This window comes from Physcomitrium patens, chromosome 2, assembly GCF_059467195.1.
Source record: "Physcomitrium patens ecotype Gransden chromosome 2, ASM5946719v1, whole genome shotgun sequence".
Classification (NCBI taxonomy): Eukaryota; Viridiplantae; Streptophyta; class Bryopsida; order Funariales; family Funariaceae; genus Physcomitrium; species Physcomitrium patens.
In genome coordinates this window covers 18014508-18086596 of record NC_143411.1, presented here as the reverse complement: position 1 = coordinate 18086596, position 72089 = coordinate 18014508, and the positions used below count along the sequence as shown (strand labels likewise).

The window sequence follows — 72089 nt, the reverse complement described above, 5'->3', positions numbered from 1 at the left end:
AAAAGCTTGAAACATGCTTGCAATGGTTGGATCCATGTACATACTTTTTTCTTTAGTAGAAACTCTACTAAAAGATCTACTTGAAACTCCTTCCATAATTCCTTCAAAATTCTTACTCTTATTCTCTATTAAACCAAAATAAAAATAAATAAACTCCAAAACCTCCCACCTCAAGCTTTTTATGCCAAATTCACCACTTATGTTGTATAAAGTATATTTTTTCTTGAGAATGTACCAAACATCTAGCTATAAAAGATAAAAATAATGTAACAATAATCCTACTAAGTCTAATAAAGTCTAAAACAAACCTCAAGTAATCTTTAATAATCCTAATCAAATTTTAATCAGTTCAAAATAAATTTTAAAAAAATTTAAAAAGTTACATAAAGAATTCATGAATTAATCTCAAAAAAAAAACAACAAAGAAATCTTTAAAATATATATACAAAAAAATATTTAATAATCTTAAAGAAATATTAGAAATATTTTTTTTAAAGAAATAATAAATAATCTTAAACAAATACTAAAAATAGAAATCTTAAATAAAACCTAATCAAACTCTAATTTAATTTTAATTAAAATCCTAATGAATCCTAATAAAATCTTAATAAAATCCTAATAAAATCCTAAATATTTGATCAATCCTAATCAAATCTTAATCAAATCCTAAATAAATCTGAAATCATAAACAAATCCTAGATTCTAAACTAAATTTAATTAATATTTAATCTAATCTTAAATCCTAAATATACTTTTAATAAATCTTATAGCAAATTAAAAATTTAATAATTGATGATTGAACTATTTATTTTAATTCAAAATTTTTGTACCTTATAATAATTAAATTAGTAAAAAATATTAAAAAATTGAAAAATATTGCACATATTTAATAGACAATAATTCCAAAAATATGCTTGAGGATCAGATGGCCTCCTTTTCCAACCTTGATGTTAGTATTTCTTAGCCATAATTTCTTTATTTCATAATTAAATTCATTTCAAAATTTGCACAATTGTTAAAAACCAAAATAGCTATTTTAAAGCAAGATTATATTTCAATCCAATTAATGAATTAGTAGATATCTAAAAAATCCTCACCAATCTCTAAATCCCAATTTTTGAGACCATAATCCACAAAAATCTTCATATGCTTCAATTTAACTACTTGAATGACCTCAAATTCTTTACACATATTTAAAAAAAGCATAATACCAAATTTTCGAATTTTTACTTATAAACACACTAAAAAATTCACAAAATCTTAAAATTTATAAATTTATTTTTATTTTTCAAAAATTAAATCTTCTAAGTACATTGCTAACTTCAAAAATCCTTCAAAATTCCAATATTAATACAAATGACATAAAACTAATACTTAAAAATCTCCTCTTAAGTTTGCTTTCAAATCCTACTTTGTAATTTGCAAAAAAATCCTATAATTACTATATGTGTGCAATTTTGTGACTCAAGATCTAATTTTGACTCAAATTAACAACTTATCTTCTCTAATCATCAATTTTTGATAATTTAAAATAATTTTTAATTTTATCTATTATTAATTTTTTCTTAAAATGCCTATATAAATTTCTTATCTTATTTACTTTGATTTGGTTTATTTGTGCTTCTACGAAATAAATAGAAGTCTCTTCTACAAAAAGTAGCATTAGTATCAAACTTTTTACTACTTTTCTATCATTTATTGTTATTTTTCTACTACAACTTTCTAGTAGGCTCTTCTATAATAGCATCCATATTTTTATTTTTTACAATATAGTTGTATTATTGTATGATGTTGTCCATACTCCAATAAAATATCAAAGAGTTGAAAATAGGACTTGATTAACAAATAGTTATTTTCTAACTATAGAGAGTTTAGTTATATTCTAAAACATAAGTTTCTTCTTAATATAATTAAATAAAAATTTATTCACATTAAGAATAGAGATTCCTATTCTTTACAATGTGTTCAAATTTTTTTTTATATTTCCATATTTTATCCAAATCCTTTCATAATCATGTGTCAAGATAGGAAGAAGACCTCTTTTTTCAATCCAATAGATTCTTTATTGGCCCAATTAATAATTAGTCGAAAACCTTTGCAAAGTATTTCAAGAAGTTAAGTTAAATTAAATACAAAAGACCTATTCACTTTAACAATGAAAGATATATCATCTACATATTGAAAAATTAATTATTGAGTTATAGAATTAAATCTTTTATCTCTTTTAATCAAATCCCTAAATTAGACTTATTTAATTTTTGAATTGAAGGTCTCTCCTACTAATAAGAAGAAATATGGTGCAATGGAAAAGTCTTAGCAAATTCCACAGTTTATTAAGAAGTTAAAGATGGCTTAGCTATTAACATTAATTGTAGCTTCAACACCAATAGGAACAATGGATACTATATTCATGAATTCTTGAAGAAATTTTGAGATAAATATAGTATTAAATTAAAATTTTCAATTAATTCTAGGTCAAGGATATATTAAAAAAAGAGAATCCTCAATATACTCTTGTATCACTAAAAAGTACTAAAAAATCATTCAAAGATGATATAATATTGAACTAGAATAGCTATTGCTAAAAACAAAAAGACCAAAAAGACTTGAAACAAGACTAAGGACTAAAAAGGCACTGACAAGAATGAAAAAGGTTTCATTCTTGCCTCCATATATAGTCTTAACTAGGAGCTATATATCAATGTTTGATAGGACCTCCAAAATATGTTGATTTTACAAGACACATATGTTAACTTGTAAGACAAGTTTTCTATATGTGTGCCACATAGTTAGCTTATTCTATAAGCTATTAACATGTAGTTAACTTCTTAACCAAGTTTCGAACCTATCAATCAACTACAAATACATGTAAAATCAAAGCAATATCTATGAAGCTTCTAAGAAGCTATTCTAGAAGATATTATAAAATTAATTCACTTTTAGTTATTTCTACCTAATCATATAGGTATTTATTAAAATATATATATATATATATATATATATATATATATATATATATCTGTGGTATTATTCTCTTTTATAAGGACGAGTTCTACAAGAAGCAATCATCATGTGTTGATGAAATCTAACATGAGGCAAATTATATTTGTCACATATTCTGATCTTTGTTCTCTTTGAAGATAATTGATAGGTTCTCTCTGCCATCAATAGTCTCTTATATTAAGGTGGAAAGACCACCTTATTATTTAATTGTTGTTGAGGCCTTAATAACTTTCTTCAAATAAAATATTTGGAACACTATCAAGATTTGTTTCTATCTTTAATAAAATCATCAAATATCAAGAATCTCTTTTAAGATTGTGATATCAAATATGTTATATCTTGCCATCTATTCAAGGTAGGACATGTTGTTTTTGAAGAACTTCATCTTGTTTATGTCATTTTGAAGGTTCTGACAATTGTAATGTCTCATCTAATAAGTTGGCAAGTAAAAGCTGTTTAGTTGAATCTATTGATTGTTGATTTTTCATCTTTTTAGTGTCACAAATACAAAAAAGCTACAAAGAAAGATAGAAGATAAAATGTCATTTTCTTTTAATCTTGTTTGTTTTATAACAAAGATTTGTTATTCTTTATTTTAATTTTGATCAATGGTATCAATAAAAAGTTTCAACTTTCTTTGCTATATTTACAAGATTTCTTGCTCGCTCTCATGTGCATTTACTAATATCATATTTGCACTAATGAACAAGATATTTCAACCTATTTTGGAGATGTCTTGAATCTAAGACTTCTTCCACCTCAAACTTTTGATTATTATCTACTTTTATAAGAGGTGATTATATTTGTCTTCTTTTCCAGATATTTGCTATCTTATATGGCTCAAGAAGAGACACGTGAAATATACAATGGATCTTTATAGACTTCAATAGATATAATCAATAAGCAATAAGATTGATTTCTTCACTAATAAGAAAAGGTTTAAGCCTACAATAGTCCAACTTGTTACAAAGACAAGCAATCTTGATATTATGATGGAATAACTATACCTTATGATTGACATTGAATTATAGTTGTTCTTTGTAATAGACATCTGCATTCATCTTTTTTTGTTCTTGAGCTCCCTTTAACTACGCCTTTATTATTGCATATAGCTCTAATAAACTATTTGCTAAATCTTCTAACATAAGATTATCAACTTTTGAAAAGTCAAAAGTATGAAGTCATGAATGACAACGATAATTGGCAAAGATATTTGTTGATGAAAAGAATGTATCAAATTATTATACGCAAATTTTGTCAATGATAAAAGAGTTGTCCAATCATCTTGATAATAATTGACAATATACCTCAATTATTGCTCTAAAATTTGATTCACTCATTCCATTTGCCTATCAATTTGAAGATAAAAAATCAAAAAGAGCTTTATATCTATCTTTAAAATCTTTAAAAAAGAGTTTTTTAAAATCTCAATATAAATTGAGTCCTTTTATCTAATATAATATCTTTAGATAATCTATAATAGTGATAGATGTTGTTAAGAAAAAGCTTAATTGTTTCTTCACTTATGATAGATTTTATAAATGATATAAAATATGCCATCTTTGTAAAATAAACTACTACTATAAATATAGAATCATACAAACTTAAGACTAGAAGATCCATAATAAAATCCATAGAAACAAAAGCCCATAGTTGTTTTGGAATAAGTAATGGCTGAAGAATTTCATAAGGTCAATGATAATAAATTTTGGATCTTGAACAAATATCACATGATTGTACAAAGTCTTTAACTACCTTCCACATTTGAGGCTATCAAAATCTCTCAATATTAGCTCCAAAGTCTTATTATATCCAAATTTTTGATTATTCGAAAATCATGACGAGTTTGAAGAACACATAAATGAACCCCAGCTTTTAGAATATATAATTTTCTCTCAAAATAGAATAGGTTGTTTTTGAATTTGAACTTGAAAGTATCATGAGACTTAGAAGAATTATTTTTAATATCATGGATAAGAGGATCAAAAGACATACTTAATTAAATTTGCTTGAAAAATATTAAATCAATAGTTAATTTTGATTTTATTTCTTGAAGGTAAAAATACTCAAACTTCAAGAGAATTGTTCTTTGTTAATCAAAAAATACATTTCTTTCTTTTGGTATAAGATAAAAATGTCTAGAAAAGGCATCTGACAAACCTTATTATTTTTCAAATCAATAAGTGATCTTAAAATCAAATCTTAATAAGAACATGCTTCAATGAGCTTGGCGATAATTCAAAATACATGCTAACATGAAATACTCAAGATTCTTGTGATTTGTATATACAATGTCTAGATTCAAAGTACCTTCTAAATAATGATGCTATTCTTGAAATGAATCTACAATTGCAAAGAGCTCTTTGTCATAGATCTTATAATTAAACTTGATTACTAAAAAAGAATTGGAATGAAAAGCTACTAAATGGAGTTTGTCATTTGCTCCCGTTTGTAATAATACCACACCCAAAGAAAAGTCTCATGTATCTATTTCTATAAAAAATGCCTTAAAAAAGTTAGCACAATACAAGATTGGTGCAATAGTAAACTCTTTTTTTAAAGCATCGAATAATATCTCAGCTTCTTTATTCCACTTAAGTTTATCTTTACAAGTCAAATGTGTAAGTGAAATTATAACTTGAGAAAAATTATTGATGAATTTCTAATAATAATTGATAAAGTCCAAAAAGTATTGTGCATCTCTTATTGTTTTTAAAATCTTCCAATTTATAATAGTCTGGACTTTCTTTGGATGCATTATTAATCCTTTCTTAAATGAGGTATTCTAAAAAGTCAACTTAAATAGTAAGGAACATACACTTTTCTAACTTGGCATATAATCTTGCATCTCTAAATTTTTTTAACATACAATGAACATGAATTTTATATTTTTCTACATTTTTAGAATAGATTAGCATGTCATCCAAATAACAAACAACAAAATCATCAAGAAACTCATAAAAGACATCATTCATTAAATGTTGAAAAATAGTTGGTGCATTTGTAAATCTAAAAAGCATAACATTATATTCAAAATATCTATACATGATTCAAAAAATAATTTTTCATTTATCTCTTTTTTCAATATGTACTAGATTATATGTTCCTTGTAGATTAATTTTTGTATAGATCTTTATTTGATTGAGTTAATGAAAAAGTCCAAAAATCAAAGGTAAAAGATACTTATTCTTGATGGTGATCTTCTTGAGTCATTGATAATCCATATATATCTTCAAAGATCTATCTTTTTTCTTCTCAAATAAAATAGGAGCCCTAGCTTGAGATTTAGAATGGCACATAAAATTCTTAACTAAGTTCTCATCAATATATTCCTTGAGCACAATCAACTTGTTGTGTGATAGGTTATAAATTGGTCTAAATGGTAGTTGAGCTCTTTTATAAAGATTGATGGAATAATCATAAAGACAATACTCTGAAAGAATATCTCCATTCTTCTTTTCAAAAACGTCTTAAAAATCTTAATATTGGTTAAAAATAATACTTGATATTTTTCTCACCATCAAAAATGGACATGGCATATATATCAAAAGATAACTCTTCTTTTGCGACATGCATGAAAGCTCTTGCATCTATCAATTAGAGTTTGGATGAATTAGACTTATGTATTTCTATTTGACTAACGGATTTTTAGATAAAACTATTAAAAAAATTAAAGTTATAAAAAATCCAATCTATTGAAGGATTATACTTTTTTAATCAAGATAATCCTAAAATAATCAGATTGAATAGAGATCTTATTATATTAAATATTACTATGCTATTATAATTTTTAATTATTAAATCTAAAAGAACAGTCCCATGTATAACATCTCTAGAAGATACCAAACAACCATCTTTGACTTCTATATATTTTAGTTTAGTTTTCTTGACTAATAATATCTCTTATATTTTGACAAAATCTTTGTCTATAAAACAAACTGAGGCTCCTAAATCTAATAAAGCTAAGACTTTGTGATTTTTTTGGTCACAAATAAACTTCTATTATAAAATAAGGTAAAGGATCTAAAGAGAAAATAGGACCTTTACTAGGAATTATATAAGATTTCAATCACACGATCCTTATTGTAGCTAGAGAAACTTATTTTTTAATACATTGTCTTTTTTGGCAAAATTGCTTTTCATTTTATAGTTGCATTGTTTCTTTGGATAATATTGAACAATGAGTTTAGCTTCTCTATAATATAAGCTTAAGCCTTCTTGACATCTTCAAGTCTTTTCTTGCTTCATGAAGAGTTTAAAACATATTGTATCAATTTGCATTGGTTCTGGCCTAGATGAATAAGTTTTGAAAACATAGGATTTGCCATCATTATTTGACTTGTTCCTCTCCAACCAAGTCTTTGTTCTTGATGTCTTTCAAATAATTAATTGTTGTATGCAATAGCTTGAGTAATAAATTGTTCTAAAGTTATCAATAACAAATCTTTGACATTATCCTTCAATCCATATCAAAATTGATTGATAAGGACTTTGTCATTCTAATCCATATCGTAAGTAAGGTTTTGAAATTCAGTAGCATATATGGTAGCTAATCGTGATCTTTACTATAAAAATAAGAGCTTGGTCTCTCCTATTCTTTTTTGATCACTTTCTTTGAATGTGGCCATAAACACTTTTAAAAATGAATTCAAATCATAAAGGAGTCATGAATCATTTTTTATTAAAGGTACAAACTAACAAAAAATAATTTTTGATAGAAGTGTGCCTATGAATCCGACTTGAATAAATCCATCAAGATATTGGAAGGAATGTAACCTTAGATAAAGCTTGACTTATTGCAAAAATCCTCAAAATTTTGATCTTCTTCCTTCAAATGTCTCAGACATACTAATACTTATTCTTGTCATACTTATAGAACCAAAAAACTTTGGATTTGGTTGTGAGGTTGATTTACTTACTTCCTTCAATTATATAACTTCTTATTGAAGACTTTGAACTTCTTATGTAGATGTAGGCATAGTACCTCCATGATTCATATTTAAAATACATGAGATTTCTACTCTTAGAGAATTGATAAGTTCATAAAGATCTGCAATAGTTACAAATTTATTTTCACTTCTGTTGAGAGAAGCATTCATAATCTTTTCTTCCATAGAAAATTCAAACAAATTCAAAAATTTAAATTAGAAGAGGATAATCTGCAACCTTTAATATCAAATAAAAATTTCTACAAAGAAGAATAATCCACTCTCTTTTAGGAAAAGATCAGTGTTAAAAAATAAGATTTTTTGTTTAAAAAAAAGTAGTCCGCAACTTTCAAAATATAACAATAGAAGTGGAATAATCCACTCACTTTTAAAATAAGACAGAAACAATAAGTTAGCACTCTTATCAAATTATCAAGAACATGAATCTCAAAGAACAAAAATCCTCAATATACTCTCTTATCACTAAAAAGTACTAAAATATTACTCAAAGATGATATAATATTGAACTAGAATAGCTATTGCTAAAAAAAATCAGACTAAAAAGTCTTAAAACATAACTACGGACTAAAAGTGCATTAATAAGAATGAAGAAGGCTTCACTATTGCTTCCATATATACTCTTAATTAGGAATTATTTGGCAATATCCTATAAGACCTCCAAAATATGTTGACTTTACAAGGCACATATCTTAACTTGCAAGGCAAGTTTTTTATATACAAACCACATAGTTAGCTTATTTTGTAAGCTATTAATATATGGTTAACTTGTTGACTAAGTTTCTAATCTACAAATCAACTACAAACATATGTAAAGTCAAAGCAACATCTATGAAGCTTCTAAAAAGCTTCTCTAAAAGATATTATGAAATTAATCTATTTTTATCTACTTTCATTTATTTCTATCTAATCATATAGGTATTTACTAGAATATGTATGTATATCTGTGATACTCTATCATATGCTTTAAAAAAGTCCAACTTTAAAAAAATAAAATTTTATTTAGATTCTTTAGTCCATGTCAAAGTCTTATGTGTTAATAAAATATTTTCTAGTATAAAATAAGTAAGAAATAAGGCACTTTGATTATAAAATATAATGATATCAAGATGATCCTGAAGTTGCTTTTGTAATGCTTTTGCATAGATTCTATATGACACATTAAACAAAGTAATGGATCTCTAATTATTAAGCATACATTTATTTTTTATTTTTATAATAAGAGTAATAAAGCCTCAGATTATACTTTTTAGAAATGTTCCTTGATTAATTACAATTATAACCATTTATGTAAAATTTCAGCCAATGATTTATTAATAGTCTATAAAAAATTGAAGTGTTATATCATCAGGTCCAAAAATTCGTTTTGTAGTCAAATAATTGATTGCCAAACGAAGATCTATAGTTAACATAGATTTTTTTAATTCCTCAATTAAAAGTAAAAAAAATTGGTTTGAAAGAGCTTTCTAAGATCTTCCCTTTAGCTATTATCTCTATTGTCATTGTTATGTGGTAATACAACTATATGATGAAAAATAAAAAAAAATATGGATGTTAGTATAGAAGAACCTAGTAAAAAAAATGTAATACAAAAATAAGGATAAATGAGAGGAAGGTAGTAAAAAGTTTAGTCTTAATGGTGTCTTTTGTAGAAGAGACTTCTATTTACTTTATAGGGGCATAAATACCTCAAATCAAAGTAAATAAAATAAATAAATAATATAGACATCCTTAGTAAAAAATTAAAAATAGTTTTAAGTAAAAATTATCTTAAATTATCAAAAATTAATATATTAAAAAGATTGGTTGTGAACTCGGGTCAAAATCAGACCTTGAGGCACAAAACCATGTAATTATGGAGATTACAGGGTTCTTTTATAAAATTAGAGAGCAAGATTAGGAAGTAGACAAATGAAGAGATTTTTAAAATTTAGTTTTATGTCATTTGGATTAATATTGAGGTTTTGAAGAATTTTCAAAGTAAGTGATGTATTTAGTAGATTTAGATTTTAAAAAATAAAAGTAAATTTATAAATTTTAAGATTTTAATTAAATTCTATATAAAATCTTAATTAAATTTTAATCAAAATTCTAATTTAAATCCTAATGAATCTTTATCAAACCTTAGATCAAACCCTAAAAAAACATAATACAATCCTAAATCTTAATCAAATCCTAATCAAATCATAAATCCTAAATCCTAAATTAATTCTAATCAAATCCTAAATCCTAGCCAAATTCTAATCAAATCCTAAATCTTAGATCAATTATAATGAAATCTTAAATCCAAGACCAATTTTAATAAAATCCTAGCAAAGTCCTAAATCCTAACAAATCCTAAATCAATCCTAAGCAAAAGCTAGTAAAAACTTTTTTAAAAAAAATTCTTAACAACTCTATGATAGATTAAAAATTCAATAACTTATGATTGAATCATTGATTTTGATTCAATATTTTTTGAGTTTGCAAAAACTAAATTAGCAATAAATATAAAAAATTTGAAAAAGATTACAAATACTAAATAGACAATAGTCCCTAAATTTTACTTGGATGTTGGCCGACCTCCTTTTCTAGTATTGATGTTGATATTCCAAAGTCATAGAATCATCTTTGACTTTCTATCAAAGTCTGAATCAAATCTATTTTTCTACAATCTCATGAGTTTCTAATATAAAGAATCCTTCATTGCAAGTTTTTGTCAAACTTTATAATTTAGGATTGTAGGAATCTTTTTGTAATAATTCTTGGACTAAGTAGAGGATTGAGTGGCAAGATTTTTCTTGCCTACAAAATTTTTCCATTTTATATTTGCTAAAAGCCTTATATCTTTGCATAAATTGTATAAGCTCAGTAAAAAAATGGTTGACAAAGAACAATAGTTGGCTTCTTAAATATGCTTCACCATCTCTTTTATAAGTAAATCCTATAAATAAGAAGTATTCATTTTGTAAAAATTTCTATTGCATATTACATCTTTTAAAATAAGCTCAATACAAATTGGTAAGTAATCAAATAGTGTTGAGTCTTCCAAAATTTTATAATTATACACAACCTCCCATAAGCTAGGATTAATGTGTCTTGAGATATAATGTTTATTTAAATGCACCATAATTTTACTTCTATCTTTTCTTTTGTTGTTTCATGAAAAACATAGCTTGTCTTGGAACTAGAAGTGGTCAGCAAGGTTAAATTGATTTTTGAGTTGTTTCCATGCAAGTTTTTCTCCCACCAACAAAATGCAACTATACTAGGATATTTTATCAACTATTTTTTTTGCCATATTAAAATCACAACTAAATTTTCAATAGCAATCTAGTGATAAAGAGCACGATATTTCATTTCAAAACATAGTTTGTTCATTGGGGCAATTTGGAGCATACAAATTGAGAATGCCCATATCATCTCCTAGGAGACCATTAAATCAGATCCAAAGCCTCCAATTATGCATGATAACACCACTGCTAGTGACAAGTGGGGCAAGCTTACTAGATATCAAAGTGAAAGACCCTCCGAGCCATCTATATTATAGCCAAGAATTGCTTCTGTAAACCATTGGCCACAATGGGGCCATAGTAACTTGCCAAGTTCATATACCCTTTCTCCCTGAAGTTTATGCTTCTGGATCATGATCATATTTATTCCCCCATCTATTCTCTAAATATAATTTTGTAGTCTATCTATTTTATACCTAACATTAAGTCCCCAAATATTAAGTGTGACTTATTTAATACTTATCATTGGTGCACTGTGCCCTAATTCAGAGGACTGTCTAAGTCTCGAGAAGATCTGTTAGGTCTTGGAAAAGGAGGGCGTTGGGACATACCTGGCATACGACTGGTTGCTCGAGGTGGGCTGCGGCTGCGGCTCCAACTACGCGTTGAATTGGGAGAACTCGATCTTAAAGTGGATTGCCTTCTGAACTCAAGGCAGTCTTGCTGGGCAGTTCTGACTGTACTTGGAGAGGGGCTTGAGGCCGAAAATACATCCTTGTTAGTAGCAGGGTTGGCATTGAGATGAATGTGTGGTAAATGGTCTCACGTGAATGCTTGAGCCTGCTGTGCCGCTAAAGAAGAGCTCGCTGGATATGCAAGCTAGGGAGTCTCGCCTAGCTCTGGCATGTCAGCTGCAGTGATGGGAACTGGGCAAGAGTCCTCTGCTTGTTGAGAGCGTCTACCTTCCAATCGTTGAAGCAGGCAGAGGATGTACTGGGGATGCGATTAGATCCATCAGTGAAGTCTTATTTTGAGTAACGTTGATATGGTGGCTTGCAGATGGAGAAACCATTGCAGGATGAAGGAAAGCTTGATCTTGAATAACATTGACATAGAGGCTTACTGAGGGAGAAACTATTGCTCGATGAAGGAAAGCCTGCAATGGTAGTGGAGGCTGGCCTTCAAATGGCGCTGCTGTGGTAGGTTTGGATTCGACAATGTCGAGAGAGCCGATTGGAGAGACTTAGGCAGAGGAGATAGAATTAGAATTAGTGTTTATAAGGGACATTGTATGTAATGGCTCATCCCCGGGTGGTAAGTCTGCAATGTGTGGTAGCGAGACCTTCAGGTGCTGTTGGTGGAGTACGAATGTTGACGTCGCCTACGTTGGATTGAACTTCTTTTGCAAGGCTGGATAGAGTAGCTATGGTGGGATGCGAATCTAGGGGAAGCTTGGCCTGTGGTGATGTCCATGGCTTCCCTTTGTGACCACGGCCGTCGACTGTTACAAACCCATCTGCATCGGGTTGTGCTTGTTGTGGGAGCACTCCTCTTCCAGCATATATTGAGGAAGGACCTACCTTATGCCGAGGGCCTCCTACATTGCGATCTGGGGGATGCTCATCTCATGGGATGTGTTGATCCGCTCCAGATTGGTGTGGGCAATCTCTGATTTTATGAGACACCTTGAGACAGAGTCTGCACCTGATTGGTAAATCGGTATAGTCTACTAGGATGGTAATTAATCTTTGATTAATCTGATTTTCAATTTCCAATTCTGTTTTTCAGCCATTGGTTGTATCAAAGGCTACACAAGCATTGTTCAACAAAAAATGATTTACCCGATCAATACGGAGTCAGCACAGGCAGTTGGCGTGCAACTTCTGGGCTGGAAGCTTTTAAGAAAAAAAAATCCCCTATCGGCATTATCACTAGCCATGACTGAGCCTCCTGCCAGACTTGCATTCAAAGTACAGAGCCATTGCGCAAAGAGTGGCAAGGTGAGCTTCCCACCCACCACCATATGGTCTTCGAGGTGCCGCGGCGACAACTTCCTATGGTACCTATACTCGTTTTTTTCTTTTTTTTAAAAAAATGAGCATAATATTGCATAAATCCCTCAGAAAGACGTTCCCTACCTGTCGCTTTGGTAGGGTTTAGTGACAGCCCTTGGCACTGATTGCAAAGAGAGGCCACTAGATCCCCTCGATCACTGTCAACCATGGAGGAGTCGTACCTAGGAGGCACAGAGTCATTCAAGCCATTAGTACGAACAGCATTAACGTAAGAGAGCCATTTGCAAAAACCCTAATTACTAATCCTAAAAACCTGTCCAAATAAAGTGCCTACAGATGTTAAATCTGCGCAGCGGAAGAGAATCGTACTCACAAATTTCCTAGTGAGCTGTAGAATGCAAGTTTCCAGCTTACACATGTCAAAGAGTCTTTCCGAGCACATGTGTTTCATGTGACCTGGTTTACCACAATAATTACATTGAAATCTTTAAAATGAAGAAGGGAGAGAGCCGATGTTACCTTGATTGAATGGACCTTGTTGATTTCTGAGGTTTGTAGTATGCCGATTGAAGGAGCCCCGAGAGTGGTTCTATCGGTAATACAACGCTTTGTCAGAGGTGGGATTTGTTCCACGCTTTGTTTGACAACGACTTTCTTCAAGCATGATGCGGGATTGAAGTTGGTCGAAGGTGGGATAGCCGCCTCCACTTGTGTAACGGCTGAGGAAATAGTCGTTAGAATCTGGAAGTGATTTTTGAACTAAATCAGCATCTTTTAGCTTGACCCCGATGGCAAATAGTTCCACTAGGATTTGGCAGAACTGGGAAAAATAGTGCTCAGCCCCGAGATGCTCCAAGGACATGATTAGTTGAAGTCAATTCTTCAAGTCATATTTCCAGCTGTCGTCTGTGTTTTTGAAGGACCTCTTGAGAAAGTTCCACAGGCGCTTAGGTTCATGGTAATCAGTCAACACCACAAAGAGATTTGGTCTTCTCGACATTGTGAGTACAAACATCAGTCGCTCAGCCCTATCCTCGGAGTCTTCACTGTCTCAGTCTCAATCTTTCTTGTTTCACGAGGAGGTACTGTGAGGAGGCGGTGAGAGCAGGTCTTACAGCTTTTCACGTTTCACGATTCGAGTTGTCACATATTTCCAGAGATGGAAATTTGAGGACCCTATCAGTTTGATCTCATTGAAAACCATGATAGATTTTGACATCGTAGGTCTAAAGTATGAAGAGAGTCAAAGAGGTACAGATGAGATTGCGTACAGGTTCTGAGAATAGAACTAACTATGCTCTGATACCATGTCAAATAAACAACCATGAGAAAGAGTCACAGGTTACGTCAACATAAGAGCTGAATTCAAGTCAGAGTCTGATATATACATACTCGATGTTCCTGCAAGGTGGTGATAATAATCTCACACACACACTGTTTATTCCAGGTTTTGTGAACGATATATATACGAGTTTGGAGAGATGGACAAATGTTATTTATCTAGGTCCTTTATCTCAACAGAGTCCAGAAATGTCTTCAACAGGGCCAAGAATGGTACATGGCTGATCTTGTGAATTGATACTTGTAGTTAAGGATTGGACACATTCATTGAAAATGTAAAGTTTATTGTCTAAGGCCAAAACCATTTCTTATTTACTCACTCTCTGATTAGATCTATGTGTAAGGAATGTATTTACCTACACTCTTTAATGGCAAATCATTTACATTTAAATGGTGAGAGAAGCATCCAATACAAAATCACTTCTTTCTTTCTGTCTGCAAGCATATGTGCCTTTCACCACATTAACAATATCTCACATTCATTTGCATCCAATATTCTGCAGTCCATGCTATGGCATACGACCCTAAAAATCAACTTATTTCTAATGTTTTCAACTCTAACAAGCTTGTCATCTTGGAGATATAGAAGCAAAAATAGATTTTTTACTCTCTATTATATGTAGGCTTTAATTAACTTAGATACAAAATAAACTAAAAATTTGAAAATCAATTTTTTTGTCAGAGAAGAAACCATTGTTGTGGCATGTTTGTAATTCAATCTAACAATGCAATGGTAGTATTTTCATAAAACATGTATGAAGTAATCAAGCTATTCAATGCTATCTTTGCCTCCACCATGTTTTCAAATGTAGTTTGTGTGGCTTTTGATGATGCTTGTTTTGTCTAATTCCACTTCTTATCAGCCACATCACCAACTTGCAAAGCCTTGTCACCAGCCACTCATGCTACTTTATTTGCCTTGTCTTACATGGCATAATGCCACTGTGCTTTGCTTACTTCCATTTCTTACCATCTATGCTTCTAGCTTCATTTTCATTGCTTTATATTGCATCAACAACATCAAAAGTACTTTGCTTTATCTGCTCCTATTTCTCTCCACCTGTATTGCTAGCATTGTTGGCCTTGTCGCTTGCTACTCCTATTATGTCATGCACTTTATCTTGGATAGCTCCAATAACATTCTGAGACACCAAATCCACCTATGCTTTACACAATGCTATCTACTCATCTCTTCATCTTATCAATGTCTCTCTCTCCCCCCCCTCTCCCCCCCTTCCCTTTCCTACCAAATCCCACTCCACCAATACCTTGCAAAATTCACTCAAAACTCCCACAAAAACCAACATCAATCCAATCACCAATTGCTACACCATGTCACATTTTTCACCTTCATATCTTATTAGATCTCACCAACATTATACTTCCTAGTGTGTTTGGCACCCTCAGCTCATCTAGTGATAGCATCTTGGTTTATCTAGTATGAAGTTGTTCCTTGTCAAGGAGATCAAGATCCATGCTAGAAAAAAGAAGAAAGGTAGTGGGGCTTGTGTTTGGACAAGGAAGAGAGATGACGGAACTTGCACAAGGAGGAAAAAAAAAAAAAAAAAAAAAAAAAAAAAAGATGAAGGAAGTAGGGACCACACTATAGGAAAGGTGAAAAAGAAGGAATTGGGTTCTATGTTGGAATAAGAAAAAAGAGATGTGGATGAACCAATCAAAAGTCTTTGATGTTTGTATAGATATAATGGGTGTATATATAGCAACTTGGGATGTGTTTGTATCCTTAGCCCTATATATATATATATATATATATTCATATTTATATTATTGTTGTATGAAAATTTAGCTAATAGTAACAAAAATCTAACTAACCATCTATTTAAAATTTTATACAATAAAAGCTTGATTTCAAATTTGATTAGCATGTTGTACAAAAAATAGATATTTTAAAAATATTTTAATGTATTTTTGCTTTATAAGAAGTGCATGCATTAATTAAAAAATATTATGGTGTTTTAAAATTATAAATGTATATAATATATTTATGAGGGATATTTTAATATTTTAGTCTTTTTAATAGAAATAAATAGTTTGATAAACCTTTGCAATAATAACATATTTATTTTTTATTATGTTGTGGTTTTAAAGAATAAATAATTTTAAATTACAATGTATTATATCTATTAGTCTAATGTGAAATATTCTTTTATCATGGATATATAAAACTATATCTTTAAAAAAATTAAATTGATAATATTAATCATTTTATATTTCATCTAACTAGGCATAAATTGCATACTATTATCACAAAGTTCATTGCTCTTTAGTTAGAATGCATGACAAGTATCAATAATAGTACTAATAGATTTTTGTTCATTTATATGAAATATTTTTATTACTTCATCAATGTTTTTGTATTAGCTCAAAGAAGTAGTGTGTTTTTTATAATGTTTCAAAAATTTACTTCTAAGACAAGATTTTAATTACTATAAGTATTATATTATACTATGTTAAATTTTTATTCTAAGTTAGTTTAATTTTTTCTTTTAATTTGATTTCTAAAGAGTAATTAAAGCATTTATAAGATAAAAATTATAGTTGATTTTTTTAAGATTTAAAATTGAATTTAAATTATTTTTAAATATGTAAAAGATTTATTTTAATATGTTTTACAAATACTAAAGATAATTGCAGTTGATAATAAATTCTATATAAATATTCAAAACCTAAAATTTAGATTGTATTTATTTATTTTTAAAAAAATTATTAAAATTTATAATATTAGCTTGTGTAATATTGATTATTAATAGACTAATAAAATATTACATCACTAATGATTAGAATGGCTATTTTAAATACATTTATATAATAGTAAATATAAATTCATCATTTTATTAAAAAAATTATATAAATGTTGAATTTTAATTGTATTTATTTCTTGTTTAGCTCTTTGGTTTATAATTTGTTAAAGTATTACAAATCAAAGATTATTTCTCAACTTTCAATTGTATTGATCTTGCTATCATCAAACAACACTTTAACAAAAGGTATAAAAAGAAGAAAACAGACCACAGAAAAATGTTAAAGGAACCCTACAAACAAAGTGAGCATTACATACATAGCATTATAAAAATACACAGGTGGCTCTCGGGAAATCAGAAATTACTTTGAAGAATCTTTGAAATAACTTTATTTTATTTTATTTTATTGAAGTCATCAATGCTAAAACCACTTGTTGGCCTTTTTTTCTCAAAAACCTTCAAACTGTTGAAAAAGGACATCAGCAAAGAACTAGGCCCACTAGAAAGAGATTTCAATCTTCTGCTTTATTTGGAGAAACTTCTCCAGCTCATCCCTCTCCTAAGCCATATCCTAATGTTTAAATTCATACAAACTATCTAACTAGAGATTGGACATCATTTGTCTTTAAGTTCACAATGCATTCGTTAAGGGCGTTCAATTTTGGGTCAAACTGGGGACGCAAGCTACAAGATAAAATCGTGTGGAAACCATGCATGTTAGCTATAAAAACCCTCGCTGAACTCTTTCTTAGAGAGTAGGGCTTGTCTTTTACAAATTCAAAAGAGAAAATATATGTGGAACTAAATCTGCAACTGACCAGGCTAACGCAGCGTACTGCACAAACCTGATACCAGTATCGACATCCATTGACTCATACTCAGGGTTGAACTTGAGCGCACGCCACGTCATAGAGGCCCCTAAGCCGGCTACCGCCTCTTTTCTGTCTGGAACCTGCGGCTCATCACAGCGCCCTTTGGACTCAATATCATTCAAAATTTCGTTGCTGTTTAGCGCCTGCAACTCAGTACTGTCTTTGGAGGCCTCCACATCATCGAGAACTGTCCGCTTAGACTTCATGTAATAAGATGAATGAAAACGAAATCCCAGCAGTAATTTCAGCGCGGAACAAATCGAAGGAAATACAAGCGTTGCAAGTAACTTGCTCCCTTCTTTGACAGCAATGCTTGTGACTATGCCGAGTGCCGTTCTCGTAAACACATGTGCAACGGTAAGCGACACTGCTGACGCTGCTAGTGCAGAATGGTAATGTGGAAATACTCGATGTACTCCAGCAACCTGCGTGGGATTGGCAAGTAAAGTAATTTTCCGAATCAGTTTATGGAAATCTAGAGACAGAAAACAAGAACTTCTGATGGAGTAATTGTACGAACCTGAAATTTCAAAATTTTCATATCAAAGAACATCTATCATAGTCGCAATTAAAATAAACAGAATGTTTGCTGAGCGACGCCTATTTTTTTAAAATTAATTTTGCATACTTACAATGCCGAAAGCAACACCACTGAAAGCGGTATGATCCTCAAAGGAGGGAGTATGCGACTGTGGGATTGGATATGCGTACAAACCAAGAATAGAAATAGCTGCCCAGAATGGAATAACTGCATCACAAGCAATTATAAATTTTGTCACTCCATTTGCAATATTGACAGAGATGACCGGATATGACTTGTACAAAAAGCACAAAGCCTTTCATACATCAACAAAATAGGGCGAACAGGTAAATATTTCGTTCAGGGCTATTTTGTCTCGAGCATTTCTTGCCAATCCCATTTCATGTAAATTGGAACACATTATATAAAATCCAAGTGTCGAGAACACTACTGCAAATTTCCATCAACCCCGATTTACATACCGTACTCGCCACCAATGATGAAAGTATCCAAATAACAGTCTACATTAAACCAAACTAGGAGTAATGAGGCTCCAATTGCACATCCAACGAATATGTCGATTGGAGAATGCATCCCCAAGTACAATCTCCCTGCATCAAGAAATAGATATTGTTCAAAACGATATTTCAAATTCTGGATAAGTTGAGAGAGCTTGTCTGGAAATCCGATCACTGATCCAAGGCCAAATTAGTACTATCTAACTTATAACAAGTTTGAAGTATTACTTTTGCTTCTCGAATACTTTCATCATTCGACGGAAATGTTTAACATAATATGTGTAAGGGGTTGAACGTACCAAAAATAACCAAGGTTACAAGTGTAGTAAACATAATCGAAGCCATGAAAATAGTATCCGGCTCCACTTTCTGGCCCCAAAGATAATATAGGATGTACCTGATATGGCCACGCTGGTTTAGTTTTAGTTTTTTAGATAGAGAGTTCTACCAGAACACCATGAGCAGAAAGTATAGATTCCAGGTTATTCCGATAAATACTTGAATACGTCGGTTTCTTTCTGGTCATTTATTGAGTTCATTAGAAGAACAGATACAGAACATCAAGAATCTTGATCAACTTCATTAATGTCATAATAACAAAATAAATCAATAAATAAATAAATTGACAGGAATCTCGTCGACAACTCAGGCAGAGGCGGAGCATGCTACGTTGCTCACCCTGAGAAGCAGGTTATGTTGATGGAATGAGAAGAAGGCAGTCCATACTCTTCGGAACCTTTTTTCTCAGATCCAATTGAAGCAATTCTGCAAACAGGAGCTGGTGGTCTTGGTGCACAGACAGTGTCCTGCAGATACACTACATGCTTCGGCTTTCGACTTGTACAAAACAGTAGAATTCCAGCAAAGAAGAACCACCCGAATTCATCATACATTTTAAAAGGCGCTTTAGTAGCTTTGTTAGCATTATACCTTGAAACTATTGCCCACATAAATGCATGTTGCCAACAACAACGTCAATTGCCTTCCTAGCTTTGGTTGTCCATGCTGGACGTCAAACAAACACGAATATCAGATTCCACGTTAGATATCCTCACTTGTTCAATTACACTGAGAAAACAGCACCTAGAAAAAGAAATGGCGCGCATCTCATCTTGTGGTCTAGTTTGTCATCTCTTTTAACGTACAATCAATTCACAACTTTCAACAGCAAGAGACACAACCAAGCGAAAGCAGTAAAAACGTCACTGTGAACCGTGATCCTAATAACAGGATATGGAATTTGTCGATTTATCTGTTTTATCACTTGCCCGCCTCGCTCTTATTAGTTATTCGGAACAGGACTCGGAAGTACTCTTTCACCAGGGAAATGGCGGAGAAATAAATGCTAGAAGCACATTTGACTAGACTGCAGCAGTTGCAATGGCAGGAGCACCTTTTACCATAATGTCAACTGTTCTTCCTCATTAAAGGGTTCTTTTTGATAGTAAGCTGTATGGCCAAGACAGGAATGTGAAATCTAATGACAGTTGTCAGTGGATAGATGTTTTGATGTCGCGAACTAAAACTTACCCAAAAAAGCATAGGCAGCAGCACTGTATAGAATGGAGCAGAAACTACAGTGGCGATGGTCCCCAAAATATTATCTAACAGCCAATGCCTGTATTCCTGCAGTGTTCGGACTTAAACAGATATCAAAAAAAAAGAAACCTACAATCCTCAATTTTATTGCCATCAACTCTGATGTACTGGAAAATAGACATTAAAATGAGTTCTGTTTCAATACACAAGCATCCGTATATTAGCTCCCACTTTGTAGGATACCCTTGCAAAGACGAGTACACGAAACTGCAGATGTGCGTAACAACAATCGAAAATCCTGTTGTTTTATTTAACACCGTCAGCTTTGCAAAAATCTTCAATAAAATTAGAGGCTTTTACAGACACTCGCTTGAGCAGAGCTGCTGCTCTTGAGTCAGAATTAGTGAGCAGATGGTACCTGAATTGCTAGAATTACCGGTACCCCACTTTCTACACGTCGAAGCACGAATGGTTGTACCAAGCCCCGCAGATACTCAGTACAGGAACTAAGCCGCGCAATAATTACCAAAATGAAGATTGCACCAACCACAGCAAACTGCCAAGGTGTCGGCAGAATTTTTAATGTAACAACGCTAACGCTGGGACCATTGCTCTGCAACGCACCGTGAGCAAGTCCAGCCATGTGGCCTGTAATCCCGATGAGTGCAATCAAGAATTTTACACACACAGCATGCTTTTTAACTGTCCACGCGTTGAAATGATCTGTAACATACAGGTAAAGCATTATTTTGGTTAAGATACGTATATCTTGAGCTGACATCAAAGTTGATCCTAGAACAGTTCATGCGGTGAGTTCACCACTGGGGAATAAACTGGATGCCCGAGCATACAGAATTCTCATTGATACTCACATTCTCGTCGAGTTTAGAGTAAACATTTTAGATTGTAGTTTTAACATACAGTGTGCTAAGAATGTGGAACGGCAGCTGTAAACTAATCTAGACAAAATGTGAATGACCTGTAATCTGTAAGGAAACAATGAGTGAATTTTTTGCCAGTAACAGTACTGAAAAATGCTGCTCGAAAAATAATGAGTCAAAAGCGTTGATCTAACAACACCACATGCGGCAAAATAATATAGCAAAAAATATAATTATGATAATTACAAGCAAAGAATTGGTCGAGTAAGAGTAATAATCAGGGTAGATATCGAGCATTCAAACATTGAAGACAAACTTCTGAGAGTTAATGGTATGCATAAATTAGTATTGGAACGAAAACAGTTGTGTAGTGTGGCGATCAGGAGAGCATTTTGAAGGACATTCAACGCAACAAAGCCACGAACTTAAAATCCCGTGAATAAGTAGAAGTGAGATTTGTGAACAATCCCGTAATGACCGAAAAACTCTTCAACTACTACGTACCCCTACACACAGTTTCTGAAGAACTCTATTACAAGAGTACGCACACTGATCGATCCAAGAAGTACCCTGATAGCTCACAGAACTCGGGTGTCATTTCATGCAGAGATTACAATACCTGCAGTGCTTCACGATACATCCTTAAAAAGATTCCATGACTCAAACGGCTCCTTGTGAAGAAAACTTCCTGAAAATAAATATTGTAATTGTCCTGCATCTATGTCACTCTCGCAGTGCAGCGTGAATAGTTTCTCGGAAGTGAAGCAATTTGCTTGCAATTGAAACTCCTATCTTATCTGCTAAACTGTGATTCATATCATAGCACCATGGATCGAGCACCACACACGCCAAGGACAGGGATGAAAAGTAGGGTGGAACAATCACGAAATTCAGATCAACTGCCACAAGAACTATCCACATCGGCTCTTCGAACATATGTCCACACGCCCCCTCACCATCGCCTGCCGTCTACATTTGACAGCGGCCACAACCACATCTCTTTATTCAAATTCATGCAAAACATATAATAAAATAAAATAAACATGTAAATAAATAAAAGAGAAAGCAATTCTCTCCAGTTGAAATTACCCATCATGGTCTCACATCCTCCTTCTTCCAATTCTCGCATCAGTATTCCGATCAATAAGAAATTCTTCACTAATCGTATCAGAAATCAAAATCAACAACCATCGCGAAAGCTAATGAGCTGATTCTCTCACCAGAAGATGAAAAAAAATCGACTGAACATCAATTTTAAGTGAAGAGAAAGACGACCTCGCAAAAGCACGAGCACGAGCAAAGCATGCGCTCGAGAATTGCAAAGGGCCTTTGCAGTTGTGATCAAACGCCCCTCGGAACGGCAAAGCACAAGCTCAAGGAGCGACCCTCGTTTTTGGATCCAGGATGTGGCGTTCTGGCGGCTGCAGCGGTCTGTAGATGAATGTATTCTGTCCACATTCGACGAATGAAGTATGTTAATTTGACACGGAGTCACCTAATTGCGGTTTACCAATATTAATAGACAGCCACACATTATTATGAATGTGTAACTATGGTTTTGTATTCTTCTAAAGGAAACCAAACTCTAACTTAGTTGTATATTTATTAAATTACTATATATTTTTTAAATCAATTCAAATGTATTAATTTAGAGTATTTTTTATAACATGTTTTATAAAACAATTTAGAAATAATAAATGTCAAAATTAAGTTCCAATACAGATATATATATATATATATATATATACATATCATAATAGAAAAAATCAGAAGCTAAAATAATTTTAAAATATCAAACTCAATCATAATCCTATAATTAACAAATAAGCTTATAATAATAATAGAAAAAACAATTTTTTTAGTTACGAAATTGAACTTGTAAAACAAAAAAATTACTGAAAGAAAACAGAGTGGTAAAAAAAATACATATTTGATATTTTTAAAATATTATATGCTGCTATTCTTTTTTTCAAATATTTCATTTTTATTGACTTGAAATCTGTAAATCAAGATTTAATTATACAAAGCATATTTTGATGATTTAAATATTTATTACAAAATAAGTATATTTTTGAAAAACATACATAATTTATATTTTTTTTTGTGCATCTTTCAAATATTTATTTAGATTTTTTTATTTTAATAATTTTATTCTATAAATATATATATATATATTTATATGAAGGTGTATATATATATATATATATATATTTTTGCATATATAGATATGAAGGTACAAATATATGCAAAAATATACCTTCATATAAATATATATATATATATATATATATATAAATATATATATATATATATATATATACCTTCATATATAAATATAAAAGGTAAAAATACTTTGGTATCTCTTTTTGCATATTTTGGAATTTCCCAAAGTTTCTTATTGATTTGTTGGAAAAGGTAAAATATTTTGTTATCTTATAGTCTACTTGTCATCCATTCATTCACTCCCAAACAAACAATAAGTAATTTTGGAGATACAAAGATAGTTAAGAAAATCAGCCATAGTACCAATAAATTTTAGAAGTAGTTAGTTATATTTACCAAAAGCTTAGAAAATGCACAAGAACCTATGGGAACTCAAGGAATGCAAGGGAATGCATGGCAACTCAAGGAACTTAGAAGAATGCACAGAAATCTATAGAAACTCAAAAGAACACACATAAACACATTTCTATGCTTAATACCATGAGTTCCTACTTCTCCAAATATTGTCAAGATCTTATAGCCTAAAAATAATAAAGATAAAAATATAATTGTAAATATAATTTATGTCAAAGTTCTTTTAATTCGGTCATTTAAATTGAAATAAATAGAAATAATATTTTTCAATTATATTATAAAACATAAATGGTTTTATTTATATATAAATACTATTTCTTTTTTTTTCTTTTTTTCTTTTTGGTTAACGTTTCTTTAAGAACCATCAATTTTTGACTTAGAAATCATATATTAAAATTTTACACCTTTTTTGTGGTACATTTGACAATTGCAATGGAATTTTGGCCATTTTTAAAATTAATAATATCATCAATTATTCCAAGTATATATCTTTCAATGCTGAGAAGTCTTTATGCATCTCAAACCTAGTCAATTGATTGTAGCACAAGTTCTAAAAAATTTTGGTTTAGAGTTGATTCTCATCTACTTCAAGTACATGATTCCATGCAAGGAGGAGATAAGAAATCCATGGGAATTAACTAGAACTTGGTGAATGTACAAAAATCCAATGGAATGTACAAAGCCCTATTGGAATTCATAGAACTTATGGAACTCATAGAAATTATGGAACTTATAGAACTCGTAGAAATAATGGAACTTATGGAACTCATAGAAATTATGGAACTTATAGAACTCGTAGAAATTATGGAACTTATGGAACTCATAGAAATTATGGAACTTATGGAATTTATGGAACTCATAGAACTTATGGAACTTATAATACTCACAAAAAAAAATGGGAACTTTGGAACACAAAAAGAATGTATAGGAATCATTGGAAATTCAAAAAACAAACAAGAACTTAAAAAAAACTTATGGGAACTTGAAAATCTTACAAGGACCTAAGAAAACTTGGGAATTGTCAAGGACAAGAACTCGATGAAAAAATAATTCAGACAAGTGAGCCTTCACTCAAAGAAAGGTAACAAAATATAAATAAACAAGTATGTATATTGAAAGAGAAACTGGAATGGCTATTGCCAAAAGACAAGAAAACTAGAGACCCTTGAAACTAGATTGGAAGCAAGAAAGGAGTTGACAAGAGTGAAGAAGCCTTCACTCTTCTCTCTATATATACTATCTAACTAGCGCCTATGTGGCGACGTTCTATAGGACCTCCAATATGTGTTGACTTTATAGAATACATGCCTTGTCTTACAAGGCAAGTTTTTCTACGTGTGGGCCACATAGTTAGCTTGATCTTCAAGCTAATAACATGTGTGGCACATAGCCAACTTGATGACCACGTTTCTAATCCAAAAAGTCAATTAAAGACACCTATGAAGTCAAAGCAGCATCTATGAAGCTTCTAGGAAGCTTTCATATTAAATACTATAGAATTTACTTACTTTTACCTACTTTTACTTACTTCTACCTATTTGTATATGTAATTACTAGCTTACATGATTATATCCGTGACATTACCCCCTTTCTAGGGACGAGCTCCACGAGGAGTGGTCATCATATGTTGAAGAAATCTATGATGCGACGAATTGTATTCGCCACATACTCTGACCTTTGTTCTCTTCGAAGATGATTGATAGGGCCTTTCAACCATCGATAGTGTCCCATACCAGGGCGGGAAGACCACTTAGTTATTTGATCATTGTTGAGGCCTTCGTAACTTCCTTCGAATAGAATATTTGCAACACCATTAGGAGTTGTTCCTACTTCAAGCACAATCATCAAACATCGGGAGTCCCTTCCCAAATCATGATATCAAACGCGTTGTATCTTGCCATCTATTTGAGGAAGAACATGTCATTCTTGAAGATCTTCTTCTCGATTACGTCGTCTTGAAAGATGTGACAATTATAATGTCTCATCCGACAGGTCAACAAATGAAGGCTCTTGAGTCGAATCTGCTGGTTATTAGTTCTCCATCTCCTGAGTGTCACTACTACAAAGAAGCTACGAACAAGAATTGAAAGTAGAATGTTATCTTGCCTAGATGTTGTTTCTTTTATAAAGAAGGTTTTCATCTTGATTTTGATGGATGTCGTCGATGAAAAGCCTCCACCGCCTTTGCTGCATTTACAAGATTCTTTATTGGCTCCTATGTACATTCACTAATACCATATCCGTGCCAATCAATAAGATATTCTAATTTATTTCAGCGTCGCCTTGAATCTAAGACTTCTTCTACTTCAAACTCTTCATTATTGTCCACTTCTATAGGAGGAGGTGGAGCTTGTCATCTTCTTGGTATGTCCACTGTCTTGTATAGTTCAAGAAGAGATACGTGGAATACAGGAAGTATTTTCATTGACTCTGGCAGATGTAAACGATATGCAATTTGACTGATTTGTGTAGAAATAGAAAATGGTCCTAGCCTTCGATAGTCCAACTTGTCACAAGGACGAGTGGTCTTGATATTGCGACGAAGTAGCCATACCTTATCACCCAAGATGAATGATGGTTGTTCCTTTCGATAGACATTCGCATTGACCTTTTGTTGTTCTTGAGCCTCTTTTAACTGCACCTTCATCGTTGCATGTAGCTTTGATAAATGAATTGCTAAATCTTTTGCAGATGGATTATTAACTTTTGAAAAGTCAAAAGTATCAAGTCGTAGATGATAACCATAATTAGCAAAGAAAGGTGTTTGTTTTGTAGAAGAATGTACCATGTTATTATAAGCAAACTCTACCAATGGCAAAAGAGTTGTCCAATCATCTTATTGGTAATTAATGGTACATCTTAAATATTGCTCCAAAACTTGATTAACACGCTCCGTTTGTCCATCAGTTTGAGGATGGAATGCCGAAGATAGTTTTATATCCACTTTAAGAATCTTGAAAAGAGTCCACCAAAATCTTGATATAAATTGAGTTCTCTTATTTGATATAATATCCTTGGATAATCCATGATAGCGATAGATATTGTCAAGAAAGAGTTTAGCTGTTTCTTCACTTGTGATAGATTTTGTACATGGTACAAAATGTGCCATCTTGGTAAAACGATCTACTATCACGAATATAGAATCATAAGAACCTGAGATTGGAAGATCCGTGATGAAGTCCATAGAAACAGAAGACCATGGTAGTTCTAGAATGGGTAATGGCTGAAGAAATCCAAAAGGTTGATGACGAAGAGTTTTTGATCTTGAGCAAATATCACATGATTGTACAAAGTCTTTAACTGTCTTCAACATTTGAGGCCACCAAAAATCCCTAGATATCAGCTCTAAAGTCTTATTATATCCAAAATGTCCTGCTGCTGGGAAGTCGTGACGAGCTTGAAGAACACGTAAACGTGCTTCTCCTTCTAGAACATATAGGCGTCCTTCGAAATAGAGTAGGTTGTTCTTGAATTCAAATTTAGAGGGATCATAAGATTTAGAAGAATTATTCTTGATAACATGAATAAGAGGGTCTAAAGACATACTTAACTAGACTTACTTAAGAAAAGTTAAATCAACAGTCAATGTTGATTTTATTGCTCGAAGATGAAATTGCTCCGGCTTCAATAGAACTGTTCTTTGTTGCTCAAAAGCTGCATCTCCTTCTTTTGGTGCAAGATAAGAACGTCTACACAAGGCATCGGACAAACCTTGTTGTTTTCCTGGCCGATAAGTGATGATGAACTCAAATCTTGATAAAGACATGCTCCAATGAGCTTGGCGACGATTTAATACGCGTACTGACATAAAATATTTGAGGTTCTTGTGATCCGTATACATAGTGACTGAACTGGAAGCGCCTTTTAGATAATGATGTCATTTTTGAAAAGAATCCACAATTGCAAGAAGTTCTTTGTCGTGGATCTCATAATTGAGTTTTGCTGCTGAGAATTTTCTTCAATGAAAGGCTACTGGATGAAGTTGGTCATCTGTTCCCATTTGTGATAAAACTGCACTCAGAGCAAAGTCCGATGCATCTGTTTCCATAAAGAATGCTTTGGAAAAATCAACACGATACAAGATTGGTGCAGAAACAAACGCTGTCTTCAAAGATTCTAAAGCAACTTTGGCTTCTTGATTCCATTGGAGTTTGTCTTTACAATTCAAATGTGTAAGTGGAGCTGCAACTCGAGAGAAGTCTTTGATGAAGATCCGATAGTAGTTGGTAAATCCCAAAAAACATTGGATATCTCTTACCGTTTTTGGGATCTTCCAATCTATAATAGTTTGAACTTTCTTAGGATCCATCATAAGTCCATCATTTGAAATGATGTAACCTAAGAAATCGACTTGAGTAGTATGGAATACTCACTTTTCTATCTTGGCATAGAGTCTTGCATCTCTTAATTTTTGTAACACACGACGAACATGAAGTTCATATTCTTTTGGATTCTTAGAATAGATCAAGATGTCGTCTAGATAACATACCACAAAATCGTCCAAAAACTCTCGAAAAACATCATTCATTAAATGTTGAAAAGCTGCTGGTGCATTTGTAAGTCCAAAAGGCATGATGTTGTAATCAAAATGTCCATACCTAGTTTGAAATGCAGTCTTCCATTCATCTCCTTCTTTGATGTGTACTAGATTGTATGCTCCCCGAAGATCTATTTTTGTATAGATCTTAGCTTGATTCAGCTGATCAAGAAGTCCAGATATTAAAGGTAGTAGATACCTATTTTTTATGGTAATCTTGTTGAGTCCTCGATAATCAACACACATCCGCAATGATCCATCTTTTTTCTTCACAAATAGAATTGGAGTTCCTACCGGAGATTTAGAATGGCATGTGAAATTCTTGGCTAGATTTTCTTCAATATACTCCTTGAGTTCAGCCAACTCATTTTGTGATAAACTGTAGATTGGTCTGAATGGTGGTTGTGCTCCTTCTTAAAGGTCAATTGAGCAATCATAGGGACGATGTTCCGGGAGTGTATCTCCATTCTTTTTTTCAAATACATCTTGAAATTCTTGATATTGGCTTAGAATGCCACTTGAAGTCTTTTCACCAGTAGAAACGGGTGTGGCCTAAATAATATATGGTGATTCTTTCATAGCAGCATGCAAGAAATCTTTTGCACCTGTAAATATGGATTTAATTGAACTTGACATATGACTCTCTACTTGATTAACTACACTGTTAGTTATACTTTTAGAGAAAGTAAGAGTTCAGAAAATCCAATCTATTTAAGGGTTGTATTTTTCTATCCACGACAAATCTAAAATGACTGGATTAGAGGGAGATCTAATGATATTAAATACTACAAAACTATTATGACCATTGATTATTACTTCTATAGGAAGGGTTTCGTGAGTAATATCTCCAGAAGACAATAGACGACCATCTATGACTTCTACATGAACAGGTTTAGTTTTCTTTATTAGAGATATGCTATATCTTTTAGTAAATTCTTCATCTAAAAAATACACTGAGGCTCCTGAATCTAACAAGGCTGAGACTTTGTAATGTTTAGGTCCTAAAATAACATTTAATGTAAAACAAGGAGAGGGCTCTAAGGAGAGAATAGGACCTTTACTAGATGTTGTGCAAGGTTCCAGCTGCACAGTCCCTATTGTAGCTGGACAAACTCGTTTTCCGACATATTATCTTCTTTGACAGCCATACTCCTCATTTAGTGATTGCGTCGTTTCTTTGGATAATATTGAGCAGTGTGCATTGGTTCTCCACAATATAAACATAATCCTTCTTGATGATGACGAGTCTTTTCTTGCTCAGTAAGAGGTTTGAAACGTATTGCATCAATTTGCATATCCTCTACTTCCGAATGTATGTATTGAAGAGGTGTTGGTGTTGCTATTGAATTATAGTAACGTTGAGGTCCACTTGTATAGTTTTCAGATCAGAATTCAAAAAGGTGATTGTCGCACTTCACAGCAAAGTCAATTGTTTGACTCAATGTTTGAGAATCAGGTAAGTTGAGCATTAATTTTTTTACCTCATATTATAATCCGTAGAGAAATTGACTAATAAGTGCAACATCATCCCACTTGATATCAGTTGCAAGTTGTCAAAATTGTGAAGCGTTGTTGTATTACGTGCTTTCTTGCTCGAGAACGCACTAGGCGTCTAGCTGTAGAAGGTAGTATGGAGATTCGCCAATATTCAAGCAGTCTATCAGTTTTTGACTGTTGGAATATAAACAACTGTAAGAATATACCGTAAATCTATACGGATGTCCTTCGACTGCTCACCGAAGTCCTTTTTGTCCCACCCGATAGGTCTCTAGATGTTACAAAGAACCCCGAATAATCCAAACTGCTAATCTTTGATACCGCTTTATACTCACGATCTTGTATCCACTGACTGTCTTGTTAGATTAACCCAATAAATTTCATTCACTCCGCATACTCAATCCTATAGACACCCTTTTAATTCTTCATTACGGACGTAACTCGATTTCATAAAATATTCAAGAGCAATCAAACCCACTTCATTAAAAATCTCGATTCACCATTACAACACTGACTTCAGCAACGATTGCCTCAGTCTTCCCAAAACCCTATGAAGAAAAAAAAACCCAATTCTCTGTTTTTTTTTCCCGCTCCGAAGCATGAAGCTAGCCCTCCGATCCTTCTAAAAACTCTCAAAACTTATCCTCTCCCCTCTCATTTCTTAACCTTAATTTTGAATTTCTTCAAACTTCCGTCTTGGATCCGAAATTGGCTCCCGTCGTCAGAGCTTGGATCCAAAATTGGCTCTCGTCGTCAGAGCTTTTTCTTCCGTTTTTACCTTTAAGAGATCCTTTTACCGAAAGGACGTTCCCGGAACGGCACAAAGGACGGAACAGCTTGAAACGGAATCGGAGCCCCGTAATCGGGACCACATTGAGTCGCCCGACTAATTCAGGTCTCATATTAGGTAAGAATCCAGTAGTAAGACCCGGATGTTCCCGTAATTAGATCAAATTAGTCCTTCGCGTCAGATTGGCTGAGGCCCGTAGTAAGACTTGGATTTTCCTCTAATTAGACTGCATTGGGTTGCCCGACCAATTTAGGTCTCATATTGGGTAAGTGGACCTGGATTGGATGTCTTGAAATTGGATCCAATTGGCTCTTCGAACCAGGCTCACCCGTCGTTGAATTGGTCCTTCTCCTTTTTCCTGACTCCCGTTATTGGAATCGAACGAAGCATTTCAGTATGCTCCGGTTGACTGTAACGGGGTGACTGAACCTAGCCACTCAGTATTTGCACTGGAATTGGTCGTTGCTCCCAATATTTGAGGTAATTAAATATTAATAAAAGTCCCCTTTCTTTATATTTTCACGGTATACTCGTGTTACAACACGACAGTGTATAACGTTACTGATCGATTGCCTTGTCGTAAAATATGGATCTTATTGGTTGCAACACAAATTGCATCATGTTCTTAATACATGGATCGAAACTCCACCAAAAAAGCCTCTAGATTTTTCAATATTAGATCTCGTCGTTCAAGAAAAGATGAAAACCACGATAGTGTTGAACCTGAAAGAAGTATACCAATGAATCTAACTTGCGATCCTGGAGTTGGATAGCTTTGGGATTGAAGTTCAATCACAAGTTGCACTTGATTGATAAATCCTCGAAACTTGGATCTGATGCCATCAAACTTCTCGGGTAGGGCAATTCTTGGTTCTCTAATATTTGAAGGGCATTCCACCATAGGAGAGTGATATGATTTGGTGCAGATATTGAAGCAGCTCCAATCATTTCTATATCTTCACTTCCTACCAATCTTGTTGCTCTTTGTGATGGTAAATTGAGTTGATGCAACGCAAGCATTAACTCCCTCAATTGCTCTTACATTTGTGCCATTGCACTCTTCATTTCAACAAGTTCTGCCATGATAACACTTAGAAGAGAGAAGATATTTAATATCGCTCAAGACAAATAGAAGAGAGGACTTAAGAACAAAGAAAATACTAAGGATAATATCAGTTTAGAAGAAGGTAATCCGCAACTTCTAATATGCTTATATCTTATCAAGAAAAAGGAGTAATCCACTCTTAATCAAGATTAGACAAAGCTCTGATATTATAGGTGTACTCTTGTCAATCTGTCAAGAACAAGAACTCGATGAAAAAACAATTCAGACAAGTGAGCCTTCACTCAAAGAAAGGTAACAAAATATAAATAAACAAGTATGTATATTGAAAGAGAAACTGGAATGGCTATTGCCAAAAGACAAGAAAACTAGAGACCCTTGAAACTAGATTGGAAGCAAGAAAGGAGTTGACAAGAGTGAAGAAGCCTTCACTCTTCTCTCTATATATACTATCTAACTAGGGGCTACGTGGTGACGTTCTATAGGACCTCCAATATGTATTGACTTTGTAGAACACATGCCTTGTCTTACAAGGCAAGTTTTTCTACGTGTGGGCCACATAGTTAGCTTGATCTTCAAGCTAACAACATGTGTGGCACATGGCCAACTTGTTGACCATGTTTCTAATCCAAAAAGTCAATTAAAGACACCTATGAAGTCAAAGCAGCGTCTATGAAGCTTCTAGGAAGCTTTCATATTAAATACTATAGAATTTACTTACTTTTATCTACTTTTACTTACTTCTACCTACTTGTATATGTAATTACTAGCTTACATGATTATATCCACGACAGGAATGCACGAGAATACATGGAAACACATAAGAATACAAGGACACTTTTTGTACCCAACAGCATGGGTTTCTATTATATATCTATTTCACAATGTACTTTTTATAATATGATCAAGATCTTATATCCTAAAAATAATAAAGACAAAAACATCACCATAAATATAATTCATTTCAAAGTTCTTTTAACTTAGTTATTTAAGTAGTTGTTATAAATGAACTTATATTTTCTAATTAAAATATAGAGACAAAAATAGTTTCATTTTTATGCATATACTTCTTTCTTTCTTTCTTTCTTTCTTTCTTTCTTTCCCCCTTTTTTTTTTTTTTGTTAGCATTTCTTCAAGAATGATCAATTTTTTACTTAGCAACCATAAATTAAACTTTTATAGCTTTTTTGTAGCCAATGGCACATATTTTTACTTCTATATATATATATATATATATATATATATATATATATGAAAGTACAAATATTTTGGTATAACTTTTTGCATATTATGGAATTTTTAAAAGTTGTTTATTGATTTGTTAGAAAATAAAAAATAATTTGTAATCTTTTGGTCTGCTTGTCATTTGTTCATTCACTCACAAATAAACAATAAGTGATTGTGGAGATACAAAGACATCTAAGAAAGAGGAAGATTGTACTAAAATATCCATATCTTATATCTATGTTAAAAAATAATCTTCAATTTTTTATCAATGTATTTTTTAAAAAGAAATAATATTTCTTGCAATTTGAATTTTCAAAACTTAGTGCATAAATCTCAAACATGAAAAAAGTATTTGATAAAACTTATATATATATATATATATAGATAATTTATTTTTAAAATTTTACAATACTATAAATAATTTAATAGATAACATGACATTGACATTATTATCAAAAAAATCATTTCAAATTCACGATTTAATTAGTATATAAAATAATTAATTAATATAATATAAATAATTTAATTGATAATATTATTACTATCATTATGATATATATATATATATATATATATATATACATATACATATACATATATTTATTTATATATTTAAATAAAAATATTTAAAATTTAAAATTTAATGATAAATTTAAAATTGATTTTAAAAAAAAAAACTGTTTTTTAATTTATTTTAAAAAAATAAGGAGCTTTTATGTTAAAAAAAATTAGTTTTATTTAAAGACTATCAAAAAAATTATATAAAAACTATCTTTTAATCATAAAAATAATTAATTTTAATATAAAAAGTATTTTTAGTTATAAATAATATAGAAATAGAAGTTTTAAACAATGAATAAGATTTGTTTTAGTTCTGTGAAGATCACTATTTGGCAAAAAGTTATTTGTCAAAATATTAATTAATTTTTTTAAATAGATTTATATCATATAATTTTTATAATGAAACAATATGATTATGTATATAATAAAATTTACTATAATTATTTTATAATGACTATTTAGTTTGTTAAAATATCTTTTGTAATCTTCTTGTAGAATATCTTTTTGAAATAGACACTTATTTATTAGAAACCTCAACAAGTCTATCACTATATAGTTTAATAGAGATAATCATTATACATTTATATTTTTATTATATACATTATGCATATACTAGCCAAATTCAAAAATTTATAATTATATTTCAAAAAAAAAATTGACAAGTTCTTGTTCAATTAGTATCACAAACATAACCAATACTAGAAATTACTTAGATAAGAAGCGTTAGATGGAAGTAAATTGGAATAGATAAATTGAATAATATCATGTAGAGAAGCTTCATAGACTCAAATTGGGCTTTGTATGTGTTTGTAGGTGTTTTTTTGGTTAAAATTTGACCAACAAATTTGCCATGTATTGTACATATTGGCCGCACATAATAAAAGTTGGCCATATTATGCATATATGAAATTCGCCTTGTAAGTGGGACATGTATTGGAGGTCTTTTAAAATAAAACCACGTAGCTCCTACTTAGATAGTATATATAGAGGCAAGAATGAGGTCATTCTCATTCTTATCAATCCATGTCTTTTTTTTAGTCTTGTTTCAAGAATCTCTAGTTTTCTAGTGTTTGGCAAAAGCCATTTTAGTTTAATTTTTAATATATATTTATTTTATTTTATTTTTTGACATCTTTCTTTAAGAATGATTTCACTTGTTATTTATATTTTTTGAGCTCTTATCTTTAATAATTAGTCAATGAAAAAAATAGGTTTTATACTTATCCTATGTTCTTAATAAAAAAAATTAAAATGTCTACTTTGGAAGTCATCATTTAAAACATTATTACATAAAATATCTTACTTCTTTATTAGTAGACTAGGATAAACAAATTTTAGGCATATATCTTCGTAGATAGAATCTATCTATCTAATAAAGAAAGCATAGGTTGCAAGTACTTCTTAGTAATATTTGTTTTTCAATTGAGTTTTGAACCTTCCTTCTATAGTTAATACTTTGTGCTAAATTAACATTGTTCAGTTTTTTTTTTTTTTTTTTTTTTTTTTTAGTTATTCTTACTTATAAAAATTTATCAAAAATATTGTTTGTCTATCTACAAAAATCACTAATTGGTTGAGGTTGTTATCACCATTCAAATTCACAGATTTAAATTGTATAATATCAATTCTACTTCATCTTTAAATGTATTCTATCCTTGTTCTCAATCTCCATTCCATGTCCCTATTTTCTTTATCTTTGTTTTTGATGTCCCTCATCTCTCACCTCTATCCTTGTTTTCAATGTCCCTTGCCTAGAAGGCATTTGAGCTTGCTTGAATATATTAGGATAAAAATTATAACCAATATGATAAAAATATATTCTATATTCTATATTTATATTTATTATTTAAGATTCATTATTATTTGAATTTATTAGGATATAATGATACCCATGCTAGAAATAAGAATTATTGAATATTATAGTGAGTTTTTAAAGTTTTGTAATTATTTTTAGAACAACACTTTAAATTTCCTTCTACATGAACAACAAGGCCCGCCATCCTTTTCCTTTGGCATGACAAAATTGCTACTCATTGGCCTCATTAAGTATAGATTTTTATCTTCTGTTGCTCTCTTCAATTTCTCCAACACCTTTGCTACTACTTTGAATTGTAGCACATGTGCTATGGCTGGTAGTAGTAGGCTTTGTTCACAATCAAACTTGTTTAAATGTTGACATTACCCATAACTGTAAGACAATGAAATCTTTACATTTGCTTTTTATCTAATGCAAAGCAAGGGCCCTACTGCTAGTAATTTTTTAATTCTTTAAGTTGTAAAGTATTTTACTGAATTCTTGTTATTTTTTCATATTTTGATTTCATTGTGTTTATATTTTACTCTCCCAACATTTTGATATTTAATGTATTCTAAGCTATCATAATAGGGCTTACATAATGATGATATATGATAATTATACATGATCAATCAATAATATAACTTTACAAATCTAAAACAAAATGACTTCAGTTGGTTTTAAAAATTCGTTGCCTAACAAGTAAAAAAAATTCAAATCTTAATTAATCCTTCTTCTTGGAGCATGACTGTTATGACATTAAATCATGGATAATTTTAATTCCATTTCATTCAAGAAAATATCACATTTAAAAATCACAAGTTGAATAAACTTGATCAAAATAATATTGTATCTTTCCACTGTGATGTTTTAATACATATATATGCTGTATTTTTTTGGTTGTTTCTGAGTTTGTTTAACAAACATGTTTGATTTGTTGTGGTTGTTTAATAAAATTGTTAATTTAAAAAAAATAAAAAATAAAAAGGGGGGGGGGGAGTTGAAAATCAGTTTTGGTACAGAAGATTACTTGATAAAATCTATGAGAGAAGATTAATATCCAAGAAGAGAAAAATTAGAAACTTAGAATGATCATATGAATAAATTCTATTCACTGTGCAGAATCCAAGAACATCAAAATCTATTATTCAATGACTATCAGCAGCTGCCGGGCTTATTGAAATTTGAGGCTGATAAGTGCAATATATTTGATTTATCAATCAAAACTTTAAATTCAATGCAATAGGTTAATGGTGGGCCCAATTTAATAAGTTGAAGAGGGTTTAAGAATACATGATATTTTGTTTTGATCTTTGTGCCTTAACATCATGCAATAATGGCTAAAAAAAAATAAAATAAAACAAAACAAAAATTTGGTTACACATGTTTTTTTGTGCTTACTAGCAAAACCATTATTGGCATTTATGTGTTTTACTATTTAAGTATGCCAATAAAAGCAACAGTTGTTTGAGGGATATTTATTCTTTACATGCATGGAAATTAATTTGGCACTTAGAAATTAAATTTGACAACTTGCAAAGGATTCTTATGTTTTAGGTAAAATAAAAATAAAATAAAAATATTTTTTGAAACAATTCGGTACTTTCCAAGCCCATTTTTTGGCATAATTAGATTCATTTTTTGAAGATTCCTATTATAAATTGTTATATATATAAATATATTTCTATGAAAAGATATATTTATATTATAAACTTAACTAACTTTTCTACCCTTAACAAAACATCCAAGCATTTAATTAACAAAGCATTTACTTACCTTCAAGATTATTCACATAAATTAAATATAGATTAATTTTTTACTATCTTAGTAATTTCTATGCTAAACTAAGATTTCTAATTAATTTTCTAAAATAAATTGACCTTTATCCAACTAACTTTTACTAGTAGGATTTTTTATTAAACCAATAAGATTTGAATACATGCTCCTCCTCCTCAAACAATACCCATATTTTACCAAAAGATTCATTGTTTTAGAAGATCTTTTTTTCTTTTTTCTTTTTTCTTTTTATCTTTTCAGAATGTTTGATTTGAACTTCCTTATTTTTCCATACAAATATCCCAATTTTACACAAAAATGAGATGATTCTTTCTTGGATTACAACGAATGTAGAAACACAGATTAAGTAAAAACTATATTTTTAATAATTGTGACTATAACTAATTAGTTTTAATTCTTTGATCCTATCTAAGATTCCAAGTCTATAGCTAAACTTGTCTCCACTCTTCTAAAGTAAACCTTTAATTGTTGACAATATATTCGCTATTCTTACACATCCTTATGCTCTAATTTAGAACCAATTCCTTTTCATTACAACTTTTTTTTTCTTTAACTTCACTTACTTTATTTCAACTTTGAATATAATTCCTAATTATTTAGAATCTTAAATAAACTTTTATCCTAGGAGATGACATTCAACTTATCCAAATATCATCTTTTTGTATACAAATAGATTATGTTTTTAATTTGTTTCTTTCAATTAAACTATATCAAATAATTTAATATTACCAAATAATTTAATATTCTTTTAATATAAACAAATAAAAAGTATTGATCTATTTAGTTGGACAATGCTAATTACAATCAATAGCCACCAAAATCATGATTCTAATAATTCTCAAAATCATAATTTAGATAACGTACAAAGATGGAACGTAGTAGCAAGTTTGTTCACAGAATATTAGAAAACTCAAGCACAATCCAAGAATAAAAGGGAAAGTGCAGCAACATACTCTTATGGCAACATATTGTTGGAAGGTTTCATCTGCCCAATCCTCACGAGACTAGTGAATCTCCTAGAAGTATCGGCTCTGGCACTTAAACGAATCCAAGTAGGTCCTTACCTCTGCTCAGATATCTAATATTATTGCACAAGTATTTGTACACCATTCGCGTCAATGGCACGAGTTTATCGTGGCAGACGGCAGTTTTGAAATTTCCATCAAAATCTTTTGGAACTACTTATCAAACCAAAACCAGAATCCAAGGATATAGACTCGCCAACGCTATATCCTCTATACTAAATCCACATACCAGATGGCACATTCCTTTAACATACAAGCTCAAGTTTGTTCAACTAAAAATATCTATCGTCTATGAGACTAGTGACTTGAACCAACTGAATGGAAGATCTACAATCTGCCATTCTCACCAGAGTGAAATACTTGTGATTTCCGTTGGAAGGATGAAGTGTGTGATTCATCAGTTTGGCGACCTGAGTAATCCATGTGTGCGTGGCCAGAATCTTCACCATTGCATACTACACCTGTATTTGCATTATCTGTAAATACACATTTGATCCAATAAGTAATAAGATAATTACCAAAATTTCAATCAGGATATTGAACAATGCCATCCCAAATTTCCATACAATGAAGCCGCGATATAAACACAAAAAGACTCAATAACTGCCAATAATAAGACTCAAACATGGTAGCAAATCTAGCTAAAGTGCAACCTTGATGCGACCTTAAGAATGACGTTTGGAAGTTCCGTTTTAACGCATAAAAGAAAATCTATCCTTCAGTAAATATTCAAGATTACTCTCTTCAAAAGCCACCATTCACTATCATAGTGTAGACTGCACTTGTTTCTTACGGTTGTCAACCCTTCGGATTACTCCGTTGAAGAAGTGCAGAAAATTTAAATGCTGAAACTGATTAAAGCCATCAAGGACTGATAGCAGATTGCTTCGCAAGAATCAGACTAATTTATATTGTTTTACAAGTAGAATCACACCTATTTCTCCTAAATTGACAGGCAAACAGAAAGGTACATAAAACATACCAAAGAGAGACACAATAGATGGTCTCTTAGGTTGAGGTTTCTTCTTCAGCTCGGCTGCTCACAGAACACAGCATACAGCCCGTATTGTCAAGACCAAAAACATTTCAACCGAAGTAAAACCATTTCGCACCTCAACAATCTAATCAAGAAATCTGACAGAACTAACGTGATTCAGCACGTCACAACAAGACTAAATAAAAGAGACTAATAGTCTTACCGATTGGCGAGTTCATCATCCCTTTTAACACATCCGAGTTCTTGTACGTGTAACCCACAAAATTAGCATCTTTGGAAGTCAGCATCTGTTGGCACCCAAAACCAACATGACATTCCGTTAGACATGTAAGCCACAGCCAATCATATGAATCAATCAACGTAGGCTGCCACCTGTGTTAATACATCGTGCACTTTGGATCAAGTGACCAAAAAGAAATTCAAGACATCAATTTCATACCTTTCGCCAGGGGCCTGATCTGGTGGAAGGATGAGGCTGAGAACTGACCTGTGACCATCAAAAAATGTGTAAGAAAACGGTCAGGCGAGAGGATTACAACACATGGTGCACCACCAAAATAATCTTAGAAGTTTCAGTGGTATGATACCCAAAAATACCTCATCAAACTTCTCAAAGTTTTGGGTGTCGAGTTCTCCATTGACTTCGGGCTTGTATGCAGCCTCCATTTCATAGAGCTTGTCCCATTGAATACCGTTGAACCATGGGTGCCCCTGAATGATAGGGAAATGAAAAAGTGCACCAATCAAAACAATCATTCTGCAAAAGCAACTTCAATGAAAGACGTTGAAGACAATATAACACCGCTGACAAGATTGATCAGAGGGAGATCAAGTTTACTTGTAGAGTTAATCGACATAACTGAATTCTACAACGAGCAATTGTGTACTGTCTGTGGAAAATATAATTACCTTAATATCATCTCCGCCTCGGCTTCCTAAACGTTGGTCTACATCACAGAGCAATCTACAAATCAGATCTTTGGCCTCGAGAGTCAACTTAGCTTCATCTGGGAACTTAAGATACGTTCTCCAATTCACTATCTGCACAACATCAAGACATGAACACGTTGGTGCAGATAGCTTAGACAAAGCATTGAAAAAATTGTATCAACTTTTGAAATAGCAGTGACATGCGCTCTTCATCTACATGAAACTTGAGGCAAAACGTGTTAACAATCCCAGCGAGACAGTTTAAGGGAAAAAAACAAGGCTGAAAAACCTACCTTCCTACAGGTATTCATGGGGTCATCCGAATAGAAAGGTGGATAACCGACTAACATCTCAAACATGATGGCTCCAAGTGACCACCTGTAGAAACATTCCATCATTAAATCAAATCCAGTAATTTATTCAAATGTCCTTTCCATGTAAGACATTCTGTAACCACAGCTATAATCCGGTAGTCTACTATCCACCTTGCAAAACATTCGAGTTTCTATTCAAGAGAAAATTCATTGAATAATATAACAAGTGAAGGCAAAAATTCACCAGTCACACTCCATGCCATAGCCTTTTTTCAACAGCACTTCGGGCGCAATGTAGTCCGGAGTACCAACTGTGGAATATGCCTGCAATTAGTAATGAACACAGTTACTCAGTGTAATGGAAGCCTAACCAGTGTTAACACTCCACAACCACATTCTTGAGGACCATGCCTGAATGTGCTTGTAGATTCTCAAGCATATTAGTCAGAACATACTGCATGACCCAACAAACATAGTTCAATCTCATCCTGAACGTAGGACAGCCTCACCCAACTGAAGCTGTACAGATCGACAAAGAAGCCTTAAACTAATAACCGTCACCATCTCAGCTAACAGATGAGAGACAACTAGATACCAACATCAGAAACCATACCGATCTAAGACATACCAGAGAAAGTGAAAACCCATACCAGCATCCGCCGATTTCGTTGCCAATGCTGCAACTGCTCCTGCTGACTACGATGTGACTGCTCACGCGTGGATGGTTGAGAGCGACCACCCTCTATGTCCATAGGCATTGGCTCCCGATACTCCTCATCGGAACCAGGCTCATGTTCATGCAGTGTTGATAACGCACGACAATCTAAAGGTTTGCATAATCCAAAGTCTGACAGCTTCAAATGTCCATTTTTATCCAGCAACAAATTGTCGGGTTTTATGTCCCTGCCATTCCCAATTTGTTGCACACATACTCACGTCAAATATGCCCCACTGAAAAATAAGTCGGAAGACGACTGAAGTGGACAGTGATAATACCGAAATCATTTCAGCATAAAAGATTTTGCAACCACAATCCGATACAAAACACTACTTGGTTAGAGAAGAAGACTGACCGGTGAATATAGTTGTGCCTATGGATGGACTGAATAGCTAAAACGGATTGTGCAACGTAGAAGCGAGCTTCATCTTCTGTTAGGGTATCCTTGCGCATCAGCAAAGTCATCATGTCACCTCCAGGTAGATACTCCATGATCAGGTACAAGTATTCAGAGTCCTGAAAACTGTACAGTAACTTCACGATACAGTGACTGTCCACTTCTGCTAACAAATTTCTTTCCGCCCTCACATGTTCCACCTGAATTGAAGTTGATCAGTGTTCAACAAAATCAGAGGCAGTAGCACATAAATGAATGAGATCTCTATTAAAAATATGTTTTATTGCAAATGACTGGAAACAAACAATAAAATGAAATCTCGTAATACTATGCTTGATAATAGAAAAAATAAGAAAGAAATAAACTTAATATATGTCTGATCCCTTGAACCGACACGAACAGTTCATTACAAAGTTGCATCGGCTTCAGATCAGTCGGCAAGCTTATACACAACTTCACATCTAAAGCTATCACTTGCCTTGAAACTTGCAGAAGAGAATAACAAATCTCTGACTGTTTATTCGCAGCTCATTTATCCCAGATTCTAAGCACTTAATACACGGTATCCTCAAAACTAGATTTTAGAATGTGGAGTCAAACAAGCGGCTTATACCTGCCCTCTTGACAGCATCTCTGATTTCTTCAATTTCTTCATGGCATAAACTTCTCCAGTTGCTTTCGCTCTGCAGAGCCTCACCTGCGGCCCCACTCTTTACTGTCAATAAAGACCTCGTTGAATACAACTGAAAGCAGCCGTAGAATTGATGATTTCTCGAACAAGCATGACCTCAAAGAAGTATTTTTATTGAGAAAAAAAGGAGGAAGCCTGCACTATCGAAGATAATCGAAAGCAGATGACATTTGAGAACTTCTCAAAAAGTAAAGGAAAGAGGTCCAAAAGAAAAACACTCGAATGAATCGTTGCAGGACGATCATGTAAGGAAACGAAACACAATCTGGATTAGGGAATTCAATTACATTTCTTTCTGTTCGTGATAAGTACTGGATACAGAGTACGAGACAAGGTCCACTTAATTAAATTTTCACATTTCGGAAAATGAATGTTCCAGCTGAAACAATCCTCTCTTAGAAATATCATCATTCAACCAAAATAAATGTATTTTTTCGCTTCAAACAAACAGCACCTCTCCAAAGGCGCCTCGTCCAATAATTGTTAACAGCTCAAAATCCTCCACCCCCATTTTATGACGCTGTAACCGCATATACTCTGTCTCTTTACGCTCAAGATCCTTCAACAAGTTATGCTGATCCTCTGGGGACACATCTGCATCTTGTAACCTTCGCTCCAGGGTCCAGCGCCTGCCAAAAATAAAAGAAAAAGGAAGACTCAATGCTACTGTCTCGCATCCTTTCACGTATCGGATCCTTTTCAATCGTGTCATTGGAAGACCCACGCAAAAATATGATCAGCACGAGGAGATCTGAATCCTAGCACAAGTTCCGTACGACTCGATCGCAGCTTATTTACATCGAGTTGCGGTAGATATCCTCGTTTAAGCGAAATAGTAATGGAAAACATTCCAGCAGTGTCGAGTTGTTAAAAATAGGCGGACAATATCGGGCCGAAAGACGTACTGAATGGGCTTGACTGTAAAAAGCATTCTATTCGGAATAAAATAAATAAGATCACTGCCTACCTGAAAACTAAAAGAAGACCAATTAACAGTAATCTGTTCTCATTGGAAAAATGTTCGGTTCACTGTCCTTATATAGTCTTGGAATTAGCACATTTAGGGATGACGGTAACCTCATCGTTTTCTCTTCGTGCTATATCATGCACACCAGCAGTAGGTCAAGTGGGATAAAGGATAAAGAACACGCCATTGGTAAATACTCAAAGTCATAGAATTTTAGCTTCGACTGAGAGATCCGGCTATCAAACCATACTCGAATTTATATCGCACGAGGTATCGAATTTCAAAACATAAAATCGAAGTTTGGTATACCGAATAACTCGAATCCATCAACCGTTTGAAGACGTCCAGAAAAGAAACTAGGTGGCCTGTTTCCAATTGGTGTTACTGAGAAGATTAACATTCAGCGTAGCCTAAACTTCATTGGATGCGCAATCTTCAGCCGAATTCTGATTTTCTACAACGCCAGTCTGAGGTTCTACGAGCACTATGAATTAGGTCACAAAGACAGTTCACTAGAAGGTACGTGAACACCAGGAGACATCCCGCGACTGTCAAAGAATTGATTCCGGATTTGATACGTAGGATTTTAAATTTCCGTAACAAACCAAGAGGAGGAGGAGGAGGAGGAGGAGGAGGAGGAAAAAAAAAAAAAAAAAAAAAAAAAAAAAAAAAAAAAAAAACACTGTCGCAATCTATCACTGTATTGAAACCTTTCGTACAAGGAAGGATTAAAAGAAGAAATATCCTTGATAAGAAGAAGCCTACGTTCTTGCAATTTACTGAATGATGATGGAAAGATGAAAGGTATTAAAAAGCAGGCGACTAGTAACCGACGAGGAAAACAATAACCACAGGAGTCATGAACTTCCTACTCGTAGATTGCAGATCGAAGATAAAAAACCGAGTCCAAGAGGGTAATAGGTGAAGAAAGTGCGAGGGGCAATTCATCGGCTACCTCTCTTTCCGTTCCTGCAAGCTTTTCATCTGCGCCTTGTAATGGTTTTCAATGTACTGTTTAGCCGCAGCAACCTTCTGACGCGTAATACTAGAGGCGAGATTATCGTCAAGCTGCAAACCATCCGCGTTCTCGCTCCCTCTCCCCTCATCTGATCCCACGTCCAAACCTCCCATCCCGTCTTGCGCCGTCGCCAAGACCGTGCTAAACACATCCGCTTGGTTCACCATCAAGCCTCCTGCTGCTCCACCTCCGCCTCTCAACCCCTGTCCTGCTCCCTTCCAGCCCCCGTCCTGCTCTTCCATCTGCCCCTGGCCTGCCCCCTCGATCTACTTCCCCCGCAACCGCAACCGCAACCTCAATCCCCTCTCATCTCATCTCACCATTCCCCGCAATCACCTCCTCCTCCGACCAAATAGCTTCAACATGAGCACCACGGCAGGTACCAGAACTGTTAACAACGACGAAGAACAGAGTGACAGTTAGTTCAAGGTCTGCTCACGCAAGGCAGCGAGATCAAGCATGGTCACAGCTGGAAAAAGACGGAGCACAGAACACTAAGCTGAGCATCACAAGGCGCCAAAGGCGGCAAGCTCATGGCGGCTAAATATAGTCTCCCCTTCCAGCCAGCTTCCGCTCTCTGTCCATCCTATCGAAGCTTGCTGGCTATGGCGATTGGGCCCGCCACCCCCCTCCTCCCCCCCCCGCAACACACTGCGCCGCGACGAATCCCACCACGACGGTCTCCAAAAACAAACGATCGGAATTCCCGACGATTCCCCGCTCTCTGCTCCTTTCTCGTCGCCTGGCAGTTGGAACCCCACGCCCATTCCATAATGGAATCCTCGTGGGAAGTAGTTATTAACAGACACTTGGGTCTGGCATAATACCCCAGTCGGTTGCCAATTTGATCTCTGGATGAGATCACGACTCTTCTATCCCCTTTCCCAACTCCTTTGCAAGTCAGTGGGAACGCCCATTCCCGTCACTCAAACTCCTCACCAATAACCCATTATTAGTCCATCTCAATTAAGCAATAGAATTAGTGTGGTTCGCCTCCATATGTGAAAATATCTTCGAGTTTCTATCTTTTTGCTTAGTTTGTGGCATTAGTTGGGACAGAATGACTTGGACACATCTCAAATCCATCCCTAGAGGGATTTTGCAAGGTGGGTAAGATCCTACATCCTTTGAAGTCAGTTGGATATTATTGTTGTGCGGGGTCTCATGTATATAAAGAGGGCAGACCGAGCCTAACCCCAGATGCTCTATGATCCTAGCCTATCGAACCGAATTTTGATGGAATGTTCCACTGTGGGTTTGGAACCCCACTGAGAGACTACACTAATTTTGTGCCATTGAGGTGGAATTTGTATTTTCCAGCTGGCAGGCAGGGTGTGGTGGGATCGATGCGGACTTTTATCATTCCAGCTTCATAATACATCAGAGCCAACCATAGATTGACTTGTTGTGCACCCACCCAATGACACCCTCACCCAGTGAGCTGTTTTGTTTCATTTTTTTAATTTTTTTCAATACTGGGACCAAGCTAACCCTGTGAAAACAAAGAGACTTCTCCCCCAAGTCTGTCAAGTTGGAGTATTGCAATTGAATTAATTGTGTTGCAATTGTTGGAGTCATCAAGCATTAGATTTGGGAGGACAACATGAGGCCTGTTCCAAGGTTGGCATGACCGTTCTGAGCTGGCCATGACAGTCCCTCACTCCCAACCCATGACCTGGCATTCACAATCACTCTCACTTGCTTCCTTCTCCAGTGCTTTTTACACCCCAAAAAAGCTTTAGGGCTGTGTGAGAATTTACAACCACCAATTAACACAGAAAAAAAACATTTCTTTCAGTGTGCATTGGTACATGTCCTTCACAGGGTGGGTCACAGTGTGAAAAAGAGACATTTGAAGGACAACAAGTGTGGTGCTCACAAAAGGTTCACTTATCCATGAAACAGAGTCATTAAAACGTAAGCTTGTTGGCATCATAATATTGCACTTTTGCATGTTTTTTTCTTTTAATGGAATCTGGTGAGTTGAGTATGTAACCAAGCGAGTGTAAGGAGATTTAGGGTTCAATGCATTTTGTTTGATTGATTTTTGCTCTATTTTTTCAACAAGTGGACAACACTACTAGGTTTGTGGGGAGGAGGCATCACAATTGTTTGAGCTTGACAAAGTCCCCACCAACTCTATACACCAAGTGGTCATCCTTGACAAGGTCGTGAGAAAGGCCAGCCCCTCCCTCTAGATCCCATTCTTTCTTCCTTTTTTTCTCTCTTGCTCTGTATGTTTGTGTCTTATCTATGCAATCTTTTTCCATTTACTAATGAGATGGGCTTGCAGTGTACATTGCACAGAACATGGGTCCTTATTTGTGTTGCTTTGTCATATTCTATGATAGTCATATGATGTTTCTGTCATTTTAACCTTAAATATGAAATAAGCTGAACAAAGGCATTTTTTCCAGGCAAGAACTAATTGTTAAATATTATGTTCATAGAAGTCAAAATAACAACAACAATAATAATAATAATAATAATAATAATAAAATAAACACACTCTACAAGGGTCCTCCCATTCATATGTCACATATATATATAGAGGGATGAATGAAGGATGGATGAGGTTGGGAGTGAATGGAATCAAATGATAGGGTGGGGTGCACCCAAGCACAGCTGGCCTGATGAAGAATAATAAGAAGAAGAAGCAAATGTAACTCTTCCAATACTACTTCTGGGACAACTGTGCCCAGTTGGTTGGAAACCCAAAGAAAAAATAAAGCAGGTAAGTGTGAACAGGGAACTGGGGAGAGGATGGACGAATGTTCTCCACCATCTACCTCTGAAAGGATGTAGTTGATCGACGAAGCCCAGTTACTAATTGGCAAATGATATCATAAACTTGACATGATTTTCAAGGTTTTATCAATTTAATCCTGATTACAGTAGAATTTTTTTTTAACAATTTAAAATACGGATTGCACTCTTTGCAATTGGGTTGTTGTGCTACACACAGATATATGCATGAATTCCAACAATTTTGTAATAATAACTGTGGATTGTTTAAAATATTGTAAAATGGAATAATCAAACAAGTACTTAAAGAATGTTTTCAACCAATGTTAAGTTGAACAAACACTCGTTGCATAATAGTTTTCAAATGATACAAGTAATTAGATTAGCATGAAGCATATATTTGTTCTTATACCTGGTCTAAACCCTAAACCCTAAACCTGGCCACTTTGTTTTAAACCTGATCACTTTGTTCTAAACCCTAAACCTGACACAAATAGTTCACATATTTTTGAAATATTTTTTTATTTTTATTTTATTTCAATCATGAATTTAATGAATTAATTTCTTGTGTTGTATGTATGAATGTATTTATTTCTTATTTATGCGTCATATACATCATAAAAAAATTATTATTATCATTATTCTTATCATAAAGAGACAAATTGTGAGCCATTGAGTGATCATATTTATTGTTTTCATGTATATATATATATATACTACACAAGGTTTACAATTTGTTTTGCTTTCAAATAGTGTTAATTTTATGTGAGTGTGTTACACATACTTTTATGCACTATGATCAACATTGCTATTATGTACAAGTAGATGCCTAATCTAACATAGGTTAATAAATCCCACAAGTCCATTTTAATATACATACATACATACAGAAATACAAACAAACAAACAAAAAAAGGAGTTTAAATTTAAATAAAAAAGTTATGATTATGTATTTCAATGGATGGTCTCAAAAGTAATTACCAAGATAATCATAAAACATTATTAAAAAATATATTATAATAGAAATTAACCATAAATTATTTTTCATATCTGTGTGTGTAACAAAATATGTTTATTTACATACAAACATACAAACATACATACATACATATTAATAAAAATTTGTCCATCTACCTATCTACATAACTTTCATTGTTTTGACCCCTAATTGATAAAGTCTTCATTTTCAATACAACCAATTAATTGTTTCCAATTTTCATTAAATTTTGTATATAAATAGTTTCAATATCCATGCAGTATTCTTTTTCCTTATGACAGTTCAGACAAGCCATATCAAGAAAGCTAATATCTAGTCCTTAACATAAATTAACATGCCAAACAAATTTCTATTACATTAGACCAAAAAGTACATTATAGCCCACAAGTTGTTGTAAAAAATTGATAGTGAATTGAGAGAATGCCCATACAGAAGTTCTTTCAATGGTTGTATTTGACTTTAAATGATATAATGCAAAGAACAAATATGTTGCAAATTGAGGATGCATACAACTTACAAACACTATCCATGCTTGCGCACCAAAAGATTGCAAAATGCACATTACAATCTAAGAACATTAAGTATTTTTTTGTGTACAAACCTCGTCTTCTTATATACATATTCATCAATACAATACAAAAATTTAACATCATAATTAAAAATATAAAAATTATGTATATATATATATATATATATATATATTACCAAAAGTATTCTTAAAATAATCCTAATATTTTTTTCTATCATATTTACTATTACAATATTAAAATTTTCTAGATGAAGAGATTATTTTCTAAAAACCAAGATTTGAATATATATATATATATATATATATATATATACATACATAAACTTGTTTAGCAAATATAAACTAGTCTTTTAAAACCTTAATTCATTAATTCATTAAGTAATTGTCTAGTGAATATCCAAAGCGGCACAAAATAATAGATATTATAAATAAAATACAATACAATCTTTAAAATTGAAATATTTTTTTAAATGATTTAATTAAATAATTTTAGTTTTACTTAGGCAACCCATTGTATTTTCTAGATTTGTTGTGTGTTGAATAAGGCCTTGTATTTGAAAGTGATTTAGATAGTAGACAATAATTTTATGGAGTCAATTGGAATGGAATCATTCTTATTAATAAGATGCAATAAGTAATATTGTATGGCTTTGGGTGATATAGAAAAATACTTCTTTAAAAGAAATTTCATCTTTTATGCAGTAATTACTTTAATATGGTGATATAAAAAATTATTACATATACAACCAATAATAGAAGCTATTTAAATAAGAAGATTTAGGTAGAAATAAACATAAGTACATAAATTAGATAAATAATTGATATAAGTATTTTTATGATATAAGTTGGCCATATAAAACATATATAAAATATTTTATATATAATATAAGTTGGCCATATAAAACACATATAAAATATTTTATATATAATATAATTTGGCCATATAAAATATATATAAAATATTTTATATATGATATAAGTTGGTCATGTAAAATATATATAAAATATTTTTATGATACAAGTTGCAATCTACGTATAAAAAAATATAATATAATTTATGTTGTATCTAATAAGATTTTTATTTTGTATCAAAGAAATTAATTAATAATATTATATGCTTTAAAATTTTAATAATTAGTGATTGATATCAAGTAGGATGATATTGCACTCATTAATTAAGTTTTTTTAGATTTTAATATGATGTAAAGAAATTGGTGTTGAAATTATAAGTTCCTCAAATATTGAGTCTAACAATTCATTTTACAATCAAATATGATAATTAGTTTTTTGAATTTTGATATAAAAGCCGTATAAGTAGGCATCAATGTTTGTATAATTTAATGGCAATATCAATGTCTTTTCAACATATACACACAAAAGTAAAAGACATGCAAATTGATATAGTATGCTATCAAAAAAAGAATCTTTTCAGAAGAACACAAGGTCCATGGCTACAAATGAAATATAAAAATGTACAATTTTTTCAAATAATCTCAAATATATATATATATATATATATATTACTAAAAGAGCTGAATACAATACTTTAAATTATATTCTACTTTTTAATAAAGTTGAAACAATTTAGAAAGTAAGTTATCATATTTACCAATTTGTCATCATTCTTCTAAACATCATCAAAACCTTCAAGCCTATTTGAAATTAGGTTGGTCTTGATGGAAGCAAAACGCTGGATGGATCAATTTTTTAAGAAAATTAACCTTCAATTTCACAAAGCAAAGTAAGAAAAGAGTTATTAAATAGGTAAATGGATTTTCATCTTTTAACAAATCGTTTTTCACCTAATCACCCACTATAGTTCTATTACAAATCCAATTCAAGTTATCTACAACTACCATAGTTTTGTCACAAATTCAATTCAAGTGATTTATTGTTTTTTAAAAAAATCTTACAAAAAGGAGCACTTGTTATATAAAAATCTTCCTTTTTTCATCAAATTCAACTACATCTCCTTCTCCAAAGTTATCTTTCTAAATTTACTTAATAGTAAATCTTTCTAAATATAAATCTTTACTATTGCTCTAATAGTTCTTGAATCTTTTTTATCTTCATTTTTTTTTAAAATCTAACTTAAATTTTCTCTTATTCCAAGAAATTTTCCTCCAAATGAAGTTATATAGATTGAGATATACCTCCCCAAAAATTATTAATCAAAATTATCAAGCCACCAAACCACTTCCTATATAATCAAATACTCCAAATGCATTTGACCTTCATATTAAATAAGATTTGTACCTATAAAAAACTATCATGTAGATCTCTCTTTTAAAAAATAATTTAGATCCAAAAGTGACTTACAAAAGTTTTCAAAGATGTTTAAACTTCTAAATTGTTAAACCTTAAGGCCAAATCCTTCTAATCTTTGAAAACTCATACAAAATTCTCTCAAATTTTGAATGAATTTTTTTATCTATTTTTAAAGCTTTCAATTCAAAGATTTTATTTTCAAAATTTTATCCAAATATTTCTAATAATAAAGGAAAAATCTCTAAAAAACCCTTAGACATCCAAAACTACTACTTTTTTTTAGTAATTTGCCTCTCTCTTCTTAAAAATCTTCTCCTCATTTTTTTTTCTCTTTCACTTCCATACCTCGCATAAAAAAGCTACATCTTCACCTCCAATTAGTCCTAATCTCTCCCAATATCTGCCTTGAATTTTAATAGAATCAAGTATATATTCTAAAAAGTAATATTTTCTAAGCTTGAATAAACCATTCAAGGCAAAAATCTCTCATTGTAAATCTCATTCAAATTTATAAATATACAACCATAATATGCCACATCTTATAAGTAAAAGTAATTATCTTCCAAATAATTTTGATGCACTTAAATCAAGTGCATTAGGAAAGTATTTTGAATCTCTCATTGAATAAAAAAGATTCAATATTACACAAAAAGATTATGCTTATAGAGTAGGAAATGTAAGTATATTATTTAATATTATTTAAAGAACTAATGCAATCATAAATTGATAAGTATGGTTGTCAAAGAGCAAAATATGTTAGAACACAAATTTGTGAATGTGGAATTGGAATCTTCTATAACACCTTGTAAAGATAATATTTTTTCTTCAGAATCCTCACTTTGTTTTATAATAGATATTTCTTAAGACCTAAAAATTATAAATTCTTTGTCTTATTAGATTAAAGAATTTTAATTTATTTTTAAAATAAAGATATTAATAATAATAATAATAATAATAATAATAAAAACTATCCTTCTTATATATAGCTAAATCTATGTATGTAGAAATTATAGATGATTATCTTCTCTTTATCAAAGATGATATCTATGAAATTATTCTTATAGAAATACCAAAAAATGATCATAATAATTTAATAATAAATAATATTATTAAATTTATTTTTAATCTAATCATTTAATTTTATTATAATTAAAAATACATAATATTTGAACAGATTGGATTTCTTAAAATATTTATTTTTTTAAAGCATAATTAATTATTTTTCTAATCAGGTAAAGTTAGAAGTCCAATACGACAATTTTTTTTTTTTTTTTTTTTTTTTTTTTTATAGATAGAAGAGATTTTAGACATATTGTAAAAGAAAGGCAACTTTTTTTTAATTATGACATTATTATTTTTGATAAAAAAAATTCTGATAGCATTTTGAATCAATATCAAGATTATTAAGACATTTTTAAAGAAAAAAATGTATGTAATTTTTTAAAAAATTGTCTTTATGATTGATCAATTGATATGTAAGAAAGAGTTCAACTTCCATTTGAACCAATCTACAACTTATTAAAAAACAAGTTAGTTGCTGTCAAAGAGTATATTAATAAAAAATTAGCCAAAATTTTCATACACTATTACATATCTCTAGCTTGAACATCTATTTTGTTTGTAAAAAAAAAGATAAATTACTATGGATGTATATAGATTATTAATGATTTAATAAGATTACTATCAAAAATAAATATCTTCTACTTTTGATATCAAAACTTTTTAATTAATTAAATGAAGTAAATATATATATATATATATATATATATATATTAAAATAGATTTATAAAGAGTATATAATTTGATATACATAAAAAAATATAAAAATAAAAAATTATATTTCAAATTAGGTAAGAATATTTTAAATATAACATCATATTATTTGTACTTATAAATGTACTAATTTCTTTTCAACATTTAATGAATGATATTTTTTGACAATTTTTAGATAATTTTATTTTTTATTCTCTAAAAAACATTTTAATCTACTCTATGAATACATAAAAGCATAAAATTTATATTTTTTATATGTTATAAAAATTTGAAGATGCAAGACTATATGCTAAGATGGAAAAATAATTATTTTATATAATTTAAGTTAAGTTCTTAGGATATATCATTTCAAATGATGGCCTTATGATGGATCTTAAGAGATTTGTAATTATCATAGATTGAAAGATTTTAAGAACAATAAGAAATATCCATTTAGCTTCTAAAAAGATTCTCCATAAGATATTATTAAATTTTTTTATTTCTACTTATTTCTATTTAATTTATTTAATCTTAATATATATATATATATATTTATTTATAATACTTAATCTTGATATTAAAAATAATTATTTTAAATCTCAAGACAAATTTTGAATTTAAAAATAATATTTTCTATTCTAAGTGAAGCTTATATGTTTTAGAAGATGAAGTACAATTATGAGCACTTTAAGCTTATAATAACTTTCTAGTTGCAAGATCTTTTGGATACAATAAGATCTTAAAATTAATATTAAAAGATATTTGGTGGCTCCAAATATAAAAGGCAATTAAAAATTTTGTACAATCATGTGATATTTGCACAAGATAAAAATATCTTTTTATTAGACTTATAAAATTCTTTGATCTTTATCAATATCAAAAAAATTATATATATATATATATATATATATATATATATATATATATTTCTATAGATTTTATTATAAAGTTTTTAGTTTTAGATTTACATGAATATATTTGTAATATTCGATTATTTCACCAAAATAATATATTTTTTATTATATGTAAAAACTATTATAAGTAAAGAAACAACTAAATTTTTCTTTGATGATATTTATTTTTATTATAGATTGTAAAGAAGTATTATATTTGATAGAAGGACTGAATTTGTATCAAGATTTTGTAAAATATTTTTTAAGATATTGAAGGTGGACATAAAACTATCTTTAAATTTTCATCATCAAATTGATGAATAAACATAGTACATAAATTAAGTATTGAGATATTATCTTAAATGCATTATCAACTACCATTAATATAATTGGACAAATCTTTTGCCATTAGCAAAATTTTCTTACAATAATATGATGAATTCTTCTACTTAATAATTACCATACTATATTAATTATGATTATCATTAATAACTTTTTACTTTTGACTTCTTAGAAGTTGATAATTTTGAAGCAAAAGATTTGACAAATTGTGTATCAAAGTTACTTAGAATAAGAAAGATACATTTAAAAGAAGCTCAAGAATAAGAAAAGTTCAATGCATATTTTTATTTCAAGAAACAACATGAATTTTATATTAGCAAAAAAATACATTTTTTTTTATGATATTGAAATTAATTGTTCTTGTCATAAGTTGAATTATTTTAAAGTTGAAGTATTTTCTATTTGTAATCACATCAATTCAATTGCATATCAATTACACCTAACATAGTCTATAAAGATCCATCTAGTATTTCATGTATTTTTTCTTAAGCCATATGAGATAGTGGATATATTGAAAAAAAGACAAATGCCATTTCTTCTTACAAAAGTGAACAATAATCAAGAATTTGAAGTAGAAGAGGTCTTAGATTCAAGGCAATGCTAAAATAGGTTGAAATACCTTGTATATTGGCATAGATATGGTGTTAATGAATGTACATGGAAGTCATCTAAAAATCTTGTAAATGTAGTAGAGAAGGTCAATACTTTTTATCAACAACATTTATTGTAATCATAATAAAGAATCAAAAATAACTTTTTTTTAAAATAAATAAATATTAATAAATATTGAATTATATTTTTTATCTTTCTTTGTAATTTATTTGTATTTATGGTACTAAAAAAATAAAGAATTAATAATTAATATATTCAACTTAGGAGCTATTGTTTGTTAAATTATTGAAAGAAATAATAAAATAGTCACAACCTTCAAGATGACAAAATAGAGATGAAGACCTTTAAGAACAACATATTATTCCTTGTATAGATAGCAAAAAACAATGTATTGGATGTCACAACTTTGAAAGAGACTTTTAATGTTTAGTAGTATTATTAGAGGTAGTAACTACTTTTGATGGTGTCAAAATGTCTTATTTGAAGGAAGTTGTTAAAGTTTCAACAATGATCAAATAACAAGGTAGTCTTTACACTTTGATATAAGACACTATTAATGGTTGAAAGACCTATCAACTACCTACAAACATAATAAAGATCACAATATATGACAAATAAAATTAATTATATGTTGTACTTTCTTAATAAATTATTACCACTAGAAAAACTTATTTTTAGAAAAAAAGATAATATTATAAATATAATTAATATTAAAAAGTATTTAAATCAAAAGAATTAAATAAAAATAAATAAATTAGATAATATCTAATAGAAAATCTTCTTAAAAGCTTTATAGATTCAAATTTTATTTCATACATATTTGTAGATGTTTCATAAATTCAAAACTTGGCCATATGTTGCACATGTTAGCCACTTATGGTACAAGTTGGCCATGTAGTGCACAAACAAAAAACTTGCTTTGAAAGTTAGATATATATTGTATATCCTAAAGAATGTTATTACATGGTTTTTACTTAAAAAATATTTATAGATGCAAGAGTAAAACCTTTTTTATTCTTGTCAACTCTTTTTTTTCTTCTAATTTAATTTTAAAAGTCTTTAATTTTATTTGATAATAGCTATTTTAGTTTTTATATATATATATATATATATATATATATATATATATATATCATATCTCTTTGATATAAATATTACTTAATCATTTATATTTTTAAAATTCTTATCATTAATAAAAATACACCATGTCAGTTTTCATATTGTCATTTATATAATGGATAAATATGACATGATGTAAGTGAGTTAATTAACAAAACCTTACAAATGGCCTTTACATTGCTTGAATCAATCATTGAAAAAAATTAGAATTAAATTTAGGAGTATTAAAAAGTTGTTGTGTTATAAAAATATCTTTGTTAATAAAAGAAATTACAATAATAGATGTAAATTGAATGAATATTGGCAAATAAAACTTGATTATGATGAATTTGTATCTTTTAAATAAGGATTGTTTGGCTTTCACTAATTGAAAAATATACAACATATTAATTGGATCTTATTCACCTCTTTGACTAAGTCAATATACGTATAAATGTTTTACTTACAAATTATCACTTGATAGTACGCCACTATGAAATTGACATTATTATGTAAATAGTTGCATAGAATTAAACCAAAAATAATCTTTTTGTAAGTAAATACAATTGATTACATTGCAAAGAACATAACTACAAACTTAAATTTGTTATAGCCAATAGAAATATCAAGCAAGCTTATTAAGATTTTTGAAAAAAGACAACTAGCATTGATATATGTATTTATGAGCTTGAAATAAAGAATCACATGCAAAAGACATAGGATACCTACATCATTTTTTAATGTACATTCATTATAAAAGAATATATTTTTAATATTATAAGTAATATTTATAACTATAAATAATTTGAATGATAATATTGCTATTAAAGCATACCATTAATAGATATTTATGCCTATAATATGGCATGGTATCTTATCACCATAGTTTTTGACTTAAATTTTAACCACAACAAGGTCGGTTATCCAACCTCTTAATTGATTATCTTTCAACTTGTATCAAAAATCATATTTTTAATTTTTTTTAATAATGGCTTGAAATAGAACATTCTACTTCAAACTAAGAAGTAGGATAAATCTTTTTACAAAATTGGTAATTAAGTAACATTAAAAAATTGCAACATCAAAGTAAATTGCTTTTTTAATTTGTTCTTCTTCTATTATTCATCAAAAAGATTATCTTGAAATTGTTAAATATCTAATTAAATATATACATTACATATATTTTCTTTGGATTAAGTGAATTGGTGGCTTAAGAAATAATGATAAAATAATAAGATAAATAATTTTATTATCATTTTCTATGCCAATTCAACTACTTTTTGCATGTATCTTGTATGCAACTTTGATGGAATTATATTTTATTTTCCAAAATATTGGCAAGGACAATAATATGTATATAAAAATATGTTTTTTAGTTTTTAGATTTCAAAAGTTTAAAAGAGTAAGAAAATATTGGTCTTTAAAAATACATAATTGGACATACTACAAATATTCTTAATATATAATATTTCAATCTATTTTTTTCAAAATATTATTTAATCTTATGATCTTTACAAAACTAATAAGAATTATAACTTCGATTACATTTTTAAAAAATCTTTATTTGAGCAACATGAAAATAATTCCTTCATCTTGTTATATAAATATTAAAATTTTAATATAATAATTAAATAATAATTAAAAAGATAAATAATTATAAAATATAAAATGTAATATGATAATAATATTGCTATGAATATGCATAAGTACATGACATGTGGAAATATCCATTTTATAAAAGGAGGGTATTGTCAAAGACATGAATCATAAAAAAATTCTAAAGAAGTAATGTACTTTTATAACATTCAAAAAAAGTAGACAAATTAAAGATAGATATAAAATAAAAATTAGAATTACAATTACCAAATACAAAGAAACTAGAGATTCTTGAGCTAAGACAAGAATACAAGAAAAGCATTGATAAGAGTGAAGAAGGCCTCATTCTTGCTTCCACATATCTAACTAAGAATTTACATGGCAATATTCTACAAGTTATTTGACATGTATCTAACTTATAATATTTGTGTCTAACTTGTAAAAAATGTTTTCTATTTGCATGTCATATAGTGAATTTGTACTATTATCGTGAGATAACACAATTATATGGTCAAAGATAAAAAAATGGATTTTATTATAGAAGAACCTAGTAAAAAGATAAAGTAGCAAAATATGGATAAATCATAAGAAAGTAAAAAAATTAATACTAATATTATATTTTTATAAAAAAAAAAAACTAATTACTTTGTAAGGCCATGAATAAGATAAAAATAAATTAATTAAGAGATTAAATTTTTTTTTTATATATATATATATATATATATATATATATATATATACTTTTAAAGAGATAAAAATAGATTTTAGTAAAATTTACCTCAAAATACCAAGAATTGATATCCAAAGAGGATTGGTTGTAAATCAAGGTTGAAATTAGATCCTAGGCACAAAACCATGCACTTGTGGCAATTCTAGGTTTCTTTGATTGATTGAAGAGTGGAATTTGAAAGAAAAATTGTGAAGGATTTTTTGAGAATTGATGTCATTTGATTTAGAAGAATATTGAGTTTTTAAGGGTTTTTTAAAATAAGAGATGCTCTTAGTGGTTTCAGATTTTAAAAATACAAACCTCTTTTTATTATGATTTTCAGATTTTATGCTCTTAAGGTTTGTATTTTTAAAATCTGAAAATCATAATAAAAAGAGGTTTGTATTTTTAAGGATTGTGTGAGTGTTGTAATACATTTACGAGTGAAATTTTGTAAATTTTTTATTATGCTTATCTTAAATATGTTTAAGAAATTTGATAATAATCACATAATTAGATTAAAAGATATAGAAGTTTTATTGGGTTAGAGTCTTAGATATTTGAAAGTTAGGATCAATAAGGATTTTTGCAATCTTGCAAAATCTACTAATTTGATTGAAGCAAACATTAGTGACAGAAATTTAAACTTACAAATCTACATACTAACCAATTTTTGAAGAAATTAAACAATTCAACTAAGAGAAATCATTGTTGAAAGATCAACATGTAGGTTAGAAAAAGAATGCAGCCGATATTCAAGAAGTTTATGACCTTTTTCTTTCAATTGGTGAGTTTGATTATCTTCAAATTTTGTGTGTTTGTTAATTGTTTGTAAATTGAAATATAGATGGAATTTTAGTTGAGATCAATACGTTGATTAATATTTATTGAGATTTTAAAAAAAATTAGAAAATAATTAAGATTTTTTTACGATTTTTTTTGGATTTGTTAGGATTTCATTAAGATTTGGCTTAGGATTTAAGATTTAAATATTACGATCTAAATTCTTATAGATAATTATCTTAAATAATTAAGAATTATCAACTTACTTATTAAATTGTCTTTATTTAAAAAAGTCTCATAAATTTTGATTTTAAGGTGAAAATCAAAAAATTGATATTTTGATTGAATTATTAACTAAATATCTCTTAATAATTTAAACTTAACAAATGAGCTAAAGTAAAAGATTGAATAGTATTTTATTAAAATATGCCCTTTTTTTTAGTAAAAAAATACTTATTTTATTCAAAGAATAACAAACATGGTTTATAATAAGGTTTATTAAAAAAACTAAAAATATAAAATTATATATAACTATTATTAAAAATAAATATAATATTATTCTTTTATTTTAATGAATATATTTAATTATATAGATATTTAATTTTATTTTAATTAATTTTTAGATTCAAATACATGAAAAAAATTAAATTTTTAAACATGAATATGTGTATAATTTGTATATATTTAGAATAATGATATTAATATATATTTATTTTTAAATATCTAAAAATAAAAATAGGTTAAATTAGATAAATTTAATATTTTGATGCTTTTGTATATAATTCATTCTAAGAAAAAATAGAATATTTTGATAATGTAGTTGATTTTTTTTAATATTTTTAATATTTTTATTTTATTTAAACAATAAAAAACTATAAAATAAAATTATATTAAAGTATTTTAAATTCTTCTTTTTAAAATAAATCTTTTCAAATTTGGAATAGTCAGATTTAAATGATTAATTTGAATAGCATAAGTAATATAATTATAAATGTTTAGATAAAAAATTAATTTTATTTTAAATTTGAAAATTCTTTTTTAGTATAATAATTTATACTATAATATATTTATCTCAAATACCAACCAAATTATTGTAATATCCAATTAAATTTATATACATTTAAATTTATATACATTTAAATTTATATACTTAATATGGTTGAATTTTTTTAAAAAAAGAAATAGTAAAAAATATAACAATCAAGTATTAATTAATCTAAAATTTTAAAAATTAAAATTTTAATAAAAAATTGATATATTTTTATGTATATATATATATAAAAAATATTAAAATGACCCACTTATTTATTAAACCAATCCACCTTATTGTAACCATCATTAAAAGAATAAATCAGCTCCAAAAACCATCATTACAATCATGATCATCATCATGTCCTCTCTTGTTCCTAATCCTTGTCTCAACCTTCTTCATATCAAACCTTCTCTTCTTCTCTCTTCCTTCTTCTATTTTTAATTGTATGAGCTTCAATCAAGAGTTCTTTTCAGCAATATTTAGAATTTTATGACATATACATTCTTACAAAGTAAAGCAAAATAGAAAGGAGGTCACACCTTTTGAAGAAATTTAGTACTTGACTTTGACATTGATGCCTTCTAAAGCTTAAAGCTTAGATGAAAATCATTCATAATCATACTAATCTAGGATTGAGTACACCTTAATCTCAACATTAGAATTCTTCTTGAGTTTGATGAACTTAGAATGTGAAGCACAACAATAAGAAACTTCATTGTTGTGTGGTGTTAAAATGTTATTTTTTGCGGATTTCCAATATGTGTATATAAAATAAAAAATTGTATAATTTCTTAACACTAGGTCTCTTTTAAACATCATTATTTATTTTTCATTATAAATCTTGACTTTATGTGATTTTGCTATTCTAAAGTTCTATGAATCAACATTGAAGATAAATCTAAAAATCTAAAAACTAATCAACAAGGTTCATAAGAAATAAACTATATGAGATATTGATTATAAAACTTAGCTACAAATTTTGAAAGAAATTAATTGTTTTGTAAAAGTGAAGTAGAATACAAGAAGATAAAAAGCAGAAAGATGACATCAAACTACCTTGCATAATAATGCTTCAATCATAGAATTTGTATCGTTTAGGATAAGTTTGATTGTTTTTTCTAAAAGATTGAGAATTCTTTAAGGAGCAAAAATTTGATATTTGGTACATACATATAATTGATTTTTTTCCTCTAAATTCTTTTTATTTCTCGTTAATATGAAAAATCAAGTCATACTTTTCTACTATTATAAATTTTTCTTTGTCATCCATCACAAATAAATTACTTCAATCCATTTATCATGCACATATATCCATTTTTTTTTCTTTTGGAGTAGTTGCATTAGCAGATCATGGTCCATATATCAAACCTTTGTTTGACTTAAACACAAACTTAGAGAAATAAATGCATGTTGATTCTTCAATTTTATTAAGAGCAAACATCACTTCATATACAAATCTTCAATTTAGAGCCTATATAAAGCCATTTCAAAGTTAACCTTATAAAATCTAAAGTCTTTGGATCCAACAAATTTGAATGCACATTGTAAAAACTTCACCAAGAGTTTATGCAAAATAAGAAAGTTTGACATGATGGTGATGGAAGGATAATAAACGCAAAGATGGTAGTGGTCCAAAAGAGAATGGGGGGTTGAGATGAAGAAGGCTAAGAACAAAGAAAGCAAGGATTGAGAATGAGAGATGTCAAGATGAGGGCCATAATTCTAATGATGATTTTTGGAGATGATCCATTTTTCTAATGATGGTCACAACAAGATGGATCAATTTAATAAATGAGTGGGTAATTTTAACATATATATATATATATATATATATCAACAAAAAAATTACCTGAACACATCCCTATCAAAGATTCTACCATAAACTTAACTCAGAAATTAAAACCCAATCAAACAAAAATCTGAAGAATCCTCAGCAAATGAATAAAAACATTAATTAATCAATCAGTTAAATGAAATTTAAATACTCAAGTAACTTTAATTTTTCCACTATATTTGAAGAGTTGACTTTCACTACCACGAAAACTATCGTCGTCACCAACGACAATCCGTTTCGTCGTCAAATGAGACGATTCAGTTCGTCGTCGTCGTCGTCGTCAAGGACAACCCCTTTTGTCGACACCAGTGCAGGATTCTGACTTGCAAGTAATCTGGCTCTGCTGATCTGTGACAGAATTATATTGTTCATTTTTCGACTGCTTTGTATGCTCAGGAATCTTTGCATAACCAGGCGAATCCTCGGAAACATGCAACAGGATGTGCCTCCGTTTCTGGTATTGTAGATCATTAAAGTTTGTTCAGGCATAATGACGCTGGATGTGTTGAAACGGTGGCTAGTGGCGTTTACTAATCTGCATGGGAGTGCTGGATGCGTGAAGAAGTTCAATGCAAGGAAACCGTGCATAGTTGCCTGTTTTTTTTTTCTGAACTTGCTTGCTTGACATGATGTACACATGCTGCCGATGTCATCCTAACCTTGCATGCTGTGAAAGGCTCGGTTCTTCCTTCTGTCTTGTCCTGTTCGTTGTGCTTTTGGCGATTGGTAGGTCTAGAAGTTGTGTATTCATTGATGCCGAGGTTGTAGTTCGATTGGAAGGCGGCACTGGACGTTGTCTTGCTCTTTGCAATGAACTCTAGTAGTTCAGAGTACGGGAATTCAACTCCGTGGCTATCGCAGCTTTGCAGCTTGCTGTTTGTTTCTCGGGTTAAGGAAAAGGGATGTTGCTCAGCAGCGTACTTGATTTTGGCTGATATTCGAACTTCTCATCGTGTGAGGCTGAATGTCTGGCATGAGGTGGGTTGGGGATTTGTGTGAGCTTTGGACTGCAGCAGAAGAAAATAGTAGTTTCAGTGTCGAAAACATAGTCTGAGATTTGCGGAAGGATTTCGGATCGATTGAATCAGTGTATATTCCAATGTACTGGTTCTAGTTGAGGTCTTTCGTCGAGAAGCACTACATGTATGTCTAGTGCTTTTCTAGTAACAGGTTCAGAAATTTTTGTTGGTTACGATTGTCATAATCAGGATATCATTATAGCCCACCTCATGAACTCCTTGATTTGCATAGTTGTTCATGTGATTGATGAGCGTTTGTGTATGCTGTGTTAGGTTACTATTTTAGCAGCTTGGTCGATCTAATTTCCATCTTCTCGCTCTGCTGTGCTAGAGGATGAACGCACCGCTCTTTATTGGTCAATTAATTTCTGTGCAGCATTGTGCACGCACCATTGTTCTCCAATTTAAACGGATATAAATGCTTTTTTCTTCAGTGCTTTTGCGTTGGGGGATATATGGTTATTTAGATGCGTCATATGTGCATTTCCGTTGGACGTCGTCGGATGTTGGAGGTGCACGAGTGATGCAGTATGTTGGAGTTCGAGCAGCTCATTTGGGTGTGTTTGTTCACTGCAATAAAAATATATATATATATAAATAATAATAATAATAATAATAATAATAACAATAATAAAATCACCACGTCGCATTCAAGATTTGAGGGATGCGTTCAGTTCAGGAAAGCTTGAGAGTAGTGTAGAATTGCATTAATTAACTACTGCAACACCTATTTCACATTAATTGTCATCTGTTTCTTTTGTGTTAGAAATGGAACTGAATTCATGCACTGCGCTGTTCTAATGCATTCTACTCGCTGAGTTTGTCAATCAATGTGATTGACATCTTGATGCCAGACACATGGAGACAGTGCAACATGTGTTCGAACAATTTACGAAAAGCCAGCCTTCGTAGGTTATGAACTTGTTTTGCGAGTAAGCTTGGCTTCTAGTGCTTCTGCAGTGATAGGTTTTCTGTATTGATACCTTTCGATATATTCTGAAGTTTCTATGTAAAATAGAATTAGGATTTCTGCTGCGAAGACTACGAACTCCATCTGAAAGCACCAGAATATAACCAGAAGTGGAGACGAATTCGCTGCCAAAACCAAGACATTTACTGGATTTTTAACCTCCTCTTAGTTCGATATTTGTTTGTTGATTGCTGTGAACTTAATTCTTCCTGAACGATACTCTGAACAGCATTCGTACATTTTTGTTATGTTTTCACGAGAAAGGCTCATGGTAATTGACGATGTTGATTGATTACATGGAAGGATCCCGTCGGACCATGAAACTACATGACATTTTCGGCCGACCCTGCTTCTGGGACATGCTCTTGGTACTGGGAAAAACTTTGATTTAAGAAGAAGAAGAAAAAAAAAAAAAAAAAAAAAAAAAAAAAAAAACTCAAGCAATCGGAAACTCGAACGAGATATTTCCGAATCGACCGTTCAGCAACTGGAAAGAGGACCCCGATGAGCATCGTTTCCTTTGCAACTGCCTTCTGCAGTCTAAAATCACGAAGCTGCAAATTTAAGTACGGTTCTTGTAGATGTGTAATCTCATCTCGTTCTTCTCGGCCAAATGTAATCTACGGCCCAATATCTGGGTAATCTGCAGCATGAGCCCATTACTGAGTCAACTCAAGTCGTGCTCCTCAGTATCGCTTCCCTACACTACATCACATATTTGATTGATTTCATGCAACTATGAATGACAATGTTGGACTACAACACAACCCTGGTCGCTGTGCAGGAAACAAGAACAGTTCGATACGTTCGAGCCGCAAATTTGGTCTTCTCAATATCATCCATGTCCCAGCAACATAATGTTGCTTCCGAACTTCATCAACAGTAAGTATTTGACTGAAGTCAATCTGTGAGAACGGAAAATCCAGGAATCGACACAACGATGCTCACCATGATCACTCCATGATTCAAGACTTCGTGGGCACCGCAGCGTTGCAGGGACTAAAAACAACCAAAATACCAACTCCCCCATCTCCACCAAAATTATTAGACGTCACTGGTCAGAAATATCTGCTAAATCTCTGCACTACGCGACACCATCGACTGGACACTGTGTTGACTTCGCAACAGCTTCCGTCCGTGCTCCGCTTTAGAGAAGGAAAGCACCCGATCAGAGCCTCCCTGCATGCGTCGATCGCATCTCGAGACCTGCATCTGACCACCCTCTTACGAAACCGTGTAGCACTCCCGAATCATGGGAAGATCGGCACAGGCTTTCGAAGACCAACAGCTGGGGATCGATCGATGGAAGATTGTGCACTGAGAGTGAATGTAATATTCCACCCTTACATCAGTCCACCATTCCAAAGTAAAAAACTGAAGATCCCTGCCAAACCAGTTTGAGCTTCAAATCTGGCGGCTTCGCAGTTGATGGATCACTTAACCCGTGGGAGCCACATGTAAAACTGTAGCTCTGCGAAAGCCTAGTTGTGGAGCCCACTTGCCATCCAGAGTACCCCCACTATTGCTCAGGTACCCCTTTCACAGTTATCGTGTTCCTGTATGAAGATCCTTTGCTTCGCCTTCTGCTTTCTAAATACATGTATTGAACCATATTAAATATATAATAAGATCCGGAACACAAGACCAGTGGGGTTGTAGAATTAGAAAAGCTCCTCCACACGTGCAGTAAATCAAAGATAAAAACACAGCAATGGTGTTATGAAGGCATGACAAGCATCGGCACGATTTCGCCTAAGAACAGGTACCCAGCTCGCACTCTGAGCAATTAAAAAATAAAAATAAAAAATAAGGTTAAAAAATTAGGGTTTATTAAAATGCACTGGTGCGTGTAGTCCATTTTGTAATGTTTCTGTTCATCCAAAGCTAGGCGCCATAGCTGAAGGAAGCTTGGCGTGCAGATACTTCTGTTGAAAACCGGGAAGAGATATACCCGCGAGGATACCGCGACCATTCCTGCAAGGAAGTAGGAACCCGGTTGCTATTTTTTTCCCGCGTTTCCACGTCGGCAGGCAACAGTGCGTCGACGTGGAAACTGCTGGATGAGGTGGGTGGTGGTAGAATTGGGCAAAGTTAATGTGCATTGAAAGGGGCTGCCTTGAAAGCGCTCATTCATGATCCGCCCATGGGGAATCAGAATCTTATTGTGATGGCGTTGTTCTGTCTCGTGCGATGGACTCTTTGTTGTTGGGTGGATTCCACTTGTGCCGATGGGGCTGTGCAAAAATGACAAACCCTAAACCCTAATTAGGAATTCCTTAAGCATGAGCAAAATAGAAGGTGAGAATGACATACCTTGATAGACAAAACATCCTCTTTTGTTGCATGGACTACCCAATTGTTGTACCAAGTGATTATAAAAAATAAAAAATAAAAATAAAAATCTACACATGAAGTAGAATCAATGTTAAGGCTATGGGTGCATGGTTTTCCAAGTTTAAATAGTTACAGATGATGGGGACAAATAAATGAATGAATACACACGTAGTTTATTTGCTCTCGTGCACACAAGATGGGCTAGTGCTTTTCAAACTCAATTACTTCCAAAAGAGGAGATAAAATAATAAAAAATGTCTTGGAGTATGTGTGAACAGATCACAAAGAGATTTTTCATTCGTGTTTTTATTTACTTGTTCATTACATTTAAGGTTTTTTTTTTTTTTTTTTTTTTTTTTTTGACTCCCTGAAGGTCAATATGAATGTGTGTAAATTTTGGAAATGGATAAAAAGTGTACTATTAACTTCAATTGTAGTATTCTTTCTGAATACTAGTTTCTTTGTTTTTGTTTTTTGATTTAGTTTTCTTTTCATATGTTATTATTATAATTCCCTCTCTGAAACAAAAAATAAAAAATCATCTTTTAATGACATGGTGAAGTGTAAAATCATCTGCACTTTCAAATCGAGAAATGCGCCTTGCAAAGCAATTATGGGATCAAACAGTTTCAAGATATCAAATACATTATATTATTCTGATTTTTATTAGTATTGCGAAGTTGCTTTATCTCCCAAAATGTGGTTGCCAGATATGCAAATATGAGTGCATTTTATTCACGAGATCCGTGCTGTGTGTGATACTAAACAACGAAGTTCAGTATTTCATTTCACGTTCATTTTATTTTTACGTTGTTATTATTTTTGATTTACAAAGCATAATTACCTCGTTCATTGTAGAATCACCTCGTTCATGGCAAAGTTCATTATTTCTTACTGATGAAACTTTCCTATCATAAAAAAAATAAAAAAAATAAAAAATCACAATTATTATTTTTATTGCTAACATGACAAAGATTCATTTTCAACTGCAAATTTTATGTACTTACTTTAAAGATTAATCAGACCTTGGTTTCAATTAGTTTCATAATAGTGCAGTTAATTATTTTTTTCTGTCTTCTTTTAGTCGATGAAGTTTTCACGTATTCAAAAAATTTCAAAAAATAATCTATTCCATTGAAAAATAAAAATTTCCTTGGACAATATCAAATATCATAACTCACTCACACACCTTTAAAACACATTGTTTGGCCATACAAAAAGGAGTATTATTATTGTTTTTAATTTTTCAATTTTTATTTTACTTTCTAGATAAATCCATCAGCAACATTGGGTGCTACCAACAAACACCCATGTTTTGTTTCACAAGTCATGCAATAATTTATTTATTTATTTGTTTTATTTGTATTAAGGGGCCTCAACGGTCTTGGGCCCCTCAAACCTCAAAGAATTAGAAGGACCGATCATAGGGGGTCGAGTGGGACCTTGTTCCCCGCGTGATCACCAAGGGGAACGTGTCGGCGCTCGGAGGGGAACGAGTGAGGAACGGCGCAATGCGCGTGGGGAGCGCAAAAGCACCGACAAACCCGGCCCGTCGTCACATATTCCAACGAGGAGCTTCGGTGAACGTTCGAGGACGAAGAGAGACGAATAACGGCGCAGGTGGACGATTGGGACGATTGTCGTCGACTTCGACGGGGGAGAGGACGATCTGTTGGAGAAGAGGATGAAGAACGGGGAGCCTTTGAGGCCTCGTCGGTCGCGGAGCCGCGGAAGAAGTCGCAGGTTGGCTGCCTTGCTCCACACTTTCTTGCCCCGAGATCGCTTCCTCGCGATCGCACGGTCGTTCCTGCATAGGCTCTCGTGTCTCCATTCATCTCCCACGATTCTCAACGACCTTTGAAACGCCGAAATCGGTGCAGAAACGCGCGCGGAAGGGGAGGTTCTACCACGCCGTCGGACGCTTGGCCCTTGACGAGGTTGTTCCTTTTTTTGCCTTCGAGAATGCTGGGTTTGGTGTTCCCGGTGACGTGCAAACTGGTTTGAAGGTTTTCTTGTGAAAGAGCTTGTGCAGATTGGGGGTGTGTTGTCTATGTCCCAGCTGATCGCTAGAAGAACAAAGTTAAAATTTGTTTTGGGAAGGGAAGCTTGGCTTGGTGATTGTCAGGGTTGGGGCGGCTCCTGCTTAAGTTCGTTACTGGGTTTGTCTCTTGGTTCCCATTTGGTTCGAAATTACCTACAATTGGGTGAAGCTTCAATTTGGGGGGTTATCTACCCGAGGTTTAACAGGGTGGCTCTTCAGCTTATGGGGCTTCTGGATCGTCTTGTTGGTTCTGGTCACGCATTCTGAAGAAAGACCATGACCTACTATTGTTGGGTTTTGTAGTTTAAGTGAAGAAGGGAAGGACGTCAGAGTGTTGGAGAGGTTAGCATGCAGAAGTACAGGTTTTATCTGGCTTGGAGCAAGCCTGCGGTCTCGTAGGGCGTTGTGCACCCCTCCGTACCCCCCTGCCCTGGCTGTTTGGTCAACTGAGGCATCAATAAGAGTTGAAATTATGAACACCGTAGTGCGTAGGTGCTGTCAACTCAGGGATGAAACTATGGTTGGATCATTTTAAGGATAGAGGGCAGTAGATAGGGTCACGTAAAGGGGTCAGATGGAGCAAACAAGAAGTTGGTTCAATCGGTTCCAACCAAGGGGTGACAGGTTGAAGAGTAATGAGTCCAAAAAAAATGGCTCGGGATCAGACAGTGGCAAGGATCTTCTGAGGACTGCTGGATCAGACCAGGATGTAGGCGATGAATTACCCTCAAGTATCACCAGGCAGAAAGTAGCAGCTGCGAAGCAGTATATAGAGAACCACTACAAATCGCAGATGAAGAATTTGCAAGAACGGAAACTACGGTATTCATGCTGTCTTCAATTCCCTTCTTCGTGGCATTCCGTCCTGTTGAATGTTCCATTCGTTTTCTTTAAGAAGATCTTTTGAGTCGTACATAAATCAACTGGGGTCACAAGAAGCACATTCTGTAAACAGTTGGGGCAATGGACATTGTTGAGCCGGTTATTCTCTTTCGTACACGTGAATTACAATAGAGTCCAAGACGGAGGAAGACGGAGGACGTGAGGTATATCGTTCTGTTTTGAGGGATTGGAACTCAGGAGGTCGTTTTGTTTGTGGTTATGAGCTTTGTGGCTTATCTGCTAGCCTAACTGGATGATAGTAGAATTCCATAATGCTTACAACAGTTGGTGGGTGGACGTCATCAGACGGTGGTCATTAGAGCGCAAGCTGGCAGATGCCGACGTTACAGAAGAGGAGCAGAATAATCTTTTGAAGGATTTGGAGAGGAAAGAAACCGAGTACATGCGTTTGCAGCGTCATAAAATGGGAGTGGAAGATTTTGAATTGCTAACCATCATCGGGCGTGGCGCATTTGGGGAGGTATGTGTCCCAAATCTGAACCTTCTGTTCATACATTACTAATTTACTGAAATGCCCCTCAGGATTGTCAGTATTCTATGTCGACAAAATTCTGCGTCATTGCCCTCTCTGTGGCAGCAAGTCTTCTGAAATTTCAGCTGAAACCTACTGCATTTCTGTTGTAACATGCGAGGTGTCATGGATTCAGGGGCAATGTCGGTGCTAGGTAAGATAACTTGTGTCTATTATGCACGCTCAGGTGAGGTTATGCCGAGAGAAATCAAGTACAACTGTGTATGCCATGAAGAAGCTGAAGAAGTCCGAGATGCTTCGGAGAGGCCAGGTACGTCACGTGTATATATGTGGAAGTTGTTTATAGAATTGTATCTGTCTTTATTTGCCGTTTGCCAAAATCATATAACTCTGAAGAATCGACTGAAGGTCAAATCTGGAGTTATTGTTATGTTTTGTTACTCACTTTAGTAATCGAAATCTGAAGGGGATTACTTTACCATTTTAATCAATGGATAAACACTATTGCAGGTGGAGCATGTAAAGGCAGAGAGAAATTTGCTTGCAGAGGTTGACAGTAACTGCATAGTGAAGTTATATTGCTCCTTTCAAGACGAGAAGTACTTGTACTTGATTATGGAATACTTACCAGGGGGAGACATGATGACACTCCTCATGCGTAAGGACACACTCACGGAAGACGAATCCAGATTTTATGTTGGACAATGTGTTCTGGCTATCGAGTCAATTCACAAACACAACTACATTCATAGGTACTTGAGAGTGTAATTGCGATCCCTGGTTAGTTATTTGGTCTTAACTTCTATTTTGTGTGTGACATACTCAATTCGATCAACAGAATATTCTTTGGGACGAATGTGATCATTTTAAGAAAGAATTTTTGAATGCGCTCAATTTGTACTCGTGTTAAGAGCTTGGTATGAAGGACTCTCTCGTGTTCACTGATGCCTGTTTATTTGAAATTGATGTTCCGCTTACTTTTGACTCCAACATCTACTGGTTTGTGTACCAGAGATATCAAACCGGACAACTTGCTGTTAGATAAGAATGGGCACATGAAGTTATCTGATTTTGGCCTCTGTAAGCCTTTGGACTGCTCCAACTTGCCTGCCTTACAAGAGTACGATCAATCTGGCGACATTGGCAGGGATCCCGCCGATCCCAGGCAGTACAGATCTGCATCTCCCCTGCCGAGGCGAACACAGCAGGAGCAGCTCCTTCACTGGCAAAGAAATAGACGTATGCTGGTATTTCTTTTTGCTTACATCCTTCCTCCCCAACACTGTTCCTGAATTATATGTTTTAGTTTCAGCGTCCGGGATGGCACTTGTATACATTCTCTGTAGATGTAGGACCTGCAGCTCCATGATGTTCTACTACTCTTTGAGCATCTAGTTTTCAGGTTTTGACACAAGGTTTCAACAGGCGTATTCGACAGTCGGCACTCCAGACTATATCGCTCCGGAAGTACTGTTGAAGAAGGGTTATGGGATGGAGTGTGACTGGTATGTAGCAAGTTGTGCTCCTTGGCCCCTGAATGCATTTCCTAGCTTTTTAAGTTGTTTTTTTTCCGGAGGTTTGAACGTAAGTTTCTCTGCAGGTGGTCATTGGGAGCAATCATGTACGAGATGCTGGTTGGGTACCCTCCATTTTACTCCGATGAACCTATGACAACATGTCGCAAGGTGTGTAACAGCCTCTATTCATCTGCGTGGATTCATCCGCTCACACGAAAAATCTCTATCTGTGAAGATGGTTCTTCCAGCTTTCGAATTCTCAGATCTGTCGCCATAGAAGTATATTACCACGGTCTCTTATTGGTTTAGTTGCATGTTGGAGACTGGGCATTTTGGGTTCTGGGGGTTCTTGGATTAAATTATTATTGGCGGTTGAAAGTATTGGATGTTTGGGGTGGAATAGATCGTGAACTGGAGAAACAACTTGAAATTCCCGGACGAAGCGAAGCTAACACCAGAAGCGAAAGATCTTATCAGTAGATTGCTTTGTGACGTGGAGCACCGCCTTGGCACCAGGGGTGTTGCTGAGATTAAGGTATTCTTATCCTCATAGAAAGGATAATCTTCTCAACAATATATAATACAAGAATCTAAACCCAAGCTTATTTTCACTTTACGTAACTTGATTGCCAAAAACCGTATCGTACAACGAACTGATGGAAACTGTCAGGTTGTCTAATGACCCTTTAAGTATACATTATTTCCTCGTTTCTGAATACTTTCGTCTATGTGCGGAGATCTATCGAGCCCTGAGTCTCACGTAACACTTTTGTTATGGCTTCGGCAGAACCATCCATGGTTCAAAAACCATGGATTACCTTGGGATAAGCTGTATGAGATGGATGCAGCTTTTAAACCTGAGGTGAAAGATGAGCTGGACACTCAGAATTTTGAGAAGTTCGAAGAGGTCTGGCATCCTTCTTACACCACCCAATCTATATATTACTGTCGGCTTGAGGTTATGTTATGTAGGTAGGTGTACTGTGAATCATGGATATCTGGTACTGTTCTAGGGTGTGCGCACAGAAGCCTACTCTTTTTCTACCTTACACCCTTTACCCTATACAATGTCTTCACCCTCCAACACTCTATTTTTGTGGACCTGAGATCGATGATGCACATTGAAACCCGT

The 72089-nt window shown here is 32.1% G+C and overlaps 3 protein-coding genes and 1 long non-coding RNA gene across 5 annotated transcripts in view; 2 read left to right on the top strand and 2 right to left on the bottom strand.

Moving 5' to 3' along the window:
* Positions 1-13700: 13700 nt before the first annotated feature.
* On the top strand, positions 13701-14830 carry LOC149989769 (uncharacterized). Its single transcript, XR_016501771.1, has 2 exons — positions 13701-14177; positions 14624-14830. It is a non-coding gene; the product is annotated as an uncharacterized LOC149989769 (long non-coding RNA).
* A 2822-nt stretch (positions 14831-17652) lies between these two features.
* LOC112295775 (lipid phosphate phosphatase delta) lies at positions 17653-23007 on the bottom strand. The gene is made up of 9 exons (XM_024547716.3): positions 22885-23007; positions 21147-21451; positions 20720-20815; positions 20120-20194; positions 19868-19995; positions 19489-19586; positions 19154-19282; positions 18784-18899; positions 17653-18576 (listed from the first exon to the last, which is right to left on the bottom strand). The coding sequence occupies exons 2-9, from the start codon at positions 21369-21371 to the stop codon at positions 18049-18051; spliced, it is 1395 nt and encodes a 464-aa protein (XP_024403484.1). The 5' UTR covers positions 21372-21451; positions 22885-23007; the 3' UTR covers positions 17653-18048.
* Positions 23008-38485: 15478 nt separating this feature from the next.
* LOC112279132 (uncharacterized) lies at positions 38486-45025 on the bottom strand. Its single transcript, XM_024513273.3, has 13 exons — positions 44448-45025; positions 42980-43154; positions 42448-42531; positions 41793-42034; positions 41370-41622; positions 40964-41043; positions 40699-40783; positions 40385-40516; positions 40073-40186; positions 39915-39962; positions 39678-39762; positions 39461-39514; positions 38486-38954 (listed from the first exon to the last, which is right to left on the bottom strand). The coding sequence occupies exons 1-13, from the start codon at positions 44750-44752 to the stop codon at positions 38806-38808; spliced, it is 1806 nt and encodes a 601-aa protein (XP_024369041.1). The 5' UTR covers positions 44753-45025; the 3' UTR covers positions 38486-38805.
* A 22712-nt stretch (positions 45026-67737) lies between these two features.
* LOC112279133 (uncharacterized) overlaps positions 67738-72089 on the top strand; it is a 5722-nt gene continuing 1370 nt past the window's right edge. The window contains exons 1-10 of one of the 2 annotated variants that reach the window (XM_024513275.2): positions 67787-67961; positions 68369-68887; positions 69254-69428; positions 69667-69750; positions 69951-70192; positions 70453-70687; positions 70866-70945; positions 71041-71125; positions 71361-71492; positions 71745-71864. In XM_024513275.2, the coding sequence (XP_024369043.1) occupies positions 68640-68887; positions 69254-69428; positions 69667-69750; positions 69951-70192; positions 70453-70687; positions 70866-70945; positions 71041-71125; positions 71361-71492; positions 71745-71864 (1401 nt within the window). In that variant the 5' untranslated portion in view covers positions 67787-67961; positions 68369-68639. Of the gene's footprint in view, positions 68888-69253; positions 69429-69666; positions 69751-69950; positions 70193-70452; positions 70688-70865; positions 70946-71040; positions 71126-71360; positions 71493-71744; positions 71865-72089 lie in introns of both variants that reach the window. The other variant, XM_024513274.3, reaches the window with a different exon arrangement.

Coding starts and splice junctions, on each gene's coding strand:
- LOC112295775 (XM_024547716.3), bottom strand. CDS start 21,371: ATGGCTGGACTTGCTCACGGTGCGTTGCAGAGCAATGGTCCCAGCGTT. Junction 20,816..21,146: donor CGGTAATTCTAGCAATTCAG/GTACCATCTGCT, acceptor CGAACACTGCAG/GAATACAGGCATTGGCTGTT. Junction 19,283..19,488: donor TGTAACCTTGGTTATTTTTG/GTACGTTCAACC, acceptor TTCTTGATGCAG/GGAGATTGTACTTGGGGATG.
- LOC112279132 (XM_024513273.3), bottom strand. CDS start 44,752: ATGGAAGAGCAGGACGGGGGCTGGAAGGGAGCAGGACAGGGGTTGAGA. Junction 43,155..44,447: donor TTGCAGGAACGGAAAGAGAG/GTAGCCGATGAA, acceptor TATTTTTGGCAG/GCGCTGGACCCTGGAGCGAA. Junction 41,044..41,369: donor AACGAAATCGGCGGATGCTG/GTATGGGTTTTC, acceptor TACTAATTGCAG/GCATATTCCACAGTTGGTAC.